General features: G+C 38.1%; 2 protein-coding genes across 2 annotated transcripts; one reads left to right on the top strand and one right to left on the bottom strand.

Annotated features, from left to right (window-relative positions):
- Positions 1-9,893: 9,893 nt before the first annotated feature.
- On the bottom strand, positions 9,894-42,879 carry LOC143845661 (ribosome biogenesis regulatory protein homolog). The gene is made up of 8 exons (XM_077354055.1): positions 42,702-42,879; positions 26,369-26,519; positions 23,675-23,726; positions 23,391-23,519; positions 21,311-21,428; positions 10,630-10,813; positions 10,403-10,516; positions 9,894-10,314 (listed from the first exon to the last, which is right to left on the bottom strand). Exons 1-8 carry the CDS (start codon positions 42,785-42,787, stop codon positions 10,183-10,185), a joined length of 966 nt encoding a protein of 321 aa, XP_077210170.1. The 5' UTR covers positions 42,788-42,879; the 3' UTR covers positions 9,894-10,182.
- On the top strand, positions 16,207-16,815 carry LOC143892495 (uncharacterized). Its single transcript, XM_077397145.1, has 2 exons — positions 16,207-16,257; positions 16,344-16,815. The coding sequence occupies exon 2, from the start codon at positions 16,440-16,442 to the stop codon at positions 16,800-16,802; it is 363 nt and encodes a 120-aa protein (XP_077253260.1). The 5' UTR covers positions 16,207-16,257; positions 16,344-16,439; the 3' UTR covers positions 16,803-16,815.
- Positions 42,880-60,948: the final 18,069 nt, after the last annotated feature.

The raw sequence follows: 60,948 nt of genomic DNA, 5'->3' as shown, positions 1-60,948 counted from the left end.
TGTGTGAATTCTAACAATTGAGAGAGAGAGAGAGAGAGAGAGAGAGAGAGAGAGAGAGAGTATGGAAACGAATTTTCGAAAGGAGGAGAAGGGGTTGACGAATTTTCAAGCTTCTCAAGCTTGGAAAAAACGTCCAACCCTTTGTGCTTTATAGAAAATAGAGTTTGGTTTGATTTGTCATTGTTTCTCTCTCCCAATTCCTATCTAATTAAGAAGACAAGTTGTATTGAGACTCCTCGAATGAATTGGACTCTTCCCAAACGTCCAAGGCTGAGTGGGGCGCCCCTCACTGATTGGGAGAGTGTTTTTTGAATCATTCTCCAACCCATTGTAACCTTATCCAATAAGTGTTCAAGTTAGAAACGAATTGCTCAAGTTTAGAAGCTTCATTTTAGCAATTCATATTCAAACAGGAGTTCTAATACAATACGAACTCCCAGAGCAATTGGGAAACGTTTTCTCTAGCACTCCCATCTGTTTTGGGCGTGTGGTGGGCTCCACAAACCTTATCCAAAGTATAGGATAATTCCAATTCCCTATTCCATTCCAATTTCGCACCTTGGAAAACCGATTTGGGAATAACAATCCTCAATTGGATTTCATATTATTAATCACATTAATATTAAATAATAATGTATAATTAATTAATAATTAATTATCCACTTAATTAATTAATAACTCGCATAAAATGGGAGTTATACGACTCCAATTTTGTTCTCGAAATGGCTCTTGTTACTTAGCTAACAAAGACATTACATACACACACATACATATATGATGTTGATATATATATATATATATATATATATATATATATATATATATAACGGTTTCTACACACTTAGCTTAAAATACAGTGGAGGGCATATTGTTTGGGTGATCCAAACCATTCATTTGATTGGCCCTCACATGGATAGGGTGTCCACAAAAAATCAACTCCACAGGATCATCCTAACCCTACGATATGTGGAGGTAAAATGGACGTGTATAAACCTTCACAAATCTGTCCATTTTTTGCCTCCACGATTCGAAGCGTCAGGATGATCCTATGGAGCTGAATTTTTTGTGGACGCCCTATCTATGTGAGGGCCAATCAAATGAATGGTTTGGATCACCCAAACAATGTGGGCCGCCTTTGTATTTTAAGCTAGTGTGTAGATAAGTAGAAACTGTTTTCTCATATATATATATATATATATATATATATATATATAATAAATATCCACATTAATCTAACGGATCATATTCGTCCGTGCAATTACATAAAATGCGGAACCTTGATCCATTTGGAAGTTACCGGGTCATTCGAGTTATGAGTGGGATCCAACGGTCGATCCTGCAGAACCCTTTGGTGGGCCCCATTGCGATCTCGCTATGTAGTTATACTACACTCGCATTAGGTCAGTGGCCTCCATCGAGATGTAACCCTGAAGATGACCGTCAGATCATTTTACCCTTAATCACATCTTGAATGTGCAAGTCCTTTCTTCTTCACTACATCTACTGAGTTGAGTCATACGGCAGGTGGACTCCTCTTACCCCCTTGGCCCACTCTTGGTATACCATTTTGGTCAAGCGATGTTCGGCCTCCAAATGCATTTGTAAAATCCTTTGAAAACATTTCAATGTTTCATAAAACTTTCCGATAAACCTTGTATCAAGTCTGCCTGGCCAGGCTATTTAATAGGCCTACCGCTCTGACAAAAGTGTAGATGTCAATCCCTAAATTTTAGGGCGAAGAATCACATGTTGAGTATCACTATTGGTCTCGAGGGTTCGTTCTAGGATATAGCTTTATCCGAATGTAAGTCTAAACTAGAATCACTATGAGATAGACTAAGACCCTAGAACGGGCCAACGACCAATAAGATCCCTAAGGTCTAAGGACATGTGAAAGGTCCTGTCTGGAAGAACTTTACACTCTCTTGTCCACAAATTGTTCTTTGTTTGATCCAGCTCGATTGCGTGATTCAATCATCGCACTCACTCTTCTTGCTTAGGGTCCACTACCCAGATGACCGAGATAAGTCACTTCACGACACGTGCATGTAGGCAAGACTTGTGATGGTTGAATAAAGAAAGAGATGTCCAGTCTCTTTGAAGGGAGGTTATCCCTTTCCAGCAAGATTGCTATGCGCAGCGGAATAAAAATCGCATAGAACTTTAAATTTTCTTTTCAATCTTGCTATTGCCCAAGATCCTAGAGTCTAGATTAGTTAATTATGTTAATTAAACATAAAGATATACTTCTTTGAAGAAGAAATCAATGAACTACGCTGCTTGATCTACTCCTCAAACGGTTGCGATCGTTCTCAACGCCGCGAACCCCGCAAGTTGAACCGATGGATTTTTTTCTTTGCACCGTTGATCATGGATGTGAATAACAGTTATTCACTTCTTTAAGGATTGATCTAATCAGTACCTTTGATATAAAGATCAGAAAATTATTTTGGAACCCTTTCTCTTTGAAACTATGGAGTGAATTTCCAACAATTGGAAGAGATGAAGAGAGAGAGAGAGAGAGAGAGAGAGAGAGAGTGAAAACCGATTTTTTAGAGAGAAGAAGTGGATGACGAATTTTGGAGATGGAATACTTCAAAAATTCATTCAGCTCTATCTCTTAAATAATAATAATAATAATAAGAGTTTGGTTCGATCTTCCCCTTGTTTATCTCTCACAATTCCAATCCAATACGAAGACTAGTTGCATCAAGACTCTTTGACGAATTGAGACTCTTCTCAAACGTCCAAGCCTTTGTGGGGACGCCTTAGATACATAGGAGAACGTGTATTGAAGTCTTTCTCCAGCCCTTGTGACCTTATCTCATATGAGTTGGTGTTGGAAACAAATTTTTTGCTTTGTAGATCTTACAATTTAGTAATTCTTATACAAAGAGGAGTTTGAGTGCAACTCAAAGTCTTTGAGCAATTGGGAACGTTTTCCTCAGCTCACCAACTGTTTTGGGAGTATGGTGGGTCCCACAAACCTTATCCAAATGTCTAGTCCTATCCCAATTCCCAATTCCGTTCTAATTCTGCAACTTTTGCAAAACCGGTTTGGGAATAACTATCCACATTTGGATTTCATATTACTATACATATTATTAATTATATTAAGAATGTAAAATAAAGTATAATAAATGAATAATTAACTAATAATTAATTACTAACTCACATCCAATGGGAGTTATTTTGGCTCCAATTTGTCTTCGAAAAATTCTCTCATTATCTCTTGTTAACCATTAACAAAGACATGTATATATATATATATATATATATATATATATATATATATATATATATATATATATATATATAAGTGAAGCTACACATACGTGTAGCTAACTTAGCTACACTGACGGCTTAAAATACAGTGGGCCCACATTGTTTGGGTGATCCAAACCATTCATTTGATACGCCCTCACATTGATAGGGTGTGCCCAAAAAATCAGCTCCATTGGATGATCCCAACCGTTCAAACTGTGGGGGCAAAAATGGACATATTTGTGAAGGTTTTTACACGTCCATTTTTGCCTCAACAAATCGTAGGGTTGGGATGATCCTATGGAGCTGATTTTTTGGGCACACCCTATCTATGTGAGGGCCCATCAAATGAATGGTTTACAACACCGAAACAATGTGGGGTCCACTGTATTCTAAGGCGTCGGTGTAGCTAAGTTAGCTACACGTATGTGTAGCTACACTTTTCTCATATATATATACATATATATATATATACATATATATGTGTATATATATACATACATATATGTATGTATGTATATATATATATATATATATATATATATATATATATATATTTACTTAATTAATATCCACATTGATCTAACAGATCATATCCGTCCGTGCAATTACATAAAATGCGGAACCCTGATCTGTTATCTAGTCATTCGAGTTATGAGTTAGATCGTTGCAGGGATCCGACGGTCGATCAAGAAGAACATTATGGTGGGCCCCACTGCGATCACGCTCTGTAGTTAAACTACACACGCATTATGTCAGTGGCCTTCATAGAGACGTAACCCTGAAGATGACCGTCAAATCATCTTACCCCGAATCACATCATGTATGTGGAAGTCCTTTCTTCGTAACTACATATATTGAGTTGAGTCATACGGGAGGTGGACACCATTTACCCCATTGGCCCACTCTTAATATACCATTTTGATCAAGCGGTGTTCGGCCTCCAAATGCATTTGTGAAATCCTTCGAAAAATAATTTAATGTTTCATAAAACTTTCCGATAAACATTTTATCAAATCCGTCTGGTCAGGCTATTTAATAGGCCTACAGCTTTGACAAAATTATAGATGCTAATCCTTAAATTTTAGGGCGAAGAATCCCTTGTTGAGTATTACTATTGGTCTCGACAGTTTGCTCTATGATATGGATCTATCCGAATGTGACTCTAAACTAGAATCACTATGAGATAGAATAAGACCCTAGAACTGGCCGACAGACCAATAAGATCCCTCGGGTCTAAGGACATGTGAAGGGTCCTGTCTGGAAGAATGACTTTATACTCTCTTGTCCACAAGTTGATCTTTATTTGATCCGGTTCGGTTGCGCAATTTAATCATCGCACCCACTCTTCTTGCTTAGGGTCCACTACCTAAATGACCGAGATAAGTCACGTCACGACACGTGCATGTAGGCAACACTGGTGCTAGTTGTATAAAAAAGATATGTCCAGTATCTTTCCCAACTAGAAACTATTAATGCTTGCATAGAACCGAAATGCCATATCTCCTTGCTCTCTTGGATCTGTGAATCATTTGAGCATGGCATTTCTACACTGCTACTTAAGGACAAACATGTGTCAATAAACAAGCACATCGCACACATTCATTAATATAATTACCCATTCATATCATGAAATAAATCTTTATTGATTAATAAATGTCATTCTACTGGCTTTTCAGGGCATATACTCTAACAATCTCCCACTTGCCCTCAAAGCCAATCATGCATGTATCTTAAACATATTCCCTCCAGATGCTTGTCAAAAAACTTTTGACTAAGGGACTTGGTCAAAGGATCTACCACGTTGCCCACTGAAGCTACTTCAGCTATGGCCACATCCCCTCTGTCAATAATCTCTCGTATCACATGATATCTCCGAAGGACGTGCTATGACTTCTGATCAGACCTTGGTTCATTTGCTTAAGCGATCGCCCCACTGTTATCACAATACAACGTAATAGGTCTCTTAATAGAGGGTACAGCTAAGCTGAAGACAAATCCTTATAAGGATTTCATGTCGTCAATATCTGACTGAAAATCTGCATCGCCGTCCAATGCTCTGGACCTGGGTTTGATTGATATCTACCAACCATGCTTACAGAGAAACAAATATCTGACCTTGTGCATAACATGTCATACATCAAGCTTCCCACTATCAAGGCGTAGGGAACCCTATTCATTTCTTCCTTCTCTTCAGATGTTTTAGGAGACATCTTCTTAGAGAGCTTGATTCCATGCCTAAAGGGTATTAGCCCTTTCTTGGAATCCGCCATATTATACTTATCCAATATCTTATTAATGTAAGCTTCCTGTGATAGTCCAAGTGTCCTATTCCTACAGTCCCTAAACAATTTAAGGCCTAGGATATAAGACGCTTCACCCTAATCCTTCATAACAAAGGTGCTAGAAAGCCATACTTTCGTATTAGACAACATTCCAACATCATTCACAATGAGTAGAATGTCATCTACATACAAAACAAGAAATGTCACAGCATTCCCACTGACCTTTTTGTAAACACAAGCCTCATCTACGTTTTGAGTATAGCCAAACTCTTTGACTATCAAAACGAAGATTCCAACTGCGGGATGCTTGCCTTAATCCATAGATGGATTTTTCCAACTTGCACACTTTTTGACTTCCTTCTCCAACAGCTTAAAAACCTTCTGACTGGATTATATAGATATCCTCTTGAATGTTTCCATTCAAGAAAGCGGTTTTGACATCCATCTGCCAAATCTCGTAGTCATAGTGTGCTGAGATAGCTAATAGAATTCTAATAGACTTTAGCATGGCTCCCGATTAGAAAGTTTTCTCATAGTCAATTCCAGCCTTTTGAGTATATTTCTTCGCCACCAACTGTGCTTTGTAGGTCTCTACCTTACCGTCATGGCCTTTCTTCCTCTTGAAGATCCATTTTGCATCCAATGGACTTAATGCCCTCTGGTGGTTCAACTAAAGTCCAGACCCCGTTAGTGTACATAGAGTCCATTTCGAATTTTATAACTTCTATCCATTTTCCCGCATCAATGTTTGACATCGCTTCTTATCAGTTGAGGGATCATTATTATTTTTATCTGAGACTGTACCGTATGTCTCACTCAAGTAGACAAGTCTATCGGGTTGTCTGATCACCCTACTACTACGACGGAGTGTTTGTGTGGGTATAGTTGGTTCTTGCTCAGTGTCTTCCTCTTTCTCCATTTGAATCTAATTTTGCTCTTCCAAGTATTTTGGGTGAACTCTTCTTCCAAAAATACCGCATTCCTGCTTACAAAACAGTTTTGCTCGCTTGAGTTATAGAATATATAACCCTTTGTTTTCTTGGGATATCCAATGAAAATACACATTCTGGTTCTTATCTCCGACTTTTTAGCACTTATCTTTTTAACATGTTCGGGACACCCCCATATCCTCATATGATTCAATGAGGGTTTCCTGACAGTCCATATCTCATATGGAGTAGATGGTACTAATTTAATTGGGACACGGTTTAAGATATAGAGCGCCGTTTCTAAGGAAATCCCCATAGAAACAGAGGTACTTCTGCGAAACTCATCATAGACCGCAACATATCCAACAAAGTCCTATTTCTACGTTCTCTGAAACTCATCATAGACCAGAACATGTCCAACAAAGATTTCCCAAAGCTTATTGGCAAGGTTCTTGCTTAAGTATGTGTTCTGGTGGTAGATTATTAGTGCTTAGTCACGAAATCACTGTGGAGAAACGAGCCGTGGGGGATCAAAGAGTTTAAGATCAAATAAACTGGCCCCTAGCTCTAACCGAGAGCTGAACAAATCCTCCAGAAATGACAACTCGGCTGGATGTTTGATACCTAGGCTGTCCGGATTTCACCTTCATTCCCGAGAATATTCTGAAGTCCACTCACTGATAATTCGAAGGATATTTAAGATATGGTGGGCACGCTGGGTAGAATTTTATTGAGGCTTAAATTCATGGACGGGTTTCAATGGTGTAGTGTCTGGAAATTGGCAAACACGGACAAGTGGCAATCAAATAGAATCCTGCTAGGTATAGGTCAATTTGCTTCAAAACCATGTAAACTTTAAGAAAGCCTATCTTCCGGTTGGACTTATCCACCCTAAATCACGTAGCATCCAACAACACCCTCAGATCTAGGTTTGAAGAGTCCTATTGATGCTGAATCAAATTCAAATACAACCCGAGCACAATGATAAGTTTGGTATTGGATTGGTGGATTGGATCACAAATGAGCAAAGTTATATGAACTGTGGAGCAGGCCTTTAGATGTATGGAAGCAGCAGGAACTAAACTTTGTGTTCCACTTCAGATCTTGCTCAGGTCTGACCTGTAAATAGTACTTCCTCCAGGAAGACTTCAAAAGATAAAACTGTCACAATGTTGGTGACCAAAGACATTGAGGATATGAAAAGGAAATTTTAGACCTAATTCCTCGGATTCGATGGTTTCTCAGTTCAAAACCCCTAACTGATCTATTCATGTGTCATTCTTGCCATAAATTTCTAAAACATATGGATGATCTTATAGAAAATAACCCACAATGAATCAAAATCTTACCAAACTTGCAATGAATTGGTGTGTAGAAGCAAAAATCCCACGAAAATGAACTAGCAGTAGCAAGATCCACACCCAACCAGTCAATGCTGCTTCCTTGAAGATTTTGAAGGCAAATTGATATGGCTGAGCGAGGATCCGCCTTGATTCCTTGCTAAACAAGGATAAATAGAGAGGAATGAGAAGATTAAAGCTGTGAAAAACAGCTTGCAAATCCTTCTTCCAATGAAAATAGCAACAAGGTCTTGTGAATGCTCCCAAAAGAAAACCCTAATTCATCATGTTCATTAAAAACTGTGTGTGTGTGTGTGTGTGAGAGAGAGAGAGAGAGAGAGAGAGAGAGAGAGAGAGAACAAGGGGCTTTACATCTCATCCGTAATTTACTCCCTAAACTAACCCTAATGATGAAATGACTTTGGATGACAACTAAAACGGTAAAATGGCTAAACTAAACACACATGACTAATCACTGATGCTCAAAAGTAAACCTACACTGAGTTATCAATGGCTGATGTATTGGAAGGGATGCTCCTTCATCACCAGGTCGTTGCATCACCAGCCCGTTCCTATGCTGATAATTTATATTCTCTTATTTCTAATACTTCATATAAAAATCCAGTAATATAAGATATGAGAGAGTACCTTCCTAACAAATGTTGTTTAAAGTATATACTTGTGAACATTAATATTGTACAAAGTACATAATATATGCAACTACATATTGTATATAGATGCATAGTAACCGCTAAAATATTCTTTAGCCTCTTCAATGGAATCCATTGGGGTCATGAATTGTAGCGTGATAGTAGAAGTGACACCAATGGTAGTTGCAAGCAATGAGACTCCCTCCCTATCAGTGGGAGTAGGTCACCGGGTTCTCTTTTTACTAGACAGACATGTATAAAATCAAATGCACCAAAAAAGTGACAAAAACAAGGACAAAGAGTTGGACGAAGGAAGTGCCACATAGTTAGAGATAAGGGATGGGTTGATGGACAATACTTATCTGATAATTAATACTCTACTACCATATATAAAATGCGACCAACATCAATATTAATTATTAGAGCCCCAACTTCAGCAATATTAATTATTAGAGCCCCAACTTCAATAGGGGCGACCTCATATTAATAAAATGTGATACCCTCACTATAAGCTTAATAAGCCGAACATTTAATTGATCATAATTCATTTGATAGCCCCTGCCTTGACTAAAAATCAGGCGGATGCAAATAGCAGGTTCCAGAAGAAAATAAATGGCGTGAACTATGACAAACACTGTTCATGCAAAAACACGTGCCTTTATGTCTAAATTTTTACAAGGCAAAAATAAAGCTAGAGATATAAAATAAAAACAGGCCTTTAATAGCTATAAAAAAACCTAGATCTGTAAGGTATATAATAGCTATAGAGAAATTTACTTATATAAGTTATTCAATAATTCAAATAAAATTTACATTGATGAGGTTTTAAATGCCCCAGGGGACACACGAACTTTCCCATCACATGTACTATATATATATATATATATATAGAGAGAGAGAGAGAGAGAGAGAGAGAGAGAGAGAGAGAGAGAGAGAGAGAGAACGGTTCCTACACATATGTGTAGAGAGTTCTCTACACACTAGCTTAAAATACAGTGGGGGCCCACATTGTTTGGGTGATCCAATCCATCCATTTTAAAGGCCCTCACATAGATAGGGTGTCTACAAAAAATCAGATCCATAGGATCATCCCAACCCTACGATTTGTGGAGGTAAAATGGATGTCTTTAAACCTTCACAAATTAGTCCATTTTTTGCCTCCACAGTTCGAATGGTTAGGATGATCCAATGGATTTGATTTTTTGTGGACACCCTATCTATGTGAGGGCCTTAAATATGAATGGTTTGGATCACCCAAATAATGTGGCCCCCACTCTATTTTAAGCTAGCGTGTAGATAACTTATCTACACGTGTGTAGGAACCGTTTTCTCATATATATATATGAAGAAATTTAAATTTATAAGGTTTTGAATGAGATCTTTTCGTAGTATAAAGTATTTACGACATATTTACATTTACGGGGATATAAAAAACCTAGGGGTTCCCATTTATTTGATTTCCTTTGATATTAAATATTCAGGACCCACTGTGTAAATGGCAGATATGCACCAAAAATTTTCCTAGTAAGACAAATCCTTACATTTAAGTGGAGTCTTCTTCCCCACCATAAGGGTAAAAACATCATATTTAAAGAAGAAAAGAACAAGAACTTACATATGCCCTATCTCAATTTCTAGCAACTTGAATTTCTTAAATAACCCAAAAAGCTCACCTTACATTTAATCACCACACATGTAAATTGAATGTCATTTACTAATGACCCTTCTTCTTTGAAGATTTTTTCAGAGATTTTGTTTTTGGCTTGAACTTACTTGAGGTTGAAGAACCAGACTCCTTCGCCTTTCTTCGCTGTTTCTCACTCTTTACATTGAACATGGTAACAGCCTGTTTCGCAACCAAAAAAAAATTATGGGATAGGCAAATATTAAAAACAAACAGAGCCAAGAAGATAATTAAATAAAATTAAGCTTGCCTTGTCGACATCAAGTATCTCATGGGAGTTCTTGGAAATTAGCTTGTTCAAGATCTTTTCAGTTTGCTGCTGCTCCTGAGTACCCATTCCTTTTCCTTCCACAACGGGGAGGAACTAAGCAGAGATAAAAGACAGAGAAAAACAAATAACCCAACTTTTAACAATGTGATGAATAGGATATATGTCGAGTATGTTGCATAATATGAGTATTGTATCGGCGTGTCAACCTTGCGGTACTTCCCGGGATGCTTAGCAGGTTTTTCTCCTTGAAGTTTCTTATCAAATTTCCCGCCACTTGCGGTTGCAGTTGCCGCCATCCCAGCTACATTCTCTAGCTCGTCTTTACTCGCTTTCTTTGGCAGACTTTGCGTTCCTGTTATGGGCAATGCCGTTGCAGCGAGTTGGACATGGCTGCAAGAAAATATTGGCTATTCAATATTAAAGCCTCTAAACCCATGTAAGGTAGGCATTGACATGTGTATCGCTATTCAGGAGAAATCGCCATTGGAAGAACTGACAATCTAACATGTATGTGGTATGATACGATTATATTTAATATTATTGTTGAGAGTGGGCGTAGTGTATACCCACTTATGTGGGGCCGTGGGGGTGTTTCAGTCTTTTCTATGTAACCCTATTCTAACATATATAATATGATTTTCATGTGGGAGAGAGACAACTCTCTCTCTCACCACTTCTCCACCACTTCTCTTCTTCTTCTCTACTTCTCTTCTCATGGAAGATAGCATAACTTTAGCATGGTATCAGAGCTAAAGGTTAGAAGAATCCCCATCAACATTGACGAAAATTAGAAGATTCTTCAATCTCTCATCCCTTTCTCTCTTGTTTTTGGGTCTCATTAACCCTCACCAAACCCTAACTACATCTCGGTCTTCTACTTATCTTACATTGCTCCGTTGTTGTTGGTGCCGTAATGTTGGTTGACTCATTGGTGGATGGTTAGTTGGGTTGTTGGTTGCTTCGTCGTTGGTGCCATGTTGGTGCTGTGTTGATGGGTTGTTGGTGATTCCTATGGTGATGTTTGTTGGTGGTTTATGGTAGATAGTGTCTTGTTATTGGAGTGTTGTTTGTATTTGTGGTGGTTCTTTGGTGTTGGTTATTGCTAGTATTGTGTAGTTGGTGGTGATTGGTAATTGGCATTTCCTCATTATTGGTTGTTTACGTAGTGGATATTTGTAACGACCGCCCTTAATTTCCCCTTTAATTTTTGTTAAAATAAACTTAAACAAAAGAAATTTATTTAAACCAAGAAACCCCGGTGGCGGGATATACGCATGAAATGGATGCCAACCTTGTTTGGGTGGAGACCCAGAAGTTGGGACCTCCTCCCAGTTGGGTGAAGATGATTTTGGGGATAATATTTGAACCAAGAAACAAATCAAAACAAAAAAGAAATAGGGGTGGCCGTATGCACACTCCCAACTGTGGAAGTGTGCGCATGGCACTGTGGGCCCCATGATATTTTTTTTTGAAAGATGACGATTTTCATTGATATTAGAAAAGCAATGGGGACCAGAAGTCCCATCTTGCAATACAAGATATCAATAAAACTGGACCGGGCATACCCGGAATCATGGAAGGGAAGAATCTAACAAAACAAATTCAGCTATAATTACATTTTCCTTTCTTCCTTTACTATACTATTAGCAGACTTTACTTTGGGCCCCTTGGATTGGCCCGGGCATACCCGGGACCAATTGAAAAGCACCCAAAGTGAGTTGCAAAAGAACACAACCTTTCCTTTCCTCTATTCTATACTATCTTCTTTTTACGTCTTTTCATAGTATTCTTTCAAACCTTTCATCTGTACTCTGTGAGCTGTGCATGATTATGGGTCCTCTAGATCAGTACCTCTTGAGATTACAGGTAACTGAAATTCCTGGGAAGTATTAAGACTTCAAGCTTCTAAACCTTACAAATTGAACTCTAAAACTCCAGGACTGATAACCTCCAATAATATAGCAAAACTAGAGAATCCATACAAGGGAACCTAAGCGAAAGAACGAATCTCTCAAGCTATGGTTACTAAAGATCGAAAGCTTCTGGATAACGACAGACAAATCACAAAGCTATTAAACAGGAGGTATCTAGAATGATTATGGAAAGCTTCATTACCTCCATCAAGTGCTAAACTACGGAAGAAAACAGTGTCCATCTTCTAAACTAGCTTCCCAAACACCTTATCCAATCTTCTTTTCAGATTCTTGTTCTCTTATCTTATTCTCTTCCTCATCTCTTACCTTCATTGCAAGAAACATGTCTTTGGTTGCCCCCAAATTTTCATCATATTGAATCCCAAATACATCCCCCATCGATGGCAAATCTTTGAATTCTTCCGAGAACGATCCCTGACTCCTTGAATCGTCAGAGCTATCATCACCCTGTTTTGCCTTTCCTTTAGTATCCCCACTAGACATCTTGGCCCCCCAGTATTCAAATCATCAATCTGTCCTAAACCAACCGAGGTAACAGACACCTCAGGATTCGGGTAGGTTCGATCATCCTCCAGGTCTCTGATAAGAGACTTTCTTTCCTCCTCCCAGAGGCGCCGGCGGGTGCGTCTTTCCTTTTCTAGGACTTTATTGAACATGGGAAGGTCAAGGAGAGGTGGGTGCAATTCCTTATCACTTGTCGTTCAGAAGTATTGTCGGGAGTAGAGATGCTGGTAGAGGCTTTCTTTAGTTAGGCCCAACGCTTTTTGAACGGGCTAAGAGTAGTCTCACAAGGGGTAGGCGACTCCTTTCTAGTAAGCTTTTCGTTGAAGCGAAGATCTTTCAGAAGCTCAATATCTGCAACTTCATATACAAAGTCTTGGGCGGTCGGAGAATTTCCATCCTGGGCCGATCCCTTTCCTAGCATAGCTGGCAAACTGGAGGTGTCGAACTTTTGAATGAGCTTTTGAGTATCAGCAACCAGTCTCCTTCTCCTATGATCCTCTTTAGGGGTGTGCATTATTCGGTTAAAACCGAAATAACCGACCGAACCGAATCTGGTCGGTTATTTCGGTTCGGTTAAAAAGTATAACGGTTCAGTTTCGGTTTTAAATCGTATCAAATTTCGGTTATCGGTTTCGGTTTTCGCTGAAAATTTATTCGGTTAACCGAATAACCGAACGGCGGGTGAAGTGAATAACTTAAAACGAAAGGGGCGTGTCGCGAGTAATAAAAAGGGTGGTGAAGTGAATAAGTTAAAACCTAAAAAGTAAAAACGAAAGGCTAAAATTAGGGTTTTCTTCTTTTCTTTCATCTTATCTAAAACCTAAAAGAGAGAGAGAGAGAGAGAGAGAGAGAGAGAGAGAGAGCTGCTACTGCTAGGGTTTTCTTTTCTGCTCTCTCTCTCTCTCTCTCTCTCTCTCTCTCTCTCTCTCTCTCTCGTCTCTGCCTCCGCGGCTTCGCCTCCGAGTCTCCGGCCACCTCTCCACGATAAGAGTCTCCCTTATTTTCGTTTTTTTTTCTTTCTTTATCTTTTTCAATTTAGGGTTTTAAATCTTTTGATTTCACTCCTCTCTTTCAGTGTTTCTCTGGTTTTGGTTCGAGAGCACAGCTCCATCAGAAGATTCAGAGGTATGGGTTCTTTACTTCTTTTCCTTTCTCTTTTTTTTTTGCTTTTTCTATTACTTTTTTTTTTTGCCTTTTCTATTACTCTTTTTTTGCCTGATTGCTTCCTTTGGTTTCCATTTGAAATTATAAAACCGAAATAGCTTTTGTTCATCCAAGAAACCTAGTTTTTTTTGTCTCTCTGTTTTTCTTTTGCTCATTCTCATGAAAGTCATATATTGATTTATTTTACTTAATTAAGGTTTCTTCTTAAATCTTATGTTAGTTCTATCATAGGATGCTATTTTTTATCTCCCTGTTTACTCCTTTGGTCCCTTGTCTTAAGAAAATAGGTTTGGGTTCATCTTGTACGGGTTTTTTTATTTATTGAATTAGGGTTTTTATTCTGAACTTATGGTGGTTTATCATCAATATTTTTGCAATGCCCCAAAAAGGAAAATAAGAGACTATTTCTGTGGGAAATAATTAATGGTTGTGCCTTTTCTTCTGGCAGAAGTGTTCTTCTTCTTATGTGTGGGAAATAATTAATGACACAGAACGGTCTGATGCCTGATGGAATGATATCATTTTTGACAAAATACTTGTACTTTATGTAAATATCTTGTGTTGTTGTCTTTGATCTTTGATCTTCGGCTTTTTCATATGTTATGTAGATATCTATTGTCTCTTGATACTTTTTTGTTTGAGAGCTGCTACTTTATTTACTTTATTGAGAATTGGTTTTTGTGTACTTTTCTTTTTCTCCTAAGATGTCCCAAGAAGGAGCTTCTAGTCCTAATGTTAGCAACCAATCTTCAAACCCCACTGACTCAAGCACAATGATTGCAACCTCACGTAAGAGAAAGACCATGAGACCAAGGTCAGATGTGTGGGATCACTATACAAAATTTGTTAATGAAGAGGGTGAACATAAGTCTAGGTGTAGGTACTGTGAGAAGGAGTATCATAGTGATCCGCGAAGAAATGGAACTTCTGCACTTAAGACTCACATTTCTTCATGCAAGAAGTTCCTCTCCGATATAAACACAAACCAGACACAGTTGAATTATCAACCGATCAAGGGTCAAGAGGGGGACGGCAGCGGGACCCTTGCTAATTGGAAGTTTGATCAAGAGGCTATCAGAATTTCTTTAGCCCGTATGATCATTGTTGACGAACTTCCTTTTAAGTTTGTGGAGAATGAAGGGTTTAGAGATTTGATGTTTATTGCATGTCTTTGATTTAGTATTCCTTCACGTTCAACAATTACAAGGGATTGCTTTCAGTTCTTCATGGATGAGAGGTTGAAATTGAAAAAGATTTTTAAACAATCAAGTCAACGGGTTTGTCTCACCACAGACACATGGTCATCATTGCAAAGAATTAACTACATGGTTCTCACAGCTCATTATATCGACACTGACTGGAAATTGCACAAAAAAATAAACTTTTGTCAAATTTCTAGTCATAAAGGTGAAGCTATTGGTAAAACAGTTGAGAAGTGTCTACTTGAATGGGGGATTGATAAAGTGTTCACCATTACCGTGGACAATGCTAGTTCAAATGATGTTGCGGTTGGATACTTGAGAAGAAGGATAAACAATTGGGGGTCTAGTGTTTTGCAAGGCAAATACCTTCACATGAGGTGTATTGAACACATTATTAATCTAGCTATGTGTGATGGCTTAAAAGAAGTGGGAATTTCAGTTGACCGTGTTCGTGCGGCAATTAAATATGTGAGGGGTTCTCCAGCTAGTTTGAAACTCTTCAAAGAGTGTGTTGAGGTTGAAAGAATTCAAAGTGTTCGTTGTGTCTAGATGTTTCTACAAGATGGAACTCGACTTATTTGATGTTAAATGTAGCGGAAAAGTTTGAAAAGGCATTTGAAAGGTTTGACGATCAAGCAGTGTTCTAAAAGGCGGCCTGGGCGGCCGCAGGCGCTGGGCGTGGAAAAAACGCACCGCCCAGGCCCTAGGCGTTTAAAAAAGCGGCCTCACCGCCTGGGCGTTATTAGGCGGCCGCCCAGGCGATGAGGCGGCCGCCCAGGCGATGTGCGTGGGCCTGGGCGGGTTGGGTTTGGGCGGTGTAATAAAAGAGGGGGTGTTTGAAGTAATAAAAGGGGTGCCTTTTTAGTTATTTTAATTTTTAAAGAGGGGTGCCTAAAGAAATAAAAGGGGTGCCTTTTTTAGTGTATTTTTTAGTTTTTATAATGTAAAACCTAAAACGTAAAACCCTCACCCTCTTTCTTTGACTTCAAGTTCCTCGGGATGTGAGAGGAATTGGAGTACTTTTGAGGGGGTAAGTGTTAAAAATAATTTAAAGAAAATTTTAGAGATTAAAAGTTTTGCTACTAATATACTAATACTTGCATTTTCTTTTTTTAGATTCATACGAAGAAGAGGAATAGGCTAGATGCTTCAAGATTGAACAATCTTGTTTATGTTCAATTCAATGCTAAGCTCTTCAATGAGAAGAAAAGGATGAAAGAACGAGGAGGAGATGTGTTACTAGCGAATGAAGCTAGTAAGGCTCAAGGATGGATAGTGGATGGTGGTGACGAAGAAGAAGAAGATGAAGTCTACCCCGGTTCGGGACTTACTTGGAGAGTGGTTGGAGAGGCAGCAGGAGCAGATGATGCTTTAGAACCTCGGAGGAGTAGAAGAGTTGGTGGTAGTTCTTCTTCTTCCTCTCGTACCATTCCCAGGAATGTAAGAGAACTTGATGAAGATAATTTTCAATTGGATGATGAGACAGAGGATGAGGGGGTGGATGAGGAGATTGTGTTTGAAGAATCAGATGAAGATAGAGTCTTGGTCTTGGAGGAAGAGGACAATGATTTATGAAAACTGAAGAAGTGCTTGGATCTTAATCTTTTTTTGGTTATGGATTTGTGTTGTATTGTTAAATACTTAAATTATTAAGTATTTTAAGCTTAATTTCTTATTAAGTTTTTGACTTTTTGTTATTATTTAATGTTTAGTGCTTATGCATAAAATTGTTTGGATTGTTATGTATTCAAGTACTTATATTATATATAAAAAAATGCAAGAAATTATGAAAATATATTAATATCTAAAAAAAAAATGAAAAACGCCTAGAAACGCCTGGGCGCTGGGAGGTCAGTCAGCCGCCCAGCTCCGCCCAGCGCTTTTTAGAACACTGCGATCAAGATCCTTTTTGCAGTAGTGAACTTGATTCGGGAGATTTGGATGGGATTAGGAAGCCCGATTGTGAAGATTGGGAAAAAGTTAGGAGGATGACGACATTGCTTCAAAACTTTTATGAGCTCACCATACGAGTTTCGGGCTCATTGTATGTTACTTCTAACACTTTATTTCATGAGATTGGTGAGGTTGAATGCCTTTTGCAACATTGAAGTGAGAGTGATAATTTTAAGTTGGTAATGATGGCAAGGAGAATGAAAGAATAGTATGACAAGTATTGGGGCGATATTGAAAGGATGAACAAATTAATTTATATTGCGGTTATTCTTGACCCTCGAAACAAGTTGGATTTTGTGAAGTTTGCTCTCATAGATATGTATGGAGATGAAAAAGGTAAAGAGTTGGGGGGGAAAGTGTTTGATGCCACATTGGAAATGCTTAATGAATTAAACAATAAGAACACAATCAACACACCTCATGATGCCAATCAAGTTAACTTGGGGGATTCAAGTTCAAGTGGGAATTCTCAAAAGTCACAAATGCAAGAACCGAAACAACATGTGAAGAAGATGTTGACGGAAAAGCATAAGAAGCACAAGATAGAATCCGTAGGTGGGGATAACAAATCGGAGTTAGATAGATATTTAAGTGAAGGTGCCGAAGACGATAGTGACGGGTTTGATATTTTAGGGTGGTGGAAACTTCATAGTCCTAGATTTCCTATCTCATCACAAATGGCCCGGACAAATACCGGCCAAATAGGACGGTAGAAAGACTGAAGGCGAGGTTGGTTGAAAAGGGGTACACACAGACATATGGTATTGATTACACGGACACGTTCTCTCCTGTGGCTAAAATCCCTTCCGTCAAAGTTTTGATCTCCCTTTCAGTTAACATTTCATGGGCACTTTACCAGTTGGATGTCAAGAATGCTTTCTTGCATGGTGATCTACATGGAGAGGTTTATATGGAGCAACCTACCAGGTATGTTGCTCAGGAAGACGTGAAGAATGTTGTTTGTAGGTTGAGTAAGGCCTTGTATGGCCATAAGCAGTATCCTCGTGCCTGGTTTGGGAGATTCAGTGAGGTAGTGGTACAATTTGGCATGACACAGTGTGATGTGGACCATTCAGTATTTAGTTCTCAGTCTAAAGATGGTCGGATCTTCCGGGTTGTTTACGTAGATGACATCATCATCACAAGGAGTGATAGTACAGGTATACAGAGGCTGAAGGATTTCCTTCAGAAGGAGTTTTGTACCAAAGACATGGGACGCCTAAAGTACTTTCTAGGGATAGAGGTAGCATATTCACGTGGTGGACTATATCTAGCACAGAGAAAGTATGCAGTGGATATTTTGGAAGAGACAGGTCTTTTGTGCGCGAAGCTAGCTAAGACACCTATGGATCCAAACGTCAAGCTTTCTCCCGATCAGGGGGAGTTACAAGAGGATCTGGGCAGATACAGACGCTTAGTTGGAATGGAAAACTTATCTACCTCACTGTCACATGTCCAGACATTTCCTTTGTAGTTAGTATGGTTAGTCAGTCATGAGTACACCACGGACACCTCATTGGTCAGCAGCCACCCAGATAGTAAGATACCTGAAGAAAGCGCCTGGTAAATGACTGTTCTTTGGGAAACATAGTTATATGAGGGTTGACGGGTATTCAGATGCAGATTGGGCAGGATCTCCCGCAAACAGGAGGAGGTCTACTACTGGTTATTGTATTTTCGTTGGAGGAAATTTGGTATCTTGGAAGAGCAAGAAGCAAGATATTGTATCTAGGATAGGAGTTGATATGGTTGAGGTCATTTACCAAACCCCTACGCAGAGCAAGGTTGAGTAACTTATGTAACAAGCTGGGAATGTATGACATTGTTGGACTCGAAATTTTACAACAAGGGCAAAATAGTAATATCCTTTATTGAAATAAGAAGAGAAAGAAAAGGAGTGATTACGCATTACGCTATCCCCCAAAGTAAAAAGGGATAAATATAAAAAGTTAAATCTCTAAATTTTAGGAAGTAAAAATGACTTGCAAAAGGAGAAGTGAGTTACCCACTTTTCAAAAAAGGAGTTACGTAACTCCCCACAAAAAGGAAGTGGGGATCGTGAAGTTGAGAAAAAAGGAGGTGAGGTGACAGTTGCTAACCACTTCAAGAGAGTTCTATAAATAGACTCAAAATCCTTTAGAAAGGGGGATCAAATCCAATTCTACCGAGAAAAAGCTACGTGAAGAAAAGGAGGAGAAAGAAAGGTAAAAAGAGAATACTGGCTAACAGTGCTTTCTTTTCTTTTTATTTGCATGCTTCTCCCAAAAGGTTCCAGAAAGGAGATAAGAAGAAAACCTTTCTTCTTCGGGAGAAAGAGGAAAATCTCTTTACAGAACCTCTCTAAAGGTCCCTTTATGATCTCTTTCCAGAGACTCCCTAAAAGGAAAAGACCTTTCTCCTCCAAGAGAAGAATGATAAAGATGAAGGCTCCCGAAAAAAAAGACGAAGAAAAATCCCTTTTGACAATCTCTCTCTAAAGGTCCCTTTATGATCTCTTCCTAGAGACTCCCTAGAGGGAGAAGACCTTACTCCTCCAGGAGATGATGATAAAGATGAAGCCTTCCAAAAAGAAAGACGATGGAAAAACCCTTTAGAGAATCTCTCTCCAAAGTTCCCTTTAGGATCTCTTCCCAGAGACTCCCTAGAGGGAGAAGACCCTTCTCCAGGAGAAGGATGATAAAAATGAAGGCTCCCAAAAAGAAAAACGGTAGAAAATCCCTTTAGAGAATCTCTCTCTAAAAGTCTCTTTAGGATCACTTTCTAGAGACTCCCTAGAGGGAGAAGACCCTTCTCCTCCAGGAGAAGGATGATAAAGATGAAGGCTTCCCAAAAAGAAAAAAAGAGAAACATCCCTTTTGAGAATCTCTCTCTAAAAGTCCCTTTAGGATCTCTTCCTAGAGACTCCCTAAAGGGAGAAGACCTTTCTCCTCCAAGAGGAAGATGACAAAGATAACATTTCCTCGAAAGTTCACAAAAAATCGGATCTTAAAAAAAAAAAGGCCTTTCTGAGGACAATTAACAAAAGTTGTATTTAGATAGGGAACCTCTTGATGGATAATCAGAGGTATTTTCTTCTTCAAGAAATGTAATTAACGGCCAATATAGCCGGAAGTGTACGATCCCAATCAAAATTAATAAAACCTCTTCTCGCAAGAGGAAAATTTGATCCCAATTTATTTTATGTGTGTGATTTCCTTTTTTCATGCATGTGAAATTTGTTGCGAATAGACATATACACTCCAGCTTGAGGGGGAGTCTTGAGAGTGGGCGTATTGTATACCCACTTATGAGGGGGTATTTCAGTCTTTTCTATGTAACCCTATTCTCACATATATATAATATGATTTTCGTGTGGGAGAGTTAGACAACTCTCTCTCACCTCTTCTCCATCACTTCTCCTCTTCTTCTTCTCTACTTCTCATGGAAGATAGGATACCGATAACAATTATCATACAAAGTTAGATCGCAAAAACAGGAGATATTGAAAATTTTACTTAGAAAACAGAAAGACATTATAACCATGCTCACATGAGATCAATAAGCCATTTTTTAAAAAAAGGGAAATGATGTGAAGGGACACTGGTGTCAGGGTTGCCCAAACAGCCCTCCTAATGCTGTCATGTGGACCTAACAGGGGTATATTTGTCATTTTATCAAAGGTATAGATGCATTTTTGTCATTAAAAAAGGTAATTAATGTATAGTTGGGTAAGTGGCATAATAGGAAGATCTATTAGGAAGCTTCCTGACGCAGGCATGTTTTCCTAGAAGCTATCTTTTATGAAATATGGAGTCTACTTCGTATAAACCAGCGAGGTCAATATGGAAAAAGAAATGATGCAGCAAAAGAACAATATAGATGATGACATCATTATAATGAAAGAATTGGCCCGAATGGTTAGAAATATTTGATAGACTGGATAAAGAAGAATATAAAATTATAGTGGAAAATGATAAATTAAATTATGGAAATCATTCTCAGCCACCTAGTTGATGGCCAAATGCATCACATTCTGATTGCAGTGCATATAATGCGGGACAATTCATATTTTTTAATAATATCCGTAATGGTTATTATTTTGAAAGGAAAATAGTGCCCAACAACATCATAAAATAAGGTAAAAAGACAACCTCGGCAAAGCATCAACTTTCGCAGCTTGCTTCAGATTCTGCAACCGATTCTTTTCTTGCTTTTCAACCCGTTTCTTCTTTTCATTTTTCCTCTTGCTGAAAGGGTCTTCTCCAGGCTCTGCAATAACAGCAGCACCAATTGTAGAGGAAAGGAAATGACAAGAAAAACAGGACATGGAACATTTTAGTGAATCAAGGGTGCCATTTAGTTGAAGCATATTAGTTTATCCAACAAAGAATGAATCCAGTTTTCGGCTTGCTATGTCTGTTGAACCTATTAGTTGTTTGTCTTGCCACAAGAAAGTGAAATTTTTTTCTTCTGTTTATCTTTTCATCGTATCTATGCTTTTTATTTTTTATATGTGGTTATGTTGGGTTTTAAATTTGATCAAGAAATTTGATTTTCCAAGGGGATATGTACCTAATTTGACCTCTAGCTAGGTCATTTGACTTCATCTGATAAGTGAGGATATGTGAACCGATGATAAATTTTACGTCATCTGTTCAGTGAGGATATTTGGACCTACAGTCTTACTTGACCTCATATGATCAATGAGGATATATCAGCCTATGGTATTATTTGAACCCATCTACAGTGAGGGTTATGTGAATCCATCTATATATTGATGTAACATTATCTGAACCTTAAGCCAGATATTCGGCATCAATGAGGATATATGGGCCTACGATATTATTTGACCCCATCTACAGTGGGGATTATCTGAATCCATCTATACATTGATCTGGTATTATTTGAACCTTAAGCCAGAAGGGACATTTGGCCTCATCTGACCAATAAGGATATGTGAACTTTTGAAAAAAAAAATGTGAATTGTTGAGAATTATGTGAACCTTTTTTTGAATTTTATGCATCTCATTTTAGAAAATCTTCCGGTTTAGTATTTCATTATAAGAACTGTCTCATAGAACCATTGTTTGAACTTCATTAGATTGACTTCTGTATTATTGCTTTATATGCCTGTTTAAAAGATGTTATTTTCAAGTGAAATTTTGAACCTATTGAGTGGTGAGCTCACCCTTATTATCATGAATTTTTAAGAGTTACCGTGGAGCTAGAAGATAGTTCCTTTAGTTGGTCTTTTGAAGGCGAAATTGGTGGTAGAAGTTGTGGTCCTTTTTGAGTTACTACCGGGAACAGTGTATCTAAACTTTTACCGGTTGTTAAATATACAACGAATTAGCTATGATTGTATGTATGTATGGTTTTTTCTAAATAATGCAACTTTTTCCAGGACTATTAGCTGGTTCCTTCCCCCATTGAATACTATTAGAATCTCTCTAGGTTGAGCAACCAGGTTGAACAGTCAATCTTGAATCTACAAGCGCAGGAGATTCACCACCTAGGTTCTAGGTGACTGGCTTAGCCTGGGTGAGCTTGGGCAATCACCTAAGTCTAGAAAGTCTAGACGATAAACCTTGGCTTAGTGCCTAGGTGATTTGCTATTATCAATTCGGGGTTAGGAGAAGTCTTGTTTTTGGCATTCTGGATACACAAGTTTGACCACAGAACAAACAATGAGAAGGATTCATATATAAAAAAGCGGGGGAGCTCTAATTACCAACTTTTTAAATATTGAGCATTTGAGCTTAATACTTTCCACTAATTTTTTATTGGCACTGAAAAATTTCTACACAAATTATACTAGAAATGAAAAAGAATATTATACAACAGACGACCAACAAAACATATTGGTGTCATCTGTTTATTCTTTTACTTTTGACTTGAACAAGAAAAGAACATTTATTTTCTTCCAATTTTCTCCCATATACACCATTTCTAAAAGTAAACATAGATGTGCAATTATAATTTTTGTGTGAGATGCAACTATTACATGAAATCCAAGGTTAAAACCATTACCATCAGACATTTTAAACATATTGGTGTCATCTGTTTATTCTTTTTACTTTTGACTTGAACAAGAAAAGAGCATTTATTTTCTTCCAATTTTCTCCCATATACACCATTTCCAAAAGTAAACATAGATGTGCAATTATAATTTTTGTGTGAGATGAAACTATTACATGAAAGAGAAAAAAAATTCAAGGTTAAAACCATTACCATCAGACATTTTAGCTTCAATGATTGGCAAGTCTTTATCATCATTGACACGATCATATCCGTGACGACGCTTCCAAGTACCAGTTTGTTCGTCATATACAATCTTATCTTTTTTCCGATTCTTTATTCCTGCAAGGAGTTTCCATAAAAAAACCCAGTATGTTAAATATAAAGGATCAACAAGATACTCATTTAATGCTGTAGCACACAATAAATAACCCATTTCATAATTCAATATTCTATTGGGCTCTATTGCATGACAAAAATAGTTTGGGATAATTAACCTTTCTTTTTGGCAAACTCTTCCCATTTTGTAGGAGGTTTAGGCCTTGGAATCTGAAAAGATATAATGTTAAAAATGGCAATCGTGAAATTACACATAACAGAAGGAGTTAGGAATTAAAATTTTGACAACAAGTTTAAGTGCTATATGTACAAGTAAAACTCTATAAAAAAGGAGAAATGTTCATAAACCCACAAATCAGTTTAAGAGCTCAACTGGCTCAACTTTATGTTGACAACCCTAGCTACGGTAAACAAACCCAGATTTGCTTAAAATTTGGTGTTAGGTTTCTAATCATCCAGAAATCAAGTCAAACTTTTTGAGCCACATCCGAGTTTTTTAACATTTGTTCTAAGTTCAAGTTTATGAAGTTCTGCATTGATCAAGATAAAGCATTCAACTATATACCACGTGCCACTCATTCTAACAATGAATACCATAAAACCTTCAACACAAGATAAGCTATGTTTTTTTTTTGGAATGATACAAGATAAGCTATGTTGAAATCAAGATTATGAAGCTGCAGATTTAAAATCAAGATAAAGAATTCAATTGTACATCACATACGAAAATAAAATCGTGCCACTAATTCTGCCAATGAATACCATAAAAGTTTCAACATAAGCTATGTTGAACAAAGGACTTGTGAAACCATGATCTAGAATGAAGAAAAGCAGACACCAATTCCATTTCTTTTAGTTTCATTTATGTTCTCAAGTGTAGTACACTTACAGTAGCAATGGGGCAGACTATAAATTTGGACATGGGAGTATTTGATTGGCCAGATTTTGTCACAGAGGTCTTTTTTATCCTCGGAATAAAACTATTATCTGATATCATAATATGACAAGCAAAAACAGACTTGGTAATTTTTTTTGAAATAACTGCATTTCAATCAAAGGAAAAACATAATGGAGTAGGACAAGCTGTCATTACACAACCAGCAGTACACCATCACAAACAGAAGAAAAAAAAAAAAAAACACTACACTATAAGGAATAAATCGCTATTCGCTAATGACTAGTTCGCTTCGACCAACTCCTTGCTTGGCTAGGGTGTCTGCTTCCGAGTTAACCGGCCTCCATTGGTGTTTTAGTTGTTGCTTGATTACTTTACACAGGTCCAAAATTTCCAATATTATGTAGGCCAACTTTGACAGTCCCACCAATGCCGCCTTTAGCCCATGAGATCACCACCTTCGAGTCTCCTTTAAAAATGCAATCGCCGCCAAAGCAAACTCCTTCAAATGCAGGATTCTCACGTGCTTCTTGAGACAATGTGGAAAACAGGGGTAATATGGGAAAAGGCCAACAATTAAAGTCAAATAAAAGTTGTCGGAAAGCAGAATCATGTGTTTAATGAACATTCTAGAACTATTGGTATCGAAGTGATAGAGAAACTGGGGAGAGAGGCAGTTAAACTGGTTCCAAGAAATAAATTCTAGTGAATCAGAATATCAGATTCAATGTGAAACATGAACTTCTCACAGTTACATCTTTGGGAGGCCTTCAGGCCCTAATCTTTAGGAATTTTTCCTGTTAACAAAACCAATAACAGGAGGACAAATGGAAGCAAGTGAGCTTGTAATATTAAATGAGATTGCAGTGTCGCTGAGCTTTTATTGTTTAAGGCTTTTGTTCAAAGTATGGGTTGAACCAACTCTTTGAACTCCTTTTGTTGAATCATATCTCCTAAAAGCAAGGTTTTAAATTTCGGTTTCAGTTTCAGCTTCAGCCTGCATGGAAATCAAAATATTTCGGTTTCGGTGGAAATTTCGGCTGAAATCTTGAAAAATTCGATGGAAATATTTCCGTTGCTCTTAAATTTTGGTGGAAATCTTGTAAATTTTGGTGGTAATCTTGTAAACTTCAGTGAAAATCTAGTAAAAAGGTTGTACCCCTCGTGAAAACAACTGAAATTTCAGCAAAATCTTGCTAATTTCCGATTCAATGTGAATTTCATTTCGGCTTCAACCGAAACGACACATTTCGGCCGAAACGACACATTTCAACCGAAATTTTAAACCATGACTAAAAGCACTTTATTACCAACTCTTGAATGTGGCAGTGGCGTCGAAAACTTGTGTTTCCTGCGGATATAAATCTCCCACTATTATCTTTTTTTTTCTTTTTGATTACATAGGGTGTCCCCACCCCATTTTAGAGCGGGACTAATCCCTATGGATGCACACAATCACCCGTAAACCACGTGCATCAGGTAACTCCGAGAGGACTCGAACTCGTGTCTATGGGGGCAAACCCACGACGCTAGCCAACGTGCCAACCCTGCCCCGGGGGGTTGTGTTTCCTGGAGATATAAAGTTCCCAATATTATATTTTCTTCCACATAATTGTATGGATGGTAGGTTTAATGATTGCTAGGCACTTCTCTCTTGACAGCAGATATTTGTTTATCAACTTCATGGTGATAGCTAGAGGAATATTAAAAGACTTACATAGAAATATACGAAACTAATTTCAATTACGAAAAGAAAAAGGGAGGGCCAGTGAAGAACAAAATGAACCAAAGAATGACAACCTTCATAATGATAATGTACCATAAGAAACTATAAAGTTGCATAACGACATGAAAAAAAAGCTTACATGTTCAATGAACCAAATAATGACAACCTTCTAAATGATAATGTACCATGAGAAACTAAAAGCTTGAAGGACGGCATGAAAACAAAGCTTACATGTTTCTCCCTGGGCAACCTTGTTGTTGGCTGAGGCAATTGAACAAGAGGGCCATCTAGGTCGGCAGTTGATGGCAAGTTGAAAAGAGCATCGGCAATTGCCTGAACAAGCTCAGTACTCTTTTGCAGGCATTCCTTCACCAGCTCATCCCTAAATAAATCCAAAAAGACCACAATAAGCTCCCTTATAACTTTTACAAGCATTTCAAAATAAACCAAACAGCATCACCAGTCAAATTGAGAGCTATTGGGAGTCTTCCGATATGTTTGCAATGAAGATAGCAATCCGCAATCAAGACAAGTTAGGATCCGGTATATTGGTTTATTCATTTAATTAAGTTTATTTCATTTAAACTTTCTACAAGTAAATGCTAAACTATTGGTTACTTTACAGTCGCATGGTGGAACCAGTTCGGAAATTATGTCCAGGATTTACAGAACTTCGCCGTCAAAATTCTCAGTCAAACCAATAGTGCGACTGGATGTGAAAGGAACTGAGCACTTTCGAATACATCCACTCGGCAAGGAGAAACGGGTTAGAGCACCAGAGATTGAATGACCTGAAACTTCACCATCTCCAGCCCCAACGCATGCAACTTTAGCCTCTCATCCTACCTATTTTTCAGCCTATCCTTGATACCCAAGACAGCTCTTTGCATCCCTTCTACCAAAGGCAAGTCATGAGAAAGAAGAGACTCGTGCGAGGGATTCCGTCTTGAGAGCTTCTTGGAATAGCAAATTTCCTTCCCCAGTTACGTAATTTTAGACTCTTTCCTGCAACCTTATCCTCATCCTTTACAATAGGGTTTCAAGGGATCGATTAGAACTCAGCAGCAACCAAAAGGGACCTAAGTTAGTCATATTTACAAAGGGGTCCAAGTTAGGCTTTACATGAAGAAAAGAAAGGTCGGTTACATACGTATCTTTATTCCAATCTTGTTACTTATTAACCTACAGCAGTAGGTAACAAAAGATTGAGTTTAAAAAAAGAAGAAGAGGATAACCCCCCCCCTTTTTCTATTGGACACCCCCCATATTAATTAAGTAGCAGATTCAATCACTCTTTTTACCTTGGACACCCCCCTTTCTTACTTTTCTTATGATTCACGCGATTGAAAAGTCACGTGAGTGAATCTGAACAAAAAAGAAAAAGAGAGGGTAGCACCCCACACTCTTCCCTGGGCACCCCTCCCATATTAAGGAAGGTCAATTTGACGCCCCATTTTTACCCCTAGGCACTCCCCTAAAAAAAAGAAGAAAAGACAAAAAACCAGAAATTGAATTTTCTTTTTCTCTCTCTAGACTCTCTCCTCTCGCCATCTCGTTTTCTCTCTCTTCACCCGAGCCATTTCCGCTCAAAATTTGGTTTCGCCATTAACACGAAAGTTGTTCGTGACAACTTTTAGAGTCTATCCACGTCTTTATTAGAAGCCAACAATTAGGCATCCGTCGAGATTTTGGTCCGAACCCCAATCCAGGCTATCCAAGAGTCCAATATGAGATTCACGAAAAGCATTGTGTTCCTTTTGACATGATAGACAAATCAGACGGTTGATTTCAGCTTTCGACACCGATCCTTATGACTTCACCATATGTTCCATATTTTGATGGGTATGGTGATCGATTTTTGCAACATCAAACTCCTTATAGTTATTATGAGGATGCATGTTTACGGTGGATCTATGCTCTAGACACATATCATGAGTATTATGGCTATGATCACCAAGCGACCATCTACCGAGCCAGAGAAACTACAAGAGGGCAAGCCCGGTGGTTCTTGATGAGCATGGTGAAAGCGCGTCGTATTGAAGGCGGACCTCCATTCTGTCATTGGGAGAAGATCCGTTCTGAGTTTATGCTTATTTATGCATATTCAGCACTTCGATATGAACTAAGATTGAAGCGTGAACAAATAATCGCAGCTCGTTGTGGACGTGAAACCGCAGCACATCGTGCACGAGACATCGAAATTGAAGCAGAAAACAGATATTTGGAGCGCCACATGCATGATAAGGAAGTTGCGAGCACTATTGAGGAGCCAGATGCTATTGTTGACGAGACCATTGTAGTTGTTAAGCCCATGATTATGTCAGATACAGAATCAGATATCGAAGATGTAGAACTAGAAAAGATATCGAAGATGTAGAACTAGAAAATCTAGTGATTACTGAGGCATTACCGAAGGATGGAGAGCTTGAGCATTGCAAGGAGGATATCTCTTCCACATCATGACAAGAACATAGTGGCAATGCTGAGTCTGTCGTGGATATTCCGATAGACGATTTTAGCACACCGGTTGACAGCATTGAGCCAGATACGCTCCTAGCAAATGACTTTATTGTTGATTTTACTGAGCTTGATGAGATACCGCTGAGGACTTTATTGTTGATTCTACTGAGCCTAATGAGATACCATCGGGTGTTGATCTTTTAGAGGATGATCATGGATTGATACTGCCCATTGGTACAATGCCGATCCAGGAAGAGTAAGTTGCCATTTTCCCAGCTCCATTAATTGTCAGGAGAGGTTCGCGTATTTATGATTCTACATGGGCAATTTCTTCCCTCTCACTCCGTCGGTAATTCAGATACTTCTCACAGCTGTTACGAGCATTACACATCAGGAGTGCCGCTGACAGATTGCGACTCTACTGCTTGAGTGGGTTGTTTACATCTTTGATCCATGCGGACTAGATCTCGAGGGCGAGTTCTTTTCAAGAGGGGGAGAATGATGCAGATAGTAGGCCGAATAAGTGGCATATTTGCCCATTAGATTTTATTTACATGTTTTTAGTCTTCCATGTTATTTAGTTTCTAGGATTTTATTTTCCATGTTACTTTTAGGGCTTTTATTTTCCATGAAAATTTATTTCCATCCCATTGCCTATATATAGGCCAGGTATTAAGGATTTTAACTTTTGGATGATTAATTGAATTGAGAGCTTCTCCCCCATATTTCTTCCTTCCTCTATTTTCTACTTGTCTTCTTCTATTCTTCCCTCTGTTCTCTTCTTCTCTTATTCTCCTTCTACTTCTACCTAAATTCTTCTCTTCTACTTCTAATCTTCTCTTCATCTTCTTTCTCCTCTTTCTTTTATTTCCTTTCCCAGTCCTACATCACATTGGTTGTGGAAAATATTGAATCGCTTACTAGAGTTGTTGGAGCGACGACGACGACACAAACCTTGAAAATACAACTCTTGGAGATGGTCGTGACGGCGACGACGAGGGCTACCACTCAGTTGAGAATGATGATCCTCAACCAGACGATTCCCCATGATGATCCTAAAGTCCTAACCCCTTAAGAGGATTGAGGAGTTACTTGACCTAGTAAGCTATGCTATGACAGATGTGATTTAGAGATATCTTTTGCTTATTTCTTGTGTTTTCTTGTTTGTTATGTATTAGCTGTAATAAACTTTATTTTTTAAGTAATAAAGATATCTTTTTTACGTATTTGGTTCATTTAATTGTTTCTTATATTTTTCTAACAATTTCTAATTTCTGGAATTTTTTTCATATTTTTAACTGTTATAAAATCCCTCGTCGTAGCAGAACGATAAGTTTCGAACGAAACGGACGAAACACCCATTCCGGTCGCAAAAAAGAAATGGCGAAGGAAACAGAATTTATAACTTCAGCTGTGAGTGATGCTTATCAATCATAACAGAAAAGTATATGTTGCCAAAAAGGCACTTAAAAAATCATGGTGACAGTTTTTGTGTTTCCGTGGAGTTCTCGAGGAGCCACTTCATAAATTTTAGTTTCCTATTCAATTTAAATTCGAAGGGTTCGTTTATCTTTTTGACAGATAAATGATTAGCCTCTAGCGCTAGGTGTACTAAAAAAGACAAGACTCATACATAAATCTGTTGTCATTGGGACTTTGATGTAATTTCCTTTGGGAAAACAGAGATGAGAAAAAGGCAAGTTCAAGGCACAGTGACCTACTTTTCAGGAACAAGAAATAAAAGACCGAGAACAATCTCAATGAACTCAAGTTTTATCTAGCCCGCAACCATTAATTGTTTTTCTCTTCTACGAATCATAACAAAATGCTTCATTAGAACAGAATCAGCCAGAAACCTAGAACGGGGCACATTTCCACACATATATAAGATTTTATTAGCAGTAATGATCCCTATTAACAGTAATAACCCCGCTACTTCATTAACCTCTCTATACGTCCATGGCAAAAGGTGATATCTTTCCCTCTACATAAATCAAGAATCTAATCCAACAAAAACAACAAAAAATACATAGAAATCCCAAGACAACTGATGTATGAAACAATTCAAGGCTGCTTTGAACCATAGCATTATGTTTCATATCATAAGTGGTTTAGTGCCTCATTAAGCTTCTCACTGAAAAAAACTATGGGCCGTCCTTGACGTAGGTTGGTTCAATACTCGGTGAAGAATCAAATTCTTCATGGGTTTTATGTAACTGAGCCAACAGCCGGAAAAAAAAAAAAAAAAACAGTGTGGGTGGGGGGGTGGGGGGGCGGCATAGTTGCCGAGAAATGTATTAGGCAATGAAAGCTATGCAATCAGACACAACAGGATCAAGAAGGACATAGTTGCCAAGAAACGTATTAGGCAACAAAAGCTATGCAAACAGACACAACCGGATCAAGAGAAACCTAACATATACGGAGACTTCGTGCTAACTGCTTCTAAATAATATATGAGAGAGAGAGAGAGAGAGAGAGAACAGGACCTCAACTAGTACCTTTAAATGAAATATAAAAACCAAAGCTATTTTTTTAGAACTTTTAAATAAAACATAAAAACCGAAGTTTTGTTTTTTTTATAATTGTTATGTTTTTTTAATAATTGCTTTTTTTTTTTTTAAAGAGAACTTGTTTTTTCTACTCAAAATAATAAAAAAAGTTTCATATCTAGAGATGCAGAAAGGGAGTCGATGAAAACATCTTCTCTTTTTAGTTTTATCTATTAAAACCTGAGCAGTGTTTTCTACGAAGAGAGGAAGAGAGAATATTTCTAATACAGTGGAAGCTGGTATTTAACATCTTCTATGTAATATACATACTTAACTTGATATATTAATTGACTCATTTGACTCGATTGACTAGCCAGATCAATTTGGAAATGATGTGTATCCTAAAAGACCAAGGGATTGGTATGTTGCATCCAAAAAAACACTTATTGGAACCCACTTCTTACTCTTGTACATGTCAACAGATTGTTGATCTGGATAGCAACCATAAATTGGGCCAAATTCCATTGAGAACACCTTGATTAGATTATTCTAGGTTCTTGATCCATCAAGCCTTGATTAGGATTCCACCGAGAAAAGTTAAACCATTGACTTTTGTAGTCCTTTGTCTTAGGCGTGAGATGCCTATTCGGGATGGTACCAACGAAAAAAAAAAAACCCATGTGGGTTGCCTCATGATGTTCTACAAGATCAACGGTAATGACTTCACATACACGCCACCTGCAGGGACACAAAACTTGGCTTGTACCATCGATCATGAGAGTGACTTTTGGTATAATCGTTCTCTATTTCGAATACAAACTTACAACTTCAAGCAAGCAATGCCAATAAAAAGGATGTTGTTAAGTGGCAAATTTACAACATAAGGACCTAACATGGATACCACAGCAAATGCTTTATAAACGATTTCACAACTTCCAACTATGAGAACGTGGCTCTTTTAGGAGCATGGTTTAAAATGTTGATTGATATGTCTTAGGATTGAAGTTCGATACAATTAAAACCCCATTTATTGGCAAACCGCATATGTATCAGGAGTGTTTTACCCTTTTAGGTGAGTTAACTTAACATGGTTATCATCGGACGTATCAACCGATATGGAGCCATAGTGGTGTATTGCCTAGGTGAATTTTTCTTTTCTTGAGCATGCGATAAAACAAAACATGAACTCTTTATCCATGTTTTTTACTATTTCCTCCAGGATTAAACATCCTAGCTACATACCACTAACATTTGGTTGAACCAGCCACCAAAACACAAATTAAAGCACAACTGACGAATTGAAGGATTTGAAGATTACTCAGTCTATGGAAAATGATTAAATTCTCCATTTTTTTTTGCTAAGAATGAGTTGTATATAATAAAATTATGCATATGGTCCATTAAATATGCATTTTTCTTTTAATGAGATTTGGTGGAATATATGCATCTTTCTCATTTTATTTTATTTTTAATATTTGCTTCTCATTTATTTTGTTCTTTTCATCTTATAACCTATGCCTTTTCTTTTTCTTTATTATTTGATGCATCAGTGTTTTTCTATTTTCTATTATTATATGTTGATGTGATCACATCTTGAGATTGATCCACGTTTCAATGGCTCCACGTATCCATTGTTTGTCAATTTTTTTAATATCTCATAATATTTTCATTTTTTATATATATACTTCTTTCAGGTTTAATGATACGTGTATACATGTACTTGTTTGGTCTTGTTTTATTTTTTTCACTTTCCATACAATTTTTTCTCAGGAAATAAAACTTATGTTGATTACTTAGTTTTGCAAAGTTTTCTTTTTCTTTTTTCTTGTCTTCCTTTTAGATCCAACAATATGTGTGGTAACAAACACTATGATCCACTCTCATAAGAGTTTACAAAGCTCAAAGTCTTGTGCAAACAAAATGACTTTGATTTCCAACATTGGGTGGATCTCCATTGTAACAGATAATAATTCAACTTTGCTTAAAATTATAGTGTCGATTTCCATTTTGTAAGTGTTGAATAACATGTTGTAGGGTAGTTTGGTCATTACCTCTAGTATAGAGGGTATTGTAGTCTTTGTACTCACTTGCCCTATTTGGGCCTATATATACATCATATTCATGAGGAGCTCCCTAGTGGAGACTCTCCATCCTTCACTCTTCTTCTTCTTCCTCTCTGTTGGAATATGTAACTTGCCTAAGAGCATTTAGGACTTTGTACATTCCTTTATGTTTTAGTATAAAGATATGAGTCAGGGGAGATAACCCTAACTCAATTATTTTCTCTGTCTAAACTTTCGTCTAACATGGTATCAGAGCCTTAGGGTTTTCTGATCCCTAGGGTTCTCTAGCAGCCTCCATCTTCTTCGCCACCCCCCTCGCCGCGAAACCCAACTCCGGGCCAAGTTTCATTGGAGGCAGACCGGCACGCCATTCTGTCCGAGACGAAGGCCTCCGCCCGTCTCTTCTCCCCCCCGGCAAAGCTCCTGGTCCTGTACCCCCGCGCAGCAACCCCCCACACATTTTTTACCTAGGGCGGAAATTATTTTCCAAGAACGAGGATTTGCATTTCTCCCTGTTATTATGTGTTAGATCTTCATCTCTTACCCTACTTTGATTCTTGTTTGTCTTTGCGGCTCCCCTCTGTGTCTCATGGCTTCCCTCTTCTCAAGCTTCGTCGATGCCCGTCATTCTTGGAGCCGCGTCTAGCTTTCTTGGCCTATCCTAGTTTGCCCACCTATTCTGTTATTCGTCTTGGTTTGGATTGTCTGTTTCTTTCTTGCTTGTTGTTATGGAGGAGGTGCTTGACAATCCTTTCACAGGAGTGGCTCCTGGTGTTCGTCCGACACCCTCTTTGGCGTCTTCTTCGTCATCATCTCTCTCTGTGGATGGATCATTCCCACATATCACTACTGTTAAGTTGGATGGGGCAAACTATGTTACTTGCAAAGCAGCCGTCGAGAAGTATCTTATTGCCCGTGGGAAAGCCCACGTCATTCATCGTGATCCTCCTCCTACGACGGATCCCACCTTTGATCGATGGGAATAGGAGGATGCTCTTGTTTGCACCCTTCTGTGGCAAAGTATGGCCCCTCACGTCTCTGGGCCCTTGATGCTTCTGCCTACTGCGAAACGGATATGGGATCAGGTTACTCTTCTTTACTCTGGCGTACTCTGGCGTGGCAAACATTAGTCGGATCTGCTCTACCTATTCTGAGTGGGTGCGTTTCCGCCGTGGTGATCTTCCTCTTGCCACTCATTACAGCCAATTCGTTGGCCTCTGTCAGCAGCTTGATGTTTACATGCCACTTACCACGGATCTCACAGAGGCTGCCCGTCAGAGGGATCAGATCTGTGTTGTGCAGTACCTTGAGAGTTTGGGTCCAGAGTACATGCATCTTCGTCAGCAGATTATCGGTTCTGGCGCTATTCCTTCCCTTACTGAGGTTTACTCCCGTGTCCAGCAGTGCTCTCCTGGTAATCCAGTGATATCTGTTCCTATTGATGGTTCTGCTCTCGCGACCTATAATGGCAGTACTCGCCCGCCTCGTGGTGGAGCCTCCTCTGGTCGTGGCCGTGGTCGTACCGGCCGTGGTGGTCGTCGTTCTGGTGGTGGCCGTTCTTTTTGCACTCACTGTCAGCGTGAGGGACATTATATTGACCATTGCTATACCCTGCATCCCGAGCTTCGTCAGGCACGCTCGGCTCACATGGGTGCTACTACTGCTTCGGATTTAAATTGCGCTCCCTCTGCTTCTGTTCCTGCACCAGCTGATTTCACCTATACATTATCCCGTGCCGATTATGAGGAGTTCCAGCGTCTGCGGCTCAGTTCTCGTCCTCCCTCTGCAGGTTTCGCCCAGCCAGGTAGTTCACCCACTACCCTTCTATCTAGCTCAGGGTCATGGATCATTGACTCTGGGGCATCCAATCACCTGACTGGTAACTCTTCTCAGCTTCATTCTTTTCGCTCTTTCTCATCTCCCTCTCAGTCTATCACCCTTGCTGATGGGTCCACTACACCTATCACTGGTGTTGGTCATATCTCCCCTCATTCTGCTCTTACCTTATCTTCTGTTTTATGTGTCCCAAAATCACCATTTAGTTTACTTTTAGTTAGCCAAATTACTAAATCTCTTCATTGTTCTATCTCATTTTTCCCATCTTACTGTTTGTTTCAGGATCTCTCGACTGGGAAGACGATTGGAACGGGTTGAGAGGTAGATGGACTCTATCGTCTTGACTGCCGGTCGCCTACTGTCTTACATAGCTCTGTGGATACATTTCAGTGGCATTGTCGCCTGGGGCATCCTTCACTTCAGCGGCTGCAGCAGACTTCTCTGGTTCCCGAACCTTTTTCTAGTTTTCAGTGCGAGTCCTGTGAACTCGGGAAGCACTGTCGTGTGTCGTTTCCGTCCCGGATCATTAGTCGAGTGTCTAGCATTTGAATTAGTCCATTCTGATGTATGGGGACCCTCTAGGGTCGCGTCTAGTACTGGCTTTCGATATTTTATTGTGCTTATTGATGACTTCTCACGCATGACCTGGTTATATTTACTTAAGAGTCGATCCGACGTGTTCTTTGCTTTTCGCACATTTCATTCTGAAATTAAGAATCAATATAATTGCAATATTAAATGTCTTCGTACTAACAATGCTAGAGAATATTTTTCTGATACTAATGGCTTTCAATCCTATCTCTCCCAACATGAGATTTTACATCAGTCTTCATGTGCGTACACCTCTCAACAGAATGGTGTTCCTGAGAGGAAACTTCGTTATTTGCTTGAAGCAGGTCGCACTCTTCTTTTTCAGATGAGTGTTCCTAAGGCATACTGGAGTGCTGCCCTTCTCACGGCGTGTTTCTTAGCAAATCGCCTTCCTTCCTCTGTCTTAGAGGGTGCCTCTTCTTTCGAGATTTTATCTCCTAGTAAGGACCAGTTTCCTCTGACACCTCGTGTATTTGGATGCGTTTGTTTTGTTCATCACCTTGGACCTGGTCGTGACAAACTCGATCCCCGGTCTGAGCGTTGTGCCTTTCTGGGGTATTCCCGTACGCAGAAAGGCTATCGTTGCTATAGCCCTCGTCTGCGTCGCTGGTTTGTCTCAGCCGATGTTACGTTCTTTGAGTCTGAGGCATTCTTCCAACATGGCGCGGCATCTTTCACCCCTTCTCTCGAGTCCGAGGTCTCGCTTCCCTTACCAGATCTACCTGCTTCTCTTCCGTCATCTCCTATTTCCGTGCGGCCAGCTTCTGCAGCTTCTACTTCTTCTGCCACGTTGGAGAAGCCAGCTCCACCTAAAATTACACAGCAGTATCAGCGGCGCCAAGTTACAGATAGGTCTCTTCTACCTCCTCTCGCACAATCATCTTCTGAGCCCATGATCCCTCTCTCCCGCTCTCAGGTATCTTCTCTTCCGCCTTCCTCTGTTGTTTCTGATTCTCCTATTGCATCTCGTACGAGATCCCGTTTCACTGCACATCCTATTTCGAATTTTGTTTCTTATAATAAGCTCACCAATACCTTCCAGAGCTTTGTTTCCTCCTTGTCTTCTATCTCTTTACCACAGTCAGTGGCTGAGGCTCTTGACCATCCTGGCTGGCGTGATGCTATGAACCTAGAAATGGGCGCTCTTCATAGTAATGATACATGGGATCTGGTTTCCCTACCCGCTAGTGCCCATCCTGTTGGTTGTCGGTGGGTTTTCTCCATCAAATACCTCCCTGATGGTACTGTCGAGCGCTTAAAAGCACGGTTAGTCGCGAAAGGATACACTCAGACTTTTGGTGTTGACTACACTGAGACATTCAGTCCCGTTGTGAAAATTCCCTCTGTCCGTGTGTTCCTGTCTCTTGCTGTTAATCATAGCTGGCCCCTTCATCAGCTGGATGTGAAGAATGCCTTCCTCCATGGCGACCTAACTGAGGAGGTGTATATGGAGCAACCACCAGGGTTTGTTGCTCAGGGGGAGACTTCCTCCTACGTGTGTCGCCTACGCAAGTCACTATATGGCCTCAAACAATCTCCGCATGCGTGGTTTGGGAGATTCAGTGAGACAGTCATGCGCTTTGGCATGAAACAATGCGTAGTGGATCACTCAGTCTTCAGTTATCACTCTTCAGCTGGGTGTATTTTGTTGATAGTTTATGTGGATGACATAATCATCACAGGGAGCAATTCACAAGGTATACAACGTTTGAAAACCTTCTTGCAAAAGGAATTCTCTACTAAGGATTTGGGTCAGCTCAGGTATGTCTTGGGAATAGAGGTTCCTCGTTCCTCTAGAGGCTTGTTCCTATCACAGAGAAAGTATGTCTTGGACTTGCTAAAAGAAACAGGCAATCTTGGAGTTAAACCAGCTTCTGCACCCATGGATCCTAATGTGAAACTCGTTCCAGAAGAAGGAGAGTTGTTGGAGGATCCTGGCAAGTATCGCAGGCTTGTCGGTAAACTTATATATCTCACGGTTACTCGGCCAGATATTTCATATGCTGTTGGAGTTGTCAGTCAGTATATGAGCTCTCCACGTATTTCTCACTGGGCTGCGGTGACACAGATTCTTAAGTATTTAAAAGGGGCTCCAGGGAAGGGATTGATGTTCAAAAGACATGGCCATATGAAAGTTGAAGGCTTCTCTGATTCAGATTTGGCTGGATCCCCAGCAGATAGACGGTCCACCACTGGGTATTGTACATTTGTAGGTGGCAATCTTGTTTCATGGAAGAGTAAGAAGCAGGATGTTATAGCTAAGTCCAGTGCAGAGGCTGAATACAGGGCAATGCCACAGACAAGCACGAAACTTATTTGGCTACGTTCACTTCTTTCTGAAATTGGCTTTATTTCATCTTCTTCTTCGCAGCTTTATTGCGACAACAAAGCTGCAATATACATTGCCAACAATTCAGTCTTCCATGAGTGCACCAAGCATATTGAAGTGGATTGTCATTTTATCCGTCAAAGAATCCAGAAAAGAGAGATTTGCACTGTGTTTACTCGGTCAGGGGACCAATTAGCTGAGATGTTTACAAAGTCCTTAAATAAGTCAAAATTGAATGATATATGTAACAAGCTAGGAATGTATGATATCTACATTCCAGCTTGAGGGGGAGTGTTGGAATATGTAACTTGCCTAAGGGCATTTAAGACTTTGTACATTCCTTTATGTTTTAGTATAAAGATATGAGTCAGGGGGAGATAACCCTAACTCATTTATTTTCTCTGTCTAAACTTTCGTCTAACACTCTCTTCTAACCCTAATCTCATTTCTAACATGGTATCAGAGCCAATGGGCTGATCCTTCAAGAAGGAAAGAAGAAGAGTATCTCCCTCCATCCCATCATCCCTTTCTCTCGTATCTCTTTTTTCTCTCTTTATCTCTCTATAGTTTCTCCCTCAATTCTTCTCCTCGCTCGTGTCCTTCCCTCCTCCTCCTCCTCCCACTGCCCCTCTTCCCTTTCCCCTAACCCCTCCATTCCCTGCTACAGTAAGCCACTACAGTAACTGCTACAGTAACCCGCTACAGTAACGCTATAGTACCGCTACAGTAAATCGCTACAATACCTGCTACAATACCCAAATAAAAAATAAAAAAATAAAAAAAAACCATTTCTAGACCCTATAAATCTCACTCTTTCTCTTTCATTTCGTCAAACCCATTTCGTTTTTAACCCATTTTTCCTCTATCGTATATCTCAAAACAAAACAAAAATCATGTTTGTATTACTTGTGTAAACCCATTTTGAGTTCTCCTCCACTCCAAAGCTCTCTTTATTTTCTCTTCTCTATAGCTTTTTTGGCCTATGGCCTTTGTCTTTTTCATCTCATCTTCAAGGTGCACCCCAAGTGTTTGATGAAATGTCTCAAAGGGATTTTGTGCCTTGAAAGTGTTCTTTTTGTTTCAAGTTGAAGGCCTTTGGCCTCAACTTGAGGGGGAGTGTTGTCTTGTATTATTGCTTGTTGTTCTCTTGTGCTTGTGCTTGTCTTGTTGTCGTCTTCTTATCATCTATTTCTTTCTATTACCTTCTATGTCTTTTATATAATTCTTCAAGGCGCGCGCCAAGTATTTGATAAAATGTCTAAGAGATGTGTGGTGCCTTGTTTGTCATCTTTCCTTTGTCTTCTTCTCTACGGCGCACACCAAGTGTTTGATCAAATGTCCGAAAGCGGTGTAGTGCCTTATTTGTCTTCTTTTCGTTGCAAGTTGAAGGTACCTTCAACTTGAGGGGGAGTGTTTTCATTTAGTTATTTGTGTCTTTTCTTAGGAGTGTTGTCCACTTTGTTGTCTTTTTTTCTTAGGGGGAGTTTGTTAGTGTTGTCTTTGTCTTCTTGAGGGAGTGTTGTCTTGTTTTCATGTCTTGTTTTTCATGTCTCTTCGTGTTGTTCGGCTTTTTGCCTTATCCCTTCATGTTATCTTCTTCCTCCTTTCCCGGGCGATGGCTTCCATATCCATCGTTGGTCGGCTCTCTTACAGGCAACTGTCTTTTCCCGTCGACCTCTCCTTTCCGGGCGATGGTTTCCCCATCGTTGGTATGCTCTTTTCAGGCGACGATGTTCATCCCGTCGACCTTGTCTCCAGGCGATGATGTCCCCATCGTTGGTGGTCATCTTCCTCTTCTTATCTTCAGGCGACGATGTTCATGCCGTCGACGTTGTCACCAGACGATGGTTTCCCCATCGCTGGTTGGTTATCCTCTTCCTATCTTCTTATCTTTTCAGGTGACGATGTTCATACCGTCGACCTAGTCTCCAGATGATGGTTTCCCCATCGTTGGTTGGTTACCCTCTTTCTCTCTATCCCTTCTCTCCAGGAAACAGTTTCTCCGTCGACCTTGTCTTCGATGGTTTCTGCATCAATTGCTATCCTCTTCACTTGGCGTTGTGCTGCTTCGCCAATGTTCGTTGTGCGCACCTTTGGTGTGCCTCTTTTGCTTGCTGAATTGTAGCTGTTCTTGCCACGGCACCTCCATTGCCCTCGATATGCGGATATGTTCGGCGTGCTCTCATTCAGGGAGAGGCCCTATTTGATCGCTCTAGTTGTTGTGCTACTTCAGGGGAGCTACTCTTTTGATGGACATTGATCTCGATGCTGTTCATGGTGGCCTTTGTTTTTTCGTTTATGTTTTTCATTATGTATGTACCACACCAGCTTGAGGATGAGTGTTATACCAAGCTGGATGTGCATGAGCTTCTTGTACTTTTTTAGTTGTTGACGTACTTCTTTGTAGGAAGCTGGAGCTTCATAGTATATACACTCCAGCTTGAGGGGGAGTGTTGAATAATGTATTAGGTTAGTTTAGACATTACTTGTATTAGTTAGGGGTATTGTAGTCATTGTATGTTGTTGCCCTAGTTTGGGCCTATATATAAATCATATTCATGAGGAGCTCCCTAGTGGAGACTCTCCATCCTTCACTTCTCTTCTTCTTCCTCTCTTCTACCCTAATCTCATTTATACAACTTGTATTGTTTCTTGTTGTTCTCTTGTGCTTGTCTTGTTGTCGTCTTCTTATCATCTCTTTCTTTCTATTATCTTCTATGTCTTTTATGTAGTTCTTCCAGGCGCGCACCAAGTATTTGATAAAAAATCTAAGAGAGGTGTGGTGTCTTGTTTGTCATCTTTCCTTTTTCTTCTTCTCTACGGCGCACACCAAGTGTTTGATCAAATGTCCGAAAGCGGTGTAGTGCCTTTTTGTCTTCTTTTCGTTGCAAGTAGAAGGTATTTGACCTTCAACTTGAGGGGGAGTGTTTTCATGTAGTTCTTTGTGTCTTTTCTTAGGAATGTTGTCCACTTTGTTGTCTTTGCTTGAGGGAGAGTGTTGTTAGTGTTGTCTTTGTCTTCTTGAGAGAGTGTTTTCTTGTTTTCATGTCTTATTTTTCATGTCTCTTCGTGTTGTCCGGTTTTATGCCTTATCTTCACCGGGCGATGGTTTCCCCGTCGTTGGTCGGTTATCTTCTTCCCTATCTTCTTCTTATCTCGAGGAAATTGTTTCTCCGTCGACCTCTCATTAGGCGACGATGTTCATGCCGTCGACCTTCTTTCCAGACGATGGTTTCCCTATCGTTATTTGGTTATCTTCTTCCTTTTATCTTGTTATCTTGAGGCGGCGGTTTCCCAGTCGACCTCTCATTAGGCGACGATGTTCATGTCGTCGACCTTCTTTTTAGACGATTGTTTCCCCATCGTTGGTTGGTTATCTTCTCCCTCCTTTTCCGGGCGATGGCTTCCATATCCATCGTTGGTCGGCTCTCTTACAGGCGACGATCTTTTCCCATCAACCTATCTTTTCCGGACAATGGTTTCCCCATCGTTGGTCGGCTCTTTTCAGGCGACGATGTTCATGCCGTCGACCTTGTCTCCAGGCGATGGTGTCCCCATCGTTGGTTGGTTATCTTCCTCTTCTTATCTTCAGGCGACGATTTTCATGCCGTCGACCTTGTCACCAGACGATGGTTTCCCCATCGTTGTTTGGTTGTCTTCTCTATCTCTTCTTCTCTCCAAGCGACGGTTTCCCCGTCGACCTTGTCTTCGATGGTTTCCCCATCGGTAGTTATCTTCTTCTCTTGGCATTGACTACTTAGCTGATGTTCTCGCTCGTGGTGCTTCGTCATTGTTTGTGTGCGCACCTTTGGTGTGACCCCATTTTGCTCAATGGATCATTGTTATTCCCTTACCGAGGTGCCTCAGTTCGATCCTTCGTGGTTCCAGACTTATTGTCGAGTTCTCATTCAGGGGGAGACCCAGTTGCGACCGCTCTCGCCGTAGTGCTACTTCAGGAGGAATTGTTACTTTTTGGTGGCCGCTGATCTCAACGACCGTACTCTCATGGTGGTCGTTATCTCTTGTTATGCTTTCCTTATGTATTCACCATACCAGCTTGAGGAGTGTTATACCAAGCTGGATGTGTGTATGAGCTTATTGTATTTTTTGTTATTTTTAGTTGTTTTTTGTAATCTCCTTTGTACCAAGCTGGAGTTCCCTAGTATATACACTCCAGCTTAAGGGGGAGTGTTGAATAACATGTTGTAGGGTAGTTTAGTCATTACCTCTAGTATAGAGGGTATTGTAGTCTTTGTACTCACTTGCCCTATTTGGGCCTATATATACATCATATTCATGAGGAGCTCCATAGTGGAGACTCTCCATCTTCACTCATCTTCTTCTTCCTCTCTTCTAACCCTAATCTCATTTCTAACAGTAAGTAGTTAAAACAACAAAAGTCAAAATCTTAACCATCCCAACAGATTCATAAGTATCAAAACACCATCCAGAAAGTACTTGCAAAAAAAGAATATTAACCCAAATTTAAATATCCCAAGATAAGAAATCGTAAAAGCCTAACATCCCATGTAAGAAAAAAGACATAAAAATCGATATCCAAACTCTCCGCCTTGGGGTAAAAAAACAGATTTTTAGTAACCCAGCATAAAAAACTACAAAACCAAGCATAAAAAACCATCAATAAACACTTGAGAGCAAATCAAACGAATTCAGAAAACCCAAAAAACTATGAAGAACGATTTGCAGAGCAGTAAAAGCAGATTAAAACTTGGAAATAAGAGAAAGAGACAAAGTTTCACAGAAAGAAAGGAAATCGAAGAATAAAGCCGAACCTGCTTGAGGGGATCTGCGGGAAATGGTGATTTGGGTCGAATGCCATGAGATTGCCTAGGTCCATCTCATATTTTCCCGCCTCCATCTCTCTCACTTTCTCACAAGAAAGGGAAAAATAAAGAAAAAGGAAAATAAGTTAGGGCTTAGTTCTTTAGCCGTCCAGTCAATGTCGCCGGGCGGGAATAGGGAAATGTGACTCCTCACTTTTTTAATACGTACTGTATGGCTCGCACCGTAGGATGATCCAAATCGTCCATTAGATGGGCCACAGCGTAAAAAGGCCCAAAAATCACTTACATAGGTTGATCCTAACCCTCAGATTTATAGAGGGTTAGGATAAAAAAGTCCCTCTATAGATCGGAGGGTTAGGATCAACCTATGAAAATGATTTTTGAGGCACAGCCTATATAGGCTTTGGCCCATCTAATGGACGGTTAGGATCATCCTATGGTGCGGGACATACCGTACTTTTTAATAAAGTGAGGAGTGCTAATGTGCCATTATTAAAATATTGGGAGTGCTGATGACATTTATGTATATGGGTGTGTGTGTGAGTGTCTATATATATATATATATATATATATATATATATATATATATATATATATATATATATATATATATATATATATATATATATATATATATATATATATATGTACATATATATATATATATATATATATATATATATATATATATATATATATATATATATATATATGTACATATATATATATATGTACATATACATATATATGTATGTATATATATATATGTACATATATATATATATATATATATATATATATATGTACATATACATATATATATATATATATAGAGAGAGAGAGAGAGAGAAAACGGTTCCTACACACATGTGTAGATAAGTTATCTACACACTAGCTTAAAATACAGTGGGGGCCACATTATTTGGGTGATCCAAACCATTCATTTTTAAGGCCCTCACATAGATAGGGTGTCCACAAAAAATCAGATCCATAGGATCATCCTAACCATTCGAACTGTGGAGGCAAAAATTGGACTAATTTGTGAAGGTTTAAAGACATCCATTTTACCTCCACAAATCGTAAGGTTGGGGTGATTTTTTGTAGACACCCTATCTATGTGATGGCCTTTAAAATGGATGGCTTGGATCACCCAAACAATGTGAGCCCCCACTGTATTTTAAGCTAGTGTGTAGAGAACTCTCTACACATATGTGTAGGAACCGTTTTCTCATATATATATATATATATATATATATATATATATATATATATATGAGGAAACTGTTGGTGAGCTTAAGCACAAATCTGCTCCATTTTTGTCCTCCACAAATGGAGGGGTTAGGATGATCCTATGGAGCTGATTTTGGTACACCCCCTATCTATGATAAGGCCTTGCAAATGAATGGTTTGGATCACTCCCCAAAATGTGGGACCCATGTGATTGGGCAAGCTAGCTCACCATAAGTTTGGTGAGCTTAAACTCACCAACAGTTTCCTCTCTCTCTCTCTCTCTCTCTCTATCTATATATATATATATATATATATATAGAGAGAGAGAGAGAGAATAGAGTTCCTAAGGTGTCACCTCATATAGCTTATATGAGGTGGCGCTTAAAAACATAAGGGGCCCACTTTGTTTGGATGATCCAAAGCATTCATTTGATAGGCCCTCACATAGATAGAGTGTGCCCAAAAAACCAACTTCATAGGATCATCCTAACCCTTCCATTTGTGGAGGTTGAAACGGATGGGTATAAGCCTCCATAAATCTGCCCATTTTTAACCTCCATAAATGGAAGGGTTAGGATGATGCTATGGACCTGATTTTTTGTAGGCACCATATCCATTTAAGGGCCTTTCAAATGAGTGGTTTCGATCACCCAAAAAATGTGGGCCCCTTATGTTTTGGGAGCGCCACCTCATATAAGCTATATGAGGTGACACCTTAGGAACTCTATTCTCATATATATATATATATATATATATATATATATATATATATATATATATAAAGGAAATTGTTGGTGCGCTTAAGCTCACCAAACTTATGGTGAGATTAAGCGCCCAATCACATTGGGGCCCACTTTGTTAGGATGATCCAAAGCATTCATTTTAAAGTCCCTTACATAGATAGGGGGTGTACCAAAAATCAGCTTGTGTCTGTCCATTTTTGTCCTCCACAAATGGAGGGGTTAGGATGATCCTTGAAAAATGTTGGTGCTTAAGCTCACCCTTTTTTGGTGCGCTTAAGTTGTTATAATGCCTCCTATTCGTTTAAATGTTTGGGTCCCGCTTAAGCGCACCAATGGGAGGCGTTGTAACAACTTAAGCGCACCAAAAAAATGGTGCGCTTAAGCTCACCAACAGTTTTCTCTCTCTCTCTCTATATATATATATATATATATATATATATATATTATCTAATATAATAAAAGAGTATATAATAAGGAGGGAGGGGTGTTTACTGTTTGCTGCTTAGGTGGCAGTCCTCCCCTTCTTCCGTCAAATCTACGTGGAATTTTCAGATTCAAAATATTGAAAATTTCGAAAGTCACTGCTTATTTTGTCAGAATTACACGTAGGCATTAGTCTTTTGCCATTAACTCCTTTATTGGTATGCTGCATCTATATCTTTGAGAAATTATACGAGGGTAAAATCGTAAAGTTAATGACCTTACCTATCTGGATATTTCGTCTCTATTCTACGTCCTCTTAGGGCTCTCTGTTTGACGCACCTCACCCTCTCTCTCTGTCTTCCACGTGCCCCTCCTAATTACACGTCTACCTTCCATATATCTCAAAATCTCTACCTATCTTTTTGCTAAACGACAAAATAGAATCCAGCTGTATTTTCATTCAAAGTTTTCAGTCAACTATCTCTCTCTCTCTCTCTCTCTCTCTCTCTCTCTCTCTCTCTCTCTCTCTCACACACACACACACACACACACATTTCCCAACAATTCCATAAATTTACTGAAATTTCTTCTCTTCGTAATCCCTGCAACCGTTCCACTGAATGATTTTATGTTCCTCAATTCCGAAAAATCGCACTCAGAGTTGAAAAAGATACTTTCGATCCAGTTCTTGAAATGTTTTTATGGTTTTAACCATGGCAGTTTTCCGACCTAGCGTTCATGTTTGGGAAAACCATCTGGAGTATATGGGTTTGGCTTTTGTGAAATAGAGCACACAAGAGGTTCTCACACTGCTCCATTCAAATTTTACGTCTTTGTCTGTTGCTCCGGCAGAGAATGAATTGATGGCTTCTCAATTTTTCAAGATAAACATTTGACATAAAATTTGTTGTTTTTATCTTTTATTCTTTGTTATTGTTTTGAAAGGGAGGTGTCCGGATTGATGTCCGTGCAAATGCGTTGTGATCTGACTTACTTTCAAATTCTCCTTTCCCACCAGATTTTTTGGACTAAATGAAGAGAGAAGAATTGTCTTAGTATTTTGGTCAAAACATGAAAACTAATTTGTTGTGCAGTTGTTTTTGTAGCCATTGCAGTTGTTGTTGCGGAACCTTCTAAAGGAGCAAGTCCAAGAGATTTTGAAGACTTGAGCTTTAAATAGAAGGTATAGTGGTGTCAAATCATTTTTCCCAAAGTAATCTCAAATAGGATTTTTGATCTTGGACCTAAAAGATATTGAAGAAAAATGGAACAGTGCATATCTAAAGTTTTAGCTCAGATGTGAGACACTTGACATTGATATAGCAGATGATTATTTTATTAGAAAAGCTGATTGGATTCCACCCAATATGGCGTGATTCTTTTGGGTTTGAAAAAAAAAATGATATACAAACTATGTTAACTTCAAAATTTTCTATGATATAAGTTCAAGATTCTGTCTTTCAATTTTGAACAAAAAAAATGATGCGCAAACTATGCTAACTTGGAATTTTCCTGTGCTATAAGCTCAAAATATCTTCTCTCTTCTTTGGGGTATTCATCCATTTATTGACTTTATCCTATTCTAAGAACCCAAATCAGTTGTATCTTAATGACATCTACCCTGAGTTCAAACTCAGAGTCCAATTAAGTAATAAGTTTATATCTTCTTTCTTTCTTTCTTTTTTCTATATTTTGATTTCCATTTTAAATTTATTTTAGGTCTTGATCAATGAAATGTATGGAATGTTTACTTCTATGGAGTATGAATCTATGTTGAGTTGAAGATATAAATTCTCTAATTAGACTGAACTATCAATATGGGGTTTTCTTGATCTTACAGCTAAACGAAAATGAAGAAAAATGGAACAATGCAGATCCTAAGTTTAAGCTTAGATGATAGACACTTTACATTGATATAGCAAATGAGTTTATTATCACAGAAGCTAATTGGATTCCACCCAATACGGTGGGATTCTTTTGATTTTGAACAAAAAAATTGATATACAAACTATGCTTATTTGGAATTTTTTATAGTATAAGTTCAAAATTCTGCTATGTTCTTTATCTCCTATTTCACACTGGTTTTTAGACACTTTTTAATTACCCCTCCTTGCATTTTTTCTTGGGCATTTGAATCACTCCTCCAATCGACACTGTTCTAATTAGATATTTCACATTTGTCAGGCTACTCAAGATGCTAACAACATTTAATGACAAAAATGGTTGTGGGACAACAAACAATAGTATCATTTTATATGGTTCAAGTCTCTTTCACTTGGTTGTATTTTTTATTTTTTTTGCGGTTAGTGTTTCGAATTTTGGCGCAGGGATTGCAAGAAAACACAGGTCTGTTCAGAGTCTTTGAAGAGGATGTGGAGAATCTACCATTTGGTTCTCCCTTAGAATGACTTTTGTCTTTATGAGATCCACATGATTTTTTTCATAGGTTTCTTGAATATTTATTTTAAGTTTTGTGATTTAAGCCCTTGATTCAAATATTGTTGTTGAAATTAAGTCAGAACGGTGCAAATTTGAAGTACGGATTACTACTCCCAAAATCATGATTCAAACTTGAGTGTAAAGTCTCATGATTACTGGACTTAGTTCCCTGAGGTTGCAAAACTATGCATTTATTTTTGGAATTGTGAAATTTTTTTGCATTTAGCAGCCGGAAACATCGTTATCCAGTTGATGGGTATTAAACACATTTAGGCCTTGCTAGCTTTGGATTTTGAAAATTGATATTTACTAATTATTGATTATAAGAACTGATTAAGTCCAAAACTGATTATTGGACTCAAAACTAAACATAATTTTGACTCCACTAATCAGTTTTAGTTTTGGACTTAGTATCGGTTCTCAAAATCCAAAACAAACATGGCCTTACTGGCTCTCAATGCATCATGTATAAACAATGATTAAAACAACAAAATACTGGATTTCACAGAATTAATGATTAGGATTTTATCACCTTCTTTCCTGCTTTTGGCGCTAATTGTATCTTCGATGATCATCTTTCACCAACAGGCCATTATTTTTCCTTTTATGTAATTCAGTTATGATGGTAGTCACTACTTTAAGGTCACAACACAACAATGTTTAGACGTTAGAGCCATCTTGGCTACATCATCCTCTTTCGCATTGGAGATTACTATGTTTAATGCTTCAGCCATTTGTTGTTGCTTTTCACCTATCTTTGTGACTGATAAAGATGAAGTGCATCCATTTATGCTGCATGACCAAAAATTTAAAATAGATTTGATATTATATATCTCATTTTTTAATGGTAATATTATATATCTCATTGCTAACGTCTATCATGCAGAAGTACTATTCCACATTTTAATGTGATCTTTATCATTTTCAATATATTTACTCTTCCACATATGTGCATACGCACGTCTTTGTGACTGATAAAGATGAAGTGCATCCATTTATGATGCATGACCAAAAAATTAAAATAGATTCAATATTATATATCTCATTTTTTGGAATGGTAATATTATATATCTCATTGCTAAAGTCTATCATGCAGAAGTACTATTCCACATTTTAATGTAATCTTTGCCATTTTCAATATATTTACTCTTCCACATATGTGCATAAGCACAGTTTATTTTCATTTATTGATTGACATCCCTTGATGTGAGCTGACCAATCTTTCAAGAGCTCGACTACATGAGCAAGGCCAAGTGGGAGCACTAATGGGAAGTGTGGGGACTAAAAAAATCCCTCTTCTGGAGCACTAATGGGAAGTGTGGGGGCTAAAAAATTCATGTACTGGAGACAGGTCAGAATGATATAGTTTAGAAGATGAGGTTTAGAAGACGAGGCCATCGGAGGAACACCTTCTAATTCGAATCATTTCATTCCATGTTTTGGGTAAGTGGTTACGTTGGTTTTTGTCATCTGAGTTTGGAATTTCGAGCTTTCTCTGCCACTTCACATTAGACCATGTCGTTCGTTGTTCGTGCAGCCTGCCAAGCAACATCCTTCCCTGCACCATATCCCTCAGTTGCTTACTAGATTAGCAAAACAAATATTATTATTATTTTTAGTATGTCAACTTGGTTGGCTTGCTTCTGGTGGATCTATGTAAACAAATATTATTATTATTTTTGATATGTCAACTTGGTTGGCTTGCTTCTGGTGGATCTATGTGCCTGTTCAATATTATTCTACTTTCTCTTCTTTCTTATTTGTTACTTTGTATTTCTCCTTCCCCTCTGCAGTTCTAAAAATTTATGTAATCTTCTTCGCAAAGTACATGGATGAATGGGGCTGAGCTCCTATTTCTTTAAAAGCAGTCCTCAATATAGTTAATTGTTTTGCTTTAAAATTTTAGTTACCTTTGATTGATAGACCTTTTTTATAGGTGCATCATCCTCTTTTTGTTTTTGTATTTTTTTTTTCAATTTTACTGCTTAAAGTTTGACTTCATATCTCCTTAAACCAAATTCCTTTTAGATTCATCGTTCTTTCATTTTTTTTTTGAGTTGCACATATTATCCTAGCAATTTGGCCTAAAGATTTTGAAATTTTATTTACTTTTTATTGTTGCGCCGTGCATCGCACGGGGTTTCTTACTAGTATACTATGTAGTAGAAGAGAAAAGGAGAAAAATATTTGAATTTTTCCCAAAATTCTATGAGAATTACACATCACTTTTTTTGACTTTTTTTTTATCAAAGGCACCCATTCAACCCACATATTTTTAATCCTACCCCTCCTTTATGCTTTTTAACAAAGGCACCCATTAAAGCCACATAATTTCAATCCTACCCATTTTCGGAATTATTTGAAAAAATAAATCATTATTTGCTAGCCACCTTCTCCAAAGGCTACGTCTCGCCCATCCTTTGCAATTGTATATGTTCAGAGATTTGTATTATTAGACGTGGTGAAAAACTGCACGGAAATACTATTTCTTGAAAGGTGGATAGCAATAATAAGTACCGAAAGAAGCTAGCAATAATAATCATTACGTAGTAAAGCTTTGTAGGGAAATTATGGACAACAACGGGTACCTGTATATGACAATTACAGAAAAAACTACAAACAAGAGGTATTGAATTATGACAATTACGAAAAAACTACTTTTCCTTAGTAATTTTTTGAGGACATTACGAACCGCACACCTTTAAAAATATTTACGAATTCCGGGCACCTTAAGAGGAACACCATATTATGAAAACCTCTATAGATTGGAGGGCTAGGATCAGCCTATGGAAATGATTTTACGGGCACCACGTATTGATGTTGTGTTCCATCACATGGACCGTTTGGATCAACCTATGATGTGGTCCCTACAGTTCTTTGTCGGCCCGTGCATCGCATGGGGTTTTTCACTAGTACACACACACACACACACACACACACACTAGTTGCAGACCCATGCACGGGGATGAAAAGTCTTACCAATAAAGTCCTCTAAAGTCATACCAAAATGAAAAATAGAAATAAAAAGGAATTGAGAGCAATGAAAATGGAAAACACAATAAAGTCCTCCAAATTACAACAATCACAATGACCTTGAAAAGTCTTACCAAAATTCCAAAGGGATAACAAAGCATAGACATCAAGATCCTCGAAGAAAATCCTAAGGGATAACAAAAAAAAAACTCTGGTAAGATGATAAATTGTCAATATCATGAAAAAGAAAAAAAAGATTAGCCAAATAAGACTAAAAATCATCATAAGAAGCATGCTTGAGTTCTCTAAATCATTCATGTGGGAAGGTTTCAAAAGCGCGTCTTCATCTTCAAAGCATGACAGGAAAATAAAAACAAAAAAAATGGATGCAGAAGAAGAGGAAAAGGAACTCACAGATCTTATCTTCCAACTTGAAGATGGAGGAAAAGAAAACATGAGAAGATAATGAAATTAAGCCCAATACCTTTACAATAAATAGTAATGTCATTCATTTTGGTTGATACTACTTGTTTTAATCACCATGAAATCTGCTAAAATTGATTGAAATAAAAAAGATATTGAGAAAAATCAAATATGTAGCATATATACGATCGATGTTTGTTTGGAAGCATAGCTGATTCTCACATCTCAACCAAGCCTTGCAAACCTAGAAATACATCACCGACATTTGATTTCTAAATGAAATTGCTGCAAAAGTTGGAAACCCTAATCAAAATGGAGGTAAATGAAAATGAAGACACAATGTCTAACTCTCCGAACTGGCGGTCCTTCCACCTACAAAAACCATGGAGAAAAAATTAAATCGATTAGAGAGGTTTCTCAATAAAAGAAATCAAGCATGAGAACAAAATACGTAGCAGAAGGCATCAAATGAAAAGGTTTATGCGTTTGGAATACTATTTCCAAATAAAGCAAAATTTATCACGAGAAAAGAGAGCTGCTTATTAAAAGGACCAATGGAAAATGGAAACATTTAGTGACTGATTATGGAATGCTAACTTATTAGAAGGACCAATGGAAAACAACCACATTTAGTGGCAAACCAAAGGTCGTGGTATGTTTGTAAATGGTATTTACTTCCTTTCTTATTATGGACTCGTATTTGCTTTGAATCAATATTTCTTTATGGAGGCGTATTTGTAAAGAGTATATTATTAAACGCATACTGGGAAAGAGTATATTATTAAATTATTTTTCAAGAAGCAACTTTTGGAATTCCAAACGTATAAAACAAGATGCATAAAATGGGATGCATAGGGGTGCTACGTGGCACAACCCCCCGAGTCCCACATTTCATTTTATGTATATACTAGTGAGAAAGCTGTGCGATGCACGGGGTGAAAAAAAAGTGAATGATTTTACAACGTATGGAACCTCTAGGAAATGAGACTGTTGAAAGTTTTGCCACTTTTTATTATGAAATAGGGCATCCCCACCACAATTTTAAGAGCAGGACTATTCCTTACAGATGCGCCCAATCACTCGTAAACCACATGCACAGGGGATTCGAACTCGCAGCAATGGGGAGCATACCCATGACTTTAGGCCAAAGAGACACACGACACACCCATATGGGTTAAGTTTTGCCACTTGTAAAGAGAGAAATGAGAATCTAAAATGAGAAATGAGAAATGAGAGAGAGAGAGAGAGAGAGAGAGAGAGAGAGAGGTGAATAGGTGACGAATTGAAAATAAATGTAAGCTTTCTACATGAAAATTTAAAAGATATTAAAAAACGGTCGTACCAATGATTAAATAAAAAATAGCAGCATATGTGAGAAGAAAGTAGAATGACAGGCAAATCCACAATGCAATTCAGCAAAAACTTGTATAAATATTGAAGAGAAATAATAGAAAATCTCCTAAACACTTTACCTTTTAGTCTTTGTGGAATCGGCGAGGGCAGGGAAGAATGTTCAATTTCTTGGAACAGGGTTTGCCTCAAAGCTGACCATGAACCTGCAAGCCTAGTCAATTTGGATTTGAATTGCATGGTTCCCAAGTGCCAGATACGGATTGAGGATTTTGTGAAAAAAAAAGTTACGCAGCAAAATTTTTACAGATATATAAGTATGAAGCATGTGATAGCAGTTGAATTTAAAATAAAAGAAACATGAAACAAAAGTTAAAAAGAAGAAGAAGAGAAAATCATGAAAATGCTCAGCAAAAGTAATAAATAGTATGATTATAATCTATTTTAATAGTAGGAGAGATCCAAAGCAACATTCACAAAGTGGACGGCTCAAATCAATTGTAGTGTAGCACGAAGAACTACAAACTTTTGTAACAAAGGATTTTAGTTTTCATGGTGTTAAAGTATAAAAGATAAATAACGCCTTTTCCCAACAGCTTAAGCTTTTGGAGAAGTTGGTAAGTTAACATGGTATCAGAGCCAAAGGTCTCAAGTTCAAACCTCCCGGATAGCAAAAATCCACATGCGATGGTTGGCCCAAAGTGAGACCACATGTGCCACGTGTTTGCCAAGTGGGCCACACGTGCGAGGGAGTGTTAAAGTATAAAAGATAAATAACGCCTTTCTCCAACAGCTTAAGCTTTTGGAGAAGTTGGTAAGTTAACACATGGAATGTTTTTCTCATGAAAAATATTGTTTTACATAATTTTATTTTCCTTATAGTGTAAGCAAGACCTCTGAGGTTCAAATCTTTTATCCAAATGTTCAAAGGGACATGTTTCGACGATGTTAAAAAATGACCTGTTTTGAAAATTTCAAAATATGGTTGTGCACCCCTTATGCTAAAGTCTCAGATGAAGTTTATTAAGCTCATGTTTTTTACAACTTTAGAGGCTTCCGGGCTTTATTATAATTGGTTGCTAAGATAGTGTGAAGTTGGTCAACATCCAAGCCCTGTTCATTTGGGATTGTGCAACCGACACAATCCTATTATTTGACTCACTTCTGTAAGATATAAAAAACAATGAAATAATTGGAGGAAACATGATATTCTCGGTTAGCAGGCTCTGTTTCGAGGAATTTCTATGCCGCGAGATACCTTTTGACAGGTGATTCCTCATGGAGGAGATGGTGTCTAATATCGTGAATCTGCAGATTTCAACGTGAAAAGATATCAAACTCTCAGCTTATAAATTGACTCATAAAAAATAAAAGAAAAAAAATTACATAAACACTTTTTGATTAAAAAAAACCCAACCAGATATTGATATTGATATCTTTTCCATAAAATCTCTCAAACTTTACCTCAAAGTTCTAAATCTTCTTCCGTGTGCTATTTATGAATTTGCAAGCAGATTATTGTGTTAATCCTAGGTTTTACCTACAAAAAAAAAGGAGAATTCTGGGGGATAGATCAAAGAGGGAGATGATGATTAAGAGAGTTAAAAGAGAGTAAGAGAGGGATACAATCGTAGAATAAGATAAATGGCTGAAAAAAGAACATTAAGAAAGTTACCGAAAAAGTTAGCTAGTAAAATCGCATTAAGAGAAGTAAGATGGACCGTAAAGAGTTAACATATAAGAAACTTTGCCTGAAATCATATTAAGATAGGGAAGATGGATCATACCAAATCTTTTTATTGTTGATTTCGCATAAACATAGCCATATTAAGTTAGGATTTGAGAATAGTTACCAAAATCCTTTTAGATAAGTAATTAATGAGAGAGAATCTGTACACTTTTTGGAAAAATAGATGCCACGTAGGATTTAAGAATAGTTGGAGACTTTTAAGATTTACCATAGAATAGAGATTTAAGCCAAGCGAGAAGATAGATGAATCAACTTGAACTTCTCTTTTTTACGATATAGGGGAATTTTTTTTTGTGTGCCACGTTGATCCGAAGCTGGATGGGGGGCTGCCACGTCAGCGTGAACAGTGAAACCCCCATCCTACTATATATATATATATATATATATATATATATATATATATATATATATATATATATATATATATATATATATATATATATATATAGAAAAGGTTTCTGAGGTATCGCATAGCCTGAGCAAGCCACTAAAATACACTATCTCCCATGTTGTTTGACTCATACAAACCATTCATTCTATAAGACCTCACATAGATAGGGTCTTCCTAAGAAACCATCTCCATACCATCATCCTAACCATTCGATCTATAGAAGCCTACTTCCTAGCCATCCATTCTAAAAGTCCACAAATCAACAATTACCATGATCCTATGGAGATGATTTCTTAGGGACACCCTACTTATGGTATGTCCTATAGAGTGAATGGATTGATGACTCAAACAACATGGGAGATGCTGTATTTACAAGGCTGCTCAGGCTGCGCGATACATTAGAAACCGTTTTCCTATATAAAATATATATAGGGAGTTGCTAGCGTCCATCGCAAAAGGGTTTTTACGGCTGGTTTGTTGCACATCAGACCAGCCACCTCGTTAATGGAGACAATAGTGTAAGCCCAAGGGTTTCCATGGGCTAATCATTCACCTTACCTTCTTGTTTTGATGCTAGCAAACCAAATTGATTAGCATTTATAGACTGATGTGTTGCTTTGAGGTGTTGTGTTGTATACAGAAATTTCATGTCATAATAGCCATTACACAACACTTCACAACTCATGGCTTGTGGATCAAGGAGCAAAGGAACCAAGACCTTGCACCTACAGTGAAGACATCCTCATTTGAAGATGTTCAAATCAAGAAGCTCATCATGAAAATTCTACAAGTTCCCAACAAGTGTCAAGAAGAAGCTTGGAGTTGAATATGCCATGGTGACACCTCATATACCTCAACATGCATTGAAGATTGGAGGACAAGTCACAAGAGCTAAACAAGGTCAAGAAGTTCACTCTCAAGCCGAAGAAGTCCAAGAAAGTGCAAAGGAGCCAAGACATTCCAAGAAGACCTAAGGTTCTTATTTTTAGAATGTATTTGGAGTCCTCTTGATTTTATGTAAAAAAGCACTTTCAAAAGGTTTTCAAATGGTTTTTATACTTAACTTTTTACGTCTTTGAAAACCATTAACACACCCTAAAATGTGTTTGAAAACCTACGACTTTAGCCCAAAGACCATGGCTCAAAAGCCTCAAAGCTTTAAAGTGGGCGACCACGACAAGGTAGTTGGAAATCCAGCACTTTTCGGATATTGGCGGGCCGGTCGATCGGGTTAAGCCGGGCGACCGCGGAGGTGTCCCTTGACATCCAGGAACAATTCCTCATGGGTTTGGGCGGGCGACCGCTGTGGGTTGGTCGACCGGATAAGTTTTTGAGTCGAATTTTCGAGCTAACAGGTTAGCCTCGCCGGACGACCGCCATGGGGCAGGTCGACCGCGACGGGAAGAAATTTGAAATATAAAAGGGCGCCCGATAGGGGTAGGCGACCGCGACAGTAAGGCAAACTAGCCGTTGGGGCGTTTTCTACTTGACTTTTTTCAAGCCAGTTATTTACAGTTCTACCCCAAACGGTCATATTTTCAAATATACTATATATACATGATTAAAACCTATCTCTATAAGCTTTTGAACATTTGAGAAAGATAAAATTCCATTTCTCTTTGTGCTTCATTTTGAAAATCAAAAGCAAAACCTCTTTGAGCTTTCATTTCTACGTTCTTTCAAGAGGCACTCCATATGGCTTTTCTTTACTTATTCTTTTGGAGTGAATGTGAGCTTACAAAGCTGTAATCCGCTATTTAAGAGGCATTGAGTGTTTTTCATTTTCTTTGTTCTTCATTAAGGGTCTTCTCTTCGGGCCGTTAAGAATCGTGAAGACGAGGGTCTCCTCTTCGGCCCATTAAGAAAGGTGAAGACGGCATATGAGGGTGTGTCCTCTTGCCGAAGGCTTCGTGCAGATGGGGTTCGCTTTGGCCCATGAAAATGAAAAAGCGGGCTTCGCTTTGGCCCTTGAGAATTAAAAAGCTTGGTCATGTAATGGCTCATTGATCCGGTCTTGAAGGAGGATCAAGATAGTGGAACTCACGCGTGTACGTGAAGAGTGGAGTAGGTCTTGTTATAGACCGAACCACTATAAATCTTGTGTTCTTTATCTTTCTCTCTTCCTTTCCTTCTCTTGCACGTGTGGTGATTGGTAATCTCTAACCTTACTTATGTTTATGCTTTAATTGAACAAGGGTTAGTAAATGTACTTAAGTTGAATGTCTAAGCCCCAAATTGCATTATAATATCTATTTGAACAAGGGTTAGCAAATGTGCATGATTAGAATGTCTAATCCTTAGATTTCACTAATATGATTATTTGAACAAGGGTTAGATTAATTAGTGCTTAATTAAATGATTAAATTTTAATCTTCTCTTAATTACGCCTAAAACTTCTAATTGACCAATTCACCCCCCTCTTGGATTGTCACACCTGTATTTCATTTGGTATCAGAGCTAAGGCTCTTCAAGAGATTTTTAATTTTAAAAATCTACAAGAGAAAAGATCTGTGACAATCCATATGGATTTTGAGAAAGGCCGATCCATCTTAATTCCTCCACTCTTCTATGAAGCGAATTATGGAGCTTGGAAAGCACAAATGCAAGCCTATCTCAAATCCATAGATCATGACATTTTAGATGTCATTGATGGGGGAATTTCTTTTTCAAGGAAATTCACTGAAGGTAAAATGAAATTATTTTCCTTGAACTCAAAGGCTATGATTTTATTGTGTTGTGGTTTAAATCCAAACATTTTTGACAATATTTCAAATTGCATCAATGTAAAAGATATTTGGACTTCATTAGAAAACACTTTTGAGAAAAATATTTCTCTTTTCAAAATGATAAATTTTTAGTCAAAAAGAAACTTCTCAAAAATCTTTTGCAAAAGAAAGTTCTTTCAAACTTTCAATTTCCAATTTTGAAATTCAAATTGAAAATTTAAAATTGGAAATAAATCAAAGTTTGAAAAGAAATAAAAATTTAAGTCAATTAAGCATATTTTTGATAAATAAAAATATTGACTTATTTTAATGATGCAACGCCTTTGAGAAAGAAATTAAAAGCCTTGAAATCACAAACATTGAATTAATTGAAAAATCTAAACATGTTTGTGAAAATGAAGAACATGAAAATGAAGAACTCTCCATTAAGAATCAAAGACCTCATGAAGAGAAAGATAAATATATTTCAAAGTCTTGTGATTCTAGTTGCTCCTTATCTACCAATCATTACTATTGTACCCATTGTAGTAGATCTGGTCATCACAATTCTGAGTGTAAGCTTAGAATTGTGAAATCTAACAAGTTTGTTTGGATAAGAAAATGTACACTCCCATAAACAAACTTGGATGGAACCAAAGGGATTTGGGTTCCAAAAGAATTCCTCTAATCTAATTAGTGAATGAGTTAGTTTAGGGGCTATGCTAAATTATTTTATCATTCACATTCTTGCTAGATACTTTAATTTATTAAATACTTTTTGTATCTAGTTTTCATGAGCTTTGATACTCATCATTATTTATGTTCTTAATAGTTTGTATCTTTGCTCTTTGTGCTTAAATGATCACATCTTTTTTTCGTGCTTTATTGAATATCTTTTTTGAAAAGCCTATCTAAGTGCATATCACATCACTTGTGTACTTAGCATCCACAAATTAAATCCACAATAGAAAACTTAATGTGAAAACCATATACGTGCTTTCATGAAAATTGACCATTTTTTTTGCCCTTGAGTTCAATTTGATCTTTCAAGTTTAATCTTTTCATTCTTGAACTCTATTTAGGATAATTTTGGCATTTGCTAGATCTTAGTATATTCAACTTAGGTAGAATATCAATTCTAGCAGAATTAAGTGTTAAAAGCCTTGTCTAAGGAAATCCACTCAAATTATTTCTTAGACATCTCTTTTGCCCTAGGTGAGTAAGTATGTTTATGCACCTAGTTGTCCTTCAAACCCATTCTTATGTGGTTAATGATTATCATTAAATGCATAAGAAATCTTGCTGGTTTAAATTGATGTATTCCAAAAAGCTTAAAATGAATATCCCCTCATGACTAAGATAAAACTATCTGGCCATAGTAGTTTATTTTGGAATGCATGTGTCCAAGGTGTTCATCACTTGATATTCTCTAGAAGTCCTTAGATTATTCTCTACACTCCTGCATGAATATTTTTTTCTGTAGAGAATTGAAAATGAGCCTAGATTCATTGTGGGAAACTCAATTGAGTAAAATTGAATATGTTATAGGAATCTAGTATCTCTGTTGGGCAGCTACTCATTGTTGTGGTTTTCATGTAACATATTGTGATGGAAACACTTGTATCCCACACATTTTGGTTTTCCATGGGCTTTTACACTTTGTGCTTAAATGCCCTATCTTTATATGGTGGTTTGTGGATGTAGGCATAGATGTTTGGACCATAATTCCTGTGTCCAAACATTGTAGACTATCCATGGAGGCTTAAAAGGTCATATCTTGTTCATGTTTACCCATAAGTGATATATTATCACTTGCATGAGCCATGGATGTCTCTCTTAGACATGAGATTCTATTGATCCCTCTTACAATGTCTAAGTTCTATAGATTTAAGCTTAATTAATAATCTATATAATCTATAGTTATTTTTCCCTTGTATGCTACTAGGTACATGGTAAAGATGGTAAACTTAAATTTAAAAATCACTCAATTGGTACTCTTAGTCCTCTTACCCTGTAAGATGGAGAGTGTACACTCACCTTTAATTAAAACACTAATCTCTTTGGCTTTTAGCCAACATCTTAACCATGATAAGCCATATGTGCTTTGTATGTTATTATACTTATATATTATTTGCACATATTTAAGGGGAGCATGGTTTGCTAGGTTGTCATCTCTTTTGGTATCATATGACTACCTATAGCAAATCATGCATTAATGGCCCAAGGGTAGATTGAGAGTCATTCACCTTTAAATCCCTTGGTGTCCCTTTGGTTGGACAGCCCTTTGGATTCATACATTGTATGAGTCACTTACAACGGGTGAGCTATACATGCTCAATGTCTATCCATCAATCTTATCATATGATGTTTGATGTGCATCACATATGATAAGTACACTCATGTGGAGCCTCATTGCTCCATATGTATGGTATTTAGGTCTTGTCTTATTCTTTAAATTTGAGATCATCTCTCATCTTATGACAAGTTCCCTTGGCCTAAAGCCTTAGTGCCATATCCTTTTAGGCCTTATACTTATCTTGAATAGACTTACTGTAAGCCCAAGGGCTCATCCTCTTACCTTGTTTTGATGCTTCTCAAACTAAATTGATTATGTTTTTGAAGACTAATTAATTTGCCTTGAAGTGTTGTTTTAAGACAGGACAATCATGTAAGGAACCAACATACCACTTGGTCGTGCTTGAAGATGTACCACACATGAGTCAAAGGAGCTCAAGATCACATGGGCCAACTTACCTTGGAAGAACATTCAATGTGGAGCTCACCTCAACACACTCAAGCAAAGCAAGCACACAATGGAAGATCTATGAAGACCAAGACCAAAGAGAAGTGTAGCTATACTTAGACTTGTTGTACATCCTTTCTCTTTGGATTTCTAAGTCAAGGCAAGCTTTTCAAAATATGTTTTTCAAAAAGACTAACCCTCTCCTTATTAAAGTTAATTGGTTAAGTGAATGTTTGTGTGGTGGACCAACATGTTGAGATCCTCATAACATTCCAAATTACCATAAAAATAGAGTTCCAAAAGCCGAAAAGAAAATCAGCTCTAACAACTTAAAATCTGCTGAAATTAGGCTTCTCAGAACTCTGAGAATTTTCTAGGAGATCCGAGCTCGGAACTCGTGAGTTCCCTCGGAACTTCGAGAAATGGTCGAGGGAGTATAATTTATACTCTGGACGATTTCTCGGAACTCCGAGAAATGGTCCAAGAAGTATACATATTGTACTCTGTGTGTTTTCTCAGAATTCCGAGAGTTTTTCTCGGAACTTCGAGAAGTGTTCTTGGAACTCCGAGAACGTCGCGACAACAAAAAAATAGCCGTTGTGTTTCAAACGGAAAATTGATTTTTGGGGTGTTTTTGTTACCTCCACCCCCAAACGGTCATATATTGATGTGGGCTTATAAATACACATTCAAGAGGTTCTTTTAACTCTCTTGAATGATTGAAAAACTATCTTAAGCATTTACAAATACTTGCAACCCATTTTGGCGTAAGTTTTTATTTTCTCTTCCAAACTTGCCTTGCACTTGCAATCTTTTGAGATTGGGTTTATGATTCAATTTGTATTATCTTGGAGAGCATTCAAGGGGACTTCATTGTGCATCAAGCCTTAAAGGAAGGCATAGCATTCTTCTTCTTCATTGTAAAGGTGGCTAGGGCATCCTATTCTTAATACCCTAGGGAGAAGCGCTTAGAACTCGACGAAGAAGGATAGTCAATGTAAAGGTGGCAAGGACATCCTCATTTAATACCCTTGGGATTGTAATCGCTCGGAGCCGGGCATCGTG

This window comes from Tasmannia lanceolata, unplaced genomic scaffold (assembly GCF_043159265.1).
Source record: "Tasmannia lanceolata isolate RefF3 unplaced genomic scaffold, GAP_Taslan_0.1 ptg000015l, whole genome shotgun sequence".
In the NCBI taxonomy this organism is placed as follows: domain Eukaryota; kingdom Viridiplantae; phylum Streptophyta; class Magnoliopsida; order Canellales; family Winteraceae; genus Tasmannia; species Tasmannia lanceolata.
The sequence above is the reverse complement of the archived record's forward strand: the minus strand, read 5'-3'. Positions and strand labels throughout refer to the sequence as shown.

What these genes read in the sequence shown, in the direction of transcription:
- LOC143845661 (XM_077354055.1), bottom strand. Translation starts at nt 42,787, where the DNA reads ATGGAGGCGGGAAAATATGAGATGGACCTAGGCAATCTCATGGCATTC. An exon ending in CCGCAGATCCCCTCAAGCAG is followed by an intron (nt 26,520 to 42,701) that starts GTTCGGCTTTAT and finishes GGATTTATTTAG; the next exon opens with GGATGAGCTGGTGAAGGAAT. An exon ending in GGTTGCCCAGGGAGAAACAT is followed by an intron (nt 23,727 to 26,368) that starts GTAAGCTTTGTT and finishes ATATCTTTTCAG; the next exon opens with ATTCCAAGGCCTAAACCTCC.
- LOC143892495 (XM_077397145.1), top strand. Translation starts at nt 16,440, where the DNA reads ATGAAAGAACGAGGAGGAGATGTGTTACTAGCGAATGAAGCTAGTAAG.